Source organism: Girardinichthys multiradiatus, chromosome 5 (assembly GCF_021462225.1).
Source record: "Girardinichthys multiradiatus isolate DD_20200921_A chromosome 5, DD_fGirMul_XY1, whole genome shotgun sequence".
Classification (NCBI taxonomy): domain Eukaryota; kingdom Metazoa; phylum Chordata; class Actinopteri; order Cyprinodontiformes; family Goodeidae; genus Girardinichthys; species Girardinichthys multiradiatus.
Genome location: NC_061798.1, coordinates 15,689,890 through 15,752,101, shown reverse-complemented (window position 1 = coordinate 15,752,101; position 62,212 = coordinate 15,689,890). Strand labels below are relative to the sequence as shown.

The following is a 62,212-nucleotide window of genomic DNA, read 5'->3' as shown; positions in this document are numbered from 1 at the left end:
ATATGCTAACTGTATATTGTTAACTAATACAAATAGCAGATTGTCTGCAGTATAGAGTGTGGAACACAACAGTCAAAACAATGTAATAAATTGCTCTTAGCTATATACAGTCTGGGCAGATATCATACAACTAAAATATCTTGTAAATACTGGTCCTTCTCAAAATATTAGCATATTGTGATAAAGTTCATTATTTTCCATAATGTCATGATGAAAATTTAACATTCATATATTTTAGATTCATTGCACACTAACTGACATATTTCAGGTCTTTTATTGTCTTAATACAGATGATTTTGGCATACAGCTCATGAAAACCCAAAATTCCTATCTCACAAAATTAGCATATCATTAAAAGGGTCTCTAAACGAGCTATGAACCTAATCATCTGAATCAACGAGTTAACTCTAAACACCTGCAAAAGATTCCTGGGGCCTTTAAAACTCCCAGCCTGGTTCATCACTCAAAACCCCAATCATGGGTAAGACTGCCGACCTGACTGCTGTCCAGAAGGCCACTATTGACACCCTCAAGCAGGAGGGTAAGACACAGAAAGAAATTTCTGTACAAATAGGCTGTTCCCAGAGTGCTGTATCAAGGCACCTCAGTGGGAAGTCTGTGGGAAGGAAAAGGTGTGGCAGAAAACGCTGCACAACGAGAAGAGGTGACCGGACCCTGAGGAAGATTGTGGAGAAGGGCCATTTCCAGACCTTGGGGGACCTGTGGAAGCAGTGGACTGAGTCTGGAGTAGAAACATCCAGAGCCACCGTGCACAGGCGTGTGCAGGAAATGGGCTACAGGTGCCGCATTCCCAAGACCTGGGCTACAGAGAAGCAGCACTGGACTGTTGCTCAGTGGTCCAAAGTACTTTTTTCGGATGAAAGTAAATTCTGCATGTCATTTGGAAATCAAGGTGCCAGAGTCTGGAGGAAGACTGGGGAGAAGGAAATGCCAAAATGCCAGAAGTCCAGTGTCGAGTACCTACAGTCAGTGATGGTCCGGGGTGCCGTGTCAGCTGCTGGTGTTGGTCCACTGTGTTTTATCAAGGGCAGGGTCAATGCAGCTAGCTATCAGGAGATTTTGGAGCACTTCATGCTTCCATCTGCTGAAAAGCTTTATGGAGATGAAGATTTCATTTTTCAGCACGACCTGGCACCTGCTCACAGTGCCAAAACCACTGGTAAATGGTTTACTGACCATGGTATCACTGTGCTCAATTGGCCTGCCAACTCTCCTGACCTGAACCCCATAGAGAATCTGTGGGATATTGTGAAGAGAACGTTGAGAGACTCAAGACCCAACACTCTGGATGAGCTAAAGGCCGCTATCGAAGCATCCTGGGCCTCCATAAGACCTCAGCAGTGCCACAGGCTGATTGCCTCCATGCCACGCCGCATTGAAGCAGTCATTTCTGCAAAAGGATTCCCGACCAAGTATTGAGTGCATAACTGTACATGATTATTTGAAGGTTGACGTTTTTTGTATTAAAAACACTTTTCTTTTATTGGTCGGATGAAATATGCTAATTTTGTGAGATAGGAATTTTGGGTTTTCATGAGCTGTATGCCAAAATCATCCGTATTAAGACAATAAAAGACCTGAAATATTTCAGTTAGTGTGCAATGAATCTAAAATATATGAATGCTAAATTTTCATCATGACACTATGGAAAATAATGAACTTTATCACAATATGCTAATATTTTGAGAAGGACCTGTATTTCAGATACAAAACATCAATTGTTTGTTTTACAGCAACATCTAATAAATATCAACATGTCTGGGTGGTATTCGAGCGGTAACAAGTCAGACAAGTTGGCCCTGTAGAGGATAGTGAGGGAAGCTGAGAGGGTCATCAGTGTCTCCACCCTCTGTCAAGGAACTGCATCAGAGGTGCTGCATGAACAGGGCTAAGAACATTGTGAGACACACTGTAAACGTTTTAACTTGCTGTGTAAGACAAACATACAGCAGCACTAACAAACAAAACCAACAGACTGCAGCACAACTTTCTGCCTCAAACTGTAAAAATGCTGACCTGCTGTTAAGATCATGTCGTTTACATTTTCATCACATTACATCACATTTTGCAGTTGTTTCAAATGTTCTTTCTGTTTGTGTTTTTGCCTATTTATGTTTTCTGCAGTAAAATGGAATTAATCCAGGAGAAACACTGTCTTGAGATTCAAATTTAACATTACCCGGGTATTGGGTAAAATTTCTTTCGATACATTCAATACTTCCCCTCCCTGAGTGGCAGACCTCCAAGGTTTTGACAATGCACGATGTATAGTGAGGGCACTGGAAGTAAGTGATAGATAGAGAGGGTCAGCTTTGCAGTATTATTATTACAATGTTAGATATTGAGACGGTAAAAGGGAGAAAGGGTAGAAACGTCCCTTAGTTACCATGTAAAGAGCAATTTTAACAGATTGCTTTTAATTTCCATCTAGTTTCTCGTGCCCTGTCATTCCCTCCCATCCAGCAGGTGGCGGTAAAGCCCCTGAAAGCTTCATAGAGAAGGAAACTCGCCTCCTACGGTTGAATTTGAAAACAGGCGGCAGTTTTGTGATTGGAAAGTTCATAACAAGGTGAATTTAACATTAAAGGTAACGTCGTTAACATTGATAGATTTAATACGAACCATTTTCATGTAACTTTATAAATTATATCGTATTTTATGCAGCTCGGGTTGTCGTGAAGGGTTTGTTTTGCTGCTCTTGGTTATGTGGGAGTGTGTTGCTTAACTAATGAGACACAGACGGCTGCCGTTTGAATGTGTTTTGAGTGTATTTGTTTTTTTTTTGTGCCAGATGACCGCGGACAATGAGATAGAGCTAAAGGAGGCGTTTCAGCGGGCTCAAAAAGGACACAACAACAAGGCGAAGCTGGTGGCGAGCCTGAAGAGCCGCTACAACAAGGTAAAGCTCCTGCTGTGGAGCAGTGGGACCTACTGAACAGACCTTTCTCTGCTCAAACCTGCTTTTGATAAAGCCATAAAGACAAAAAACCCAGACAGGTCAGGGATAACGTTGTGGGGATGTTTGAAGTGTGCTGAACTTCATCTCATGGCGTAATGTTTAATCCATCATCTCATAAAGGACAGAGTACGGCACAACAAACCTATCAAGCCGTGGCCGTCCATCTAAACTGATGGGCCAGGTGAGCCTTCTTCATTAAAGCAACCAGAAGGCCCGTTGTAACTCTGGAGGAGCTACAGAGATTACAGCTGACTTTGGAGAAAATTCTTTGGCTTTAAGGAAAAGTGACAAGAACAAAAAGCAAACCCTAAGAGGTCCTGCTTGCAGTTTGCTGTGTCTCCTACAATTGACTTGTAGCAAACCTGTGAAAGAATGTGCTCTGGTCAAATTAGGCCCAAACATTCACCATCATGAAGCAAGTGCTTTTTTTTTTAGGAGGAATCCTGGAAGAGAACCTCTTAGAGGCTGCAGAGGACTTGAGACTGGGGCAGAGGTTTACTTTCCAGCAGGAGCTAAAACATACAGCCAGAGCTACAGTGAAATGGCGTAGTTTAAAGCATATTCCTATGGCTCAGTCAAAAATCGAAATCACAATTTGTTGCCAGACTTAAAAATGTTCAAAGATGCTCTCCATCCAATATAAGGTTGAGCTACTTTGCAAAGATGAAAGGACAACAACAACAAAAAATCAGTCTTGATGTAGAAAGCTGGTGGAGCTGAAAGACTTACAGATATAATTGAAACACAGCTCTACAAAGTATCGATTCAGGGGAGCTGAATATAAAAGCATGCGACATTTCTCAGATATTTATTTAAAAAATATTGAAAACCATTGACATGAATTTCTTCACAATTATACACTACTTTGTGTTAGTCTGACACATCAAATCCAAATAAAATAAAATGAAGTTTGTGGTTGATACTTTTGCAAGGCACTAATCTTCCATTTCAATTCAAAAGTCCTGTTTTGAATTTGTTAAATGTTTACTTTCTGCCTGGTTTGTCATCTCCTGCAGCTTGAGGACAAGACGCTTTTTCACGAGGAGTTTGTCCACTACCTGAAGTATGCAATGATCGTGTACAAACGGGAGCCTGCTGTTGAAAACGTGATCGACTTTGTGGCCAAGTTTGCCGCAAGTTTCCAGCCTGCACCCAATACAGAAGATGAGCAGCATCAAGAAGAAGAAGAAGACGAGGAAGAAGATGAGGATGATCATCCATTTCTGAGTTTCATCTTCAACTTTCTGTTAGAGGTATGAACATATATGCTTGCATGTCCTCTCCTGTGATATTACACAATTTGGACCCTTTGCTCAGCGATACAAGTTTTAATCTAATAAGAGACTAAATCTAATATAAACAAAATGAAAAAAAAATATATAATGTTATAGAATCAATAATGAAAGTTTAAAAATATTTGTAAGAAATTTGTAATAATTTTTTTATATTTATAAATGAGATCTTTTTTCAGAAGAAATGCACCTGGATGTCTAAATCCTTCTATAGCTGAGGTGAAGTGAAGGTTTTATTTTTTTCTCTGCTTCTCGTTTCAGTCTCACAAAGCCAACAGTCATGCGGTGCGTTTCAGAGCATGTCAGTTGATCAACAAGTTGCTCGGCAGCATGGCGGAGAACGCCCAGATCGATGACGATCTCTTCGATCGCATCCACCAAGCCATGCTGGTTCGCGTCACGGACAAGTTCCCCAACGTGAGGATTCAGGCTGCTTTAGCTATGACCCGCCTTCAGCAGCCAAAGGATCCTGACTGTCCCACCATCAATGGTTTGTTTATTTATTTTGGTACTGATTAATTTGTTAATCATGTAAATATTACAGTTCTGAAAGTTGTCAGTCACCCATTTCTGGGGCGAATTTGTTTTTAATCGTTGTCTGTTTTGTTTAATCCGATAAGTTTGTGTGATTTTCTATTCTATTGCCCCATCAGCTGTCTCATTCTCCTCCTCTCCTGTGTTTTCAGCTTATATGTTAATTCTGGAAAATGACAGTAACGCGGAGGTGCGACGTGCCGTTCTGTCCTGCGTTGCAATGTCGCCGCAGACCCTGCCTAAAGTTCTCAAACGCACTCGAGACATTAAAGACAATGTGCGCAAGCTAGCCTACCAGGTAGCCATGCAGGCAGTCAGCTAAAAGATGCATGCACACATGCTAGTTTTGGTTTAAAACTGGGAAACCTATGGTCCTCTGTAATTTTAGTGTTTGTTTTTTCTGTTTCAGGTTCTTGCTGAAAAGGTTCATATTAAAGCGCTTACCATTGCACAGAGAGTTGGTCTACTGCAGCAGGGTCTCCATGACACTTCAGGTAATGTTTTGTTAATGATATGACATGTAATAGTTTTATCCTTTTCAAATGTATTAAAAATCTATCAGGCTGATGGTAAACTCTCTTTTTCAGTCTGCCTAATGTCTGGCGCCCTTAATGAAAGGAATGAGAGGAATATGTTATTAAAATATATTTTTTAGAATCATAATGGTAGCACTTATAGTCACTAAAACAAGCTGTGTTTAATTCATTAGTAATAACATTAATATGACTACGTAACAATGCATGAACAAGCATGCATTTAAATACTAAATACAGAACCAAATTGTTAGCAGTTTGAGATGCAAGATGATGAATTAAAGCAACGCAATAAAATTTTAACCAAGTTGATCCAGGCTTGTTGCTTGTTGGACTGAACCTTGTTCTGTGTTAACTGTTCAGTCAGTCATTGTCGTCTGTCTCTCTTCTTCATCGCCGACTCAGCACCGAGAAGTCCACAAAAGGCAAGCGTAGGTTTTTGAAAAGTCCACACAGATAATCGTTTCAGATTAAATTTTTTGTCAGGAAAGCTTTGTTTTCCTTTCAGAAAGAGACAATGTTCCAAAATAAACATTAAGAACCAGCTGGACCCAGACAGAGTGCACTGAAGTCTTCTTATCATGGGAAAAGGCCAGGGTTCATTCTGTTGACTGAGTTTATCTGTTTAAACGTATTCACACGCATTTAATTCAATTCAATTCAAAAATACTTTATTAATCCCAAAGGGAAATTAAATGTTGTTGTAGCTCATATTATGAAGGTTTCTTCAAAGAACCGTTGTAGATGCTGATGGCTGTGGGCAGGAAGGATCTCCTGTAGCGCTCCGTCTTACAGCAGATCTGAAGAAGCCTCTGACTGAAGACACTCTGTTGTTGTAGGACAGTCTCATGAAGAGGATGCTCAGGGTTCTCCATAATGTTCTTCATTTTATGAAGAATCCGTCTTTCCACAATGATCTCCAGAGGGTCCAGAGGAGTCCCCAGAACAGAGCCAACCTTCTTTATCAGCTTGTTGAGCTTTTTTAAGTCCCTGGCTCTGATGCTGCTTCCCCAGCAGATGATGGTAGAAGAGATCACACTTTCCACAACAGACTTATAGAAGATATGCAGCATCTTGCTGCAAACACCAAAGGACCTAAGCTTCCTCAAGAAGTACAGTCTGCTCTGTCCCTTCTTATAGATGGCTTCACAGTTGCATCTCCACTCTAGTCAGTTGTCCAGGTATTTATACTCCTCCACCACCTCCACTTCTTCTCCCATGATAGAAATAGATTTTGATTTATTCCTGTTTCTCTTAAAATCTACAATCATCTCCTTTGTTTTAGTCACGTTCAAGATGAGATGATTGTTTCCACACCATGCCACAAAGCGGTCCACCACCTTCCTGTACTCAGCTTCTTGTCCATCTCTGATCCACCCCACGACTGCAGAATCATCCGAGTATTTCTGCAGATGACAGGAGTCTGTCTTGTACTGGAAGTCTGAGGTGTACAGAGTGAAAAGGAATGGTGAGAGTACAGTCCCCTGTGGTGCTCCTGTGCTGCTGACTACCTGGTTAGACTCACAACCCTTCAGTCTCACAAACTGTGGTCTGTTTGTCAGGTAGTCTTTGATCCAGGAGATTGTTGAGGCCTCCACCTGAGTCTTCTGGAGTTTCTGACAAAGCAAATCAGGTTGGATTGTATTAAATGCACTGGAGAAATCAAAGAACATGATCCTCACAGTGCTACTGGCTTTGTCCAGATGACAGTGGGTTTGTTGAAGCAGGTGTATGATGGCATCTTCAACTCCAACTCCACAGCGATAAGCAAACTGAAGGGGGTTCTGATGGTTTACTGTTTGCTTACTCAGGTGGACCAACAGGAGTCTCTCTAGGACCTTCATGGTGTGGGATGTCAGGGCAACAGGTCTATAGTCATTGAGGACTGATGGGTGAGTTTTCTTTGGTACCAGAACAAGACAGGAGGTCTTCCACAACACCGGAACCTTCTTCTGGGCCAAGCTAAGGTTGAGGTGCTGCAGAATCCCACAGAGCTGCTCTGCACAGCCCTTCAGGACTCTAGGGCTGACATGATCTGGACCTGCAGCCTTATTCTGATTCAGTCTCTCCAGTTGTCTCTTCACTTGACTTCTTGAGACACACAGGTGGAAGGTGGAAGCAAAGGAAGCATCAGCATCTTCTGATTTGGTTGAAGGCAAACATGTAGAAGCAGAAGGGTCTAGGGCTGAGGTGGAAGATACAAAATGTGAGGTGTTACTGGACAGCTGTGGGTCCTGTGGGTCAAAGGAGGGTGGAATGTCTCCTGTGAGCAGGAGAGGAGGATGCGAAGCTTGTTTCTGAACTGAACCTATTGAAAAATATGTTCAGTTCATTGGCTCTGTCCAAAAATAATAAAATAGTATTTTTAATATTTAATATTAAATGTCACTAAAGGCTTTGAACATTTTACCACAACAGTTTTAGTTCATTTGGACAATCGGAGAGAGAATCTGGAGAGAAATAGAAGATTTTTTATGTCAATCAAATGTCAACTGAAGGCATTTTTCAAGTCTTGGACAGAGTGCGTTTCCTAATGCTACACAGCGTTTGTTTGCCAATATAACATATAACCCAAAGATACCAAAATGTCTTCTATAAATACTGATGTTTCTGTTCAGATATATATGTTCGTGTTTTGGCCGGCTGTGTGTTTTACAGAGTCTGTGAGAGAAGTAGTTTGCAGTCGCCTGCTGCCGGCATGGCTGCTTCGGCTGGATGGAAACGTCATCGAGCTGCTCCATCGGCTGGATGTGGAGAACTGTGCAGAAACCGCTATGGAAACCCTGAAGGCCATTTTTAAAACCATGCCAACCGAAGAGCTGCTGCAGAACAGGGGACTGCTCGACAATAGGTAGACTGTCAGATGTCCCTCTTTCACACATACCCATTTAAACATGGGATATTTGACATAAAGTGTGTGTGTATTTCCCAACAGAAAGGTAATCCCTGAGGACTCTATGACCTGTGAAAATGTGCTTTACTGGAGAGCTTTGTGTGAGTTCTTGAAGAGTAAAGGGGACGATGGGGAGGAAATGCTTGAACAGGTGTTACCAGATGCTGCAACCTATGCTGACTACCTCTGTGGGTAAGTGAAGACATGGGAATTCACAAAACAAGTGTTGCGCAGTCAATATTTTGTATTTTCACATTTCTTTCCTAGATCAGTTGGATAATTAATAGTCAATGGATTTAAACAAGGTACTTTCATTCAAAACATAACTTTTTCTATTTAGCTTGACCTTGGAAAATATTAAGATAAGAAGAGATACAGGGAAGTCCGGAGTCAGCTTAACTGGTGACCGGCCAGTTGGTTACCCAAAAATCTAGTATTTTTCCAACAAGTGAACGCACCATGATTCAAAGGTTGCAGATGTCACACCATTGGCGGAGGTGCAAGCAGTAGTATACATGAAGCAACATTTCTGGGAAAGAAAGCTGTGCAAAACAGTAACAGAGGACTGGATAGTTTCTTTTTAACAGGCAAAAACCTTTTATGACTTTACAATAAATCTTATTCTTCTGTTATATTTGCTTTTTGTTCACCCATCACAATTTGTTTTTACAAAATGCGTGCCTTTAAAATTAAAATTCATTCTCCAGATATTAAACAGGACTGTTTACCCACCAGTGGCTGGAGAAAATAAATGATCTACTGAGCTTTCTTTATTTTGAATGCTGTGATCGATGCCCAGATAGTTGCATTTGATGTAGATTTGGCCTGAGTCACAGTCTCTCTCACCATCACCTTCTACCAGTTTGCCATCAAATCCAGGTTGAAAACTTTGTATGTTTCTAGTTGATATTATTATAGCTACCTGTGTTGTACCCACAGGTGTCTAAAGGAACTGTTTTCAGAGGAGCACTTTCTGTATGTACCTGTGTGGATATCTTAGGCCTAACTCTTTGTGTGTGTTTCACTCACATTATTTAAGTGTGATTTCTTTTATTTTTACTGCGTATTGGCTTGCGTACAGCTGGTGTGTGTGTGTGTGCAGGCAGTAAGGGTGGAGTGTCATGCTAGTGCTGGAGTTAACTGACTCTTTGCCTTGTCTGCTGTAGCTTTCTGAAGGCAGTGCCTGTGCTGACAGAGGAGCAGAGGGCTGACTTCAACCAGCTGGAGCTTGTCATGACCAAAGAATTCATCTCCCAGCAGCTCATCCATCTCATTGGTTGTCTCGATACTAACGAGGAGGGTGGCAGGTAAATCAGCAGCAAGACAATCTGGATCCAGCACCAAAATCTATCGGTCTATCTAGGAAGGTGCATAGCATGCATGACAGTTAGAAATGTGGGGAAGTTCCACCACCTGCACAGCAGGAGGGACCAAGAAGATGGCCTTCCTCTTTAGTGGGTTGTGGCTCATCTTAGCTGTCTCATCCATCCATTATTTCCAAAAGGAATGAGAACGCAGGAGTTTTGAAATAAAAATGTAGAGGAACTCTGAATCCATTGCTTACTTTCATAGTTTTCTTGCAAATGGTTTTGTCTTGGGAAAAATGCTTACATGCCTAAATGCATACACACTATATCTTAGCTCACTGTATCCTCATATGTTGAACTAACTGAGGTGTGTTTGTAGGAAGCGTGTGCTGGCTGTCCTGCAGGAGATGCTGGCTCTCCCTCAGACCCCCTCCTCCCTGGTGTCGGTCCTCACTGAGAAACTCCTCGCCCTCATCCCAGACGACCAAAGACGCATCCAGACTGTAAATGACATTATTAATGTAGACAATGAATATTTTCATTAAGTCAGAAGTCTAATCAACAAAAAGGAGATTCTTGCATCTTTGTTCTTAATGACATCTTCTTGAAGAACCAGTTAGACAAAAATGAAAAACAATACAAGACTAACTCCAGTGTTTCAGTCTATCTGTGTCATCATCACCTCTCGGACTCTTATTTAACGGAGCTGGCGTTCTTTAACAGGTGGCAGAGATCATTTCAGATGTGAGAGAACCCATCACGGACGCCAGTCAGCCAGTGGATGAGAACATGAGTCGTCGGCAGCAGGTCCAGGTAGGCTTGACCCGGATAAAGACCACCCGGATTGTTTAATCGCCACTAATTTGACCACAGATTTTGCACATATGGGACCACTGCCTGATGGTAACATCCTAACAGATGGATTTGGATCAGAAGATAAATATTATTTTAAGATTTCAGTTATGTAGATGATTTCTGTTTATTGTTTAATCCTTTCCTTTCCTACTACATGAGTGGAAGGAGAAGGTTATATGCACTAACCTCATATTTCCATCATCTTTTGTGGTCCAATAGTTGGTAGATCTCCTTGTCTTCTTTTTAATTTAGAGAGTCAGGTCAGATACGCACCAGATCACACTCCACCCAGAGCCTTCAGCTAGTGTTTTTCCTGTCAGTCGGGGCACCGTCAGTCTTCTCCTCCAGCGAACAAATAACTCTCTTCTTCTCTTTCTATTCTCACCTCTTCGGCCTCTCTTGTGGTCCCTTCTAGCTTGCGGAGGTGAAGGTTCGCATCATGGAGGCCAAACAGGCTCTGGAGGACAGCATCGCTGCCCAGGACTTCAGTCGAGCGGCAGAGCTGAAGGACTCCATCGCAGGTCTCGAGAACCACAGAAACCAGGTCCTGCAGGAGATCGCAAAGAGCAACCAAGCAGTCGACAAAGAGGTTCACATTGAGAAGGTACGGTATGACATGAGAAGATGCCGTCATTTAACAGCGGTTATGCAAAATGGATAAAAAAAAAAAGTTCATCTACTGTTTTGTGACAGAATGACCCGGAGACTCTTCTGAGGTGTCTGACGATGTGTGCTGAACTGCTGAAGCAGATGAACATCAAGACTCGAACTGGTCCAACCATAAGTGCCTTGATGTCCTCACTGGTAATCAGACTGCACTCTATATGCTTTCATGCACCAACTCTGCTAATCATGTATCAACTGGAACAAACTGTAGAAACAAGTCAGAATGACGGATTTTGGGCTTCGGTTGTGGTGTTTGGAAACTCCTCCACAAATGAGATTTTATTACATTTTGGAAAGAAGGAGAGTTGCTTGGTTCCTGTGGTTTGATTTTAAATGTTATACAAGTATGAAAAAAGAATGGAAAATATTTGTATTTCCATACTTCTATACTTGACCCTCCTTCCTTGTGGCCGTTGTTTGGCCCTGCCTTCCTTGTATCTGTCCTTCATTCCTCAGGTCCTTCCTCTTTTTCTTTTGTCATTCCTTCATCATATCTTTCCTAATTTACTTGTCTTTCCTTCCCTTCTCTGTGTCCTTTCTTCCTTCTAAACCATGTTCTTTCTTCGCCTGTTCTTCCTTCCTTTCATTTATTTCTTAGTTGTTCCTTCTCTCCAAACATTCTACCCTGGGTCTTTCTTTCCTTTTTACCACGTGTTATTCCTTCTGTCTTTCACTCTTTGTATATTTCTTTCCTGACATGCACAAGCATTTCTTTCTCATTTTGTTTTTGCCTTACATCCTCTCCTTATTCCTTCATTTTGTCCTTCCTTCCTCTCTTAGTTGTCTTTCATTGCTTCTTTTGTTCCTTCCTTTCTTTAGTTTTTGTTGTTTATTGTCATTTATTATTTCCTAGCTTCCTACCTCATGTCGTTCTTTCCTACAATATGCTTTTCCACTCGTGCCTGTGTCCTTCCTTTAAATCCTGCTCACTGTGAAAATATCTGGCATAAATATTGCAAAAATACTGAGAGATGTTGAAACCTAAGTCTCAAGTATCAAATTTTTACTTGAGACATGTGAAAAAGTGAGAAACCACCTTAGAAATGTAGTCTTATTTCATATATGGATTCAATAACTTAAAACTTAACACAGGGCTGTCGGAGTCCAGTCCTGCTATTCTCTCCAACACGCCTGAATCAGATGGCTGACTTCCCTCATCAGCCTGTCATTCAAGGGATGCGTCTAAAAGTTATAGGATAGTAGCTGTCGAGGACTGGACTTAGGCATCCCTGACTTAGCATCAGTCCCGAATGAGTAGTTATGGGAGTAAAACATCTCAGCAACCGCCAGACAATGATAGGGGCTGAATATTCCTTAAATGTTGTGCCAACATTGAACAAACATGCTCCTCAAACTGGTTCCTCCAAGCTATAGAGGGTCTGACTCAGATTCCTTCAAATCCGCAGAGGGGCTATAAAAAGATATCAAAGCTACCCTGAAGTCCTCCCTGCTAAACATGGCTGTTTGGGGGACTGTGGAAGTCAAAGCAGAAGGAAGAAAATGTTCAATTTCTGAACTCACTGCCTGAGTAGACGTAGAAAACCCAAGGAAGCAGAAGGAAAGCAGTTAACAGTTGTGGTGATTTAACTGTGATAGATGAAGGGAAATTCTGTATGTTAGAGCTCGAAATGCTAATTGTCTGATGACTTGTGGACAGATCTTAAAAATAGCATCTATGCAAGACAGTTTTAAAAATACCTCATCTTAAAGAAAGAGAGAACCTAAAATATCTGGACCAAGAATAGAAAGAGAAGAACACTAAATGTTTTTTTGATCTTTATTACAGGAGTAATACTGCATTAATGGCCTGTTGAAACTGCAGGCTTAGAAACAGGCAGCAGAGCTCTGGTTTATTTCTTCTCCTTGTCTTCCTTGTTAGATCCTACCATGCATAGCAAATGCTCACCCTGCTGTTCGCAACATGGCCGTGGTGTGTCTGGGGACGTGCACCCTGCACAGTAAGGAGCTGGCCAAGACCCACCTGGTCCTCCTGCTACAGGTGAACCCATGCAGCTCTACTCATTTGTTGTTTCCATTGCAGCTTCTGATACTTAAGTGGGTTTACAACAACGGGTTCTTCAGCATAGTCCAAACATGGAAAATGTTGTTCATGTTAATGTCAGTAAGGCAGATCTCTGTTGAAATAAAGAAGTATTCTTCCCTTTTGGCATTTATTGGTTTTTCTGTGATAGTCCAACACAAAGTGGCGCATAATTATTATGTGTAAGAAAATACGACTAATTTGTGTTGGTACATCACATAAAATTCCAATAAAATATACTGAAGTTTATGGGCATAAGGTGACATGATATAAGAAAGCTTAAAGGGTATGAATATGCATGCAAGGCACTGTAGGTAATGTAGTTCTTAGAGTTATAAGCCACCTTAGATCTGAATGTATTAATGAGAAAGAGCTTAGAATCTTTGGGGTCTTCTTTTTCCTCCAGATAGCCCAGCTGGATGAGGTGAAGATCCGCATCAGTGCTCTGCGGGCAATCATCGATCTGCTGCTGCTGTTTGGCTTCCAGCTTCTCTGTGAAACAGCTTCCACTCATACCGCCCAACCCACCCAGTCGCCCGACAAGCAGCAGGCTGATGCCACGACGGCTGAGGACAAGGGAGACGCTCCAGAAGACATCGCACAGAGCATCCTTGTGATGTTTTCAGAGTTCCTGGACAGCGAGGTGAGGGTGCTTTAATTCATACGCTGACAAACGATTGTCTTACTTTCTAGAGGATTTTGTTTTATTTTCTGGTGTCCAACGTTCCCAGGTGTCTGACCTGCGGACAGAGACGGCAGAGGGTCTGGCTAAACTTATGTACATGGGCCGCATCTCCAGTGCAAAGATGCTTTCACGCCTGGTGCTGTTGTGGTACAATCCTGTCACTGAGGACGATGTTTGCTTACGTCACTGCCTTGGGGTCTTCTTCCAACTCTACGCATGCGAGAGCAGGTCTCCCAGACACACTCTGCGTAGTAATAATAACAGCGGGTTTAGTCTGAGCCCTTTTTTGTTTTCTTGGCGATGTGATTAAACAGCAGTTCGTCTTTGTGTAACAGATCCCACCAGGAGGTTGTGGAGGAGAGTTTCCTTCCAACTATTCGAACTTTGCTGAATGCTCCGGCGACTTCTCCGCTGGCCGAAGTGGATATTAACAACGTAGTTGAACTACTGGTTGAGCTGACCCGTCCCAGTGTGCTTATTAAACCTTCGGCTAACACAGAGGTAAGAAGCATCCATGGAGGACCTGTGAACTCAAACAATTTTTAGCAGATCTCTGCACTTAAAAACCTGTCAGCTCATCCAAATGGCTTTTCATGGCTCATACAGTGCCTTGTGAAAGTATTTACATCCCTGGTTTTTCAGATTTTGTGACGTTTCAGCCACAAACCTCAGTGTGTTTTATTATTTTATGTCAGACCAACACACAAAGAAGTGCATACTTTTAAAGATGGATAAATAGGATGCATTCTACGTTTTTTTTTTTTTATTCAAATAAAAATCGAAAAAGTATGAAAGGCATTTTTATTAGCCACTCAAGTCGGTACTTTATAGAACCATCATTCACTACAATTTCATCAGCAAGTTTTTTGGGTTAGGGCTTGAGAAGTTTAGACCTTTTTGCCCTTACTGCTTTCCAAAATATTTTTTCTTCACTCTCTGACAAGTTTTTATCCAGCGTAGTATTCCCTCAGCTTCCAACACCATGTTTGGCCAAGAGTTGCTGTGTTCATGGTCCAGGGTTTGTCTGTCACACACAGTGATTTGCATGTAGGCCAAAAAGTTCAAGGTCTTCTCTGACCAGAGAAACTTCTTTCACTTATGTTGTGTTTATTTTTGTTCTTTGCTGTGACCCTTACACAGCTTGTGGCAAACTGCATACAAGATTTCCCTCTTTTGGTTTATTTCAGCTCTGGTTTTCTTTTTGACACTCCTTCATTAAAGCCCGGTTTGTGGAGTTGCACCACTTATAGTTTTCCCGTCGACAGATTCTCCCACCTGAGCTGCTGATCTCTGCCACTCTTCCAAAGTTGGCTGCTTCTCTGGTTATTGCTTGCTGTTTGACCCGCTATGTTCCTTGAATAAAAGCTACATTTATACTCAGATTGAATTACACACCACTGGACTCTGTTCTGTTGGCTTATCACTAGTTGACAATGTCTGGAAAAAAAAAAATTCAAAGGATATTGAATACTTTTGCATGGCACTGCACACAGTATGGCCACATTCACTGACTGTCAGCACAGTACATCTCTACCCGACTGTTGGTACCTGTATCTGTTTCTTCAGGTTTCCATCCATGACTACCTGGCAGTGCGTATGTGTGGGGAGATGCTCAAAGATCCCACAGCCCCTGAAGTCCGCCTGTATGCCAAGACTCTGAGCAACCTGGAACTCAGCCGGGAGGAGACTACGAGGGAGGACCTGACGACGCTGCTGCAGCAGCTCGTGCAGGTATAACAACAAGGCTTGCTTTGCTAATTGATTTAACTGATATACTGTTATGATGCATATTAATGATCAGATGAAAAACAAGCTGGATTCAGATCTATGGTGCACAACCTCGTTTCATGGCTCCTCTTTTGATCCTGGCAGGAAGTTAAGGATCGAGTTTGCCTTCGTGCTCTGGAGAAGATGTTACATCAGCTGGTTGACTCTAAAGAACAGGCGGAGGTCCTCAGCGCGAGTGCTCTCCAACCACTAGACGTCAACGCAGACGGTACACACCTTTAAATGCACTTTAATTTTAGGAGATTCCCCTCCGAGCGAGTGGACAAACACATGCTGGCTGCTGTGAAGGAATGGTCTTACTACCAGAGAGATGCTGAGTGTATTGTCGGTAAAAATGGAGCTGTAAATGCATGAATGTGAACTGTGTCTCTGCAGAGGCTGCAACAGAAGATCCATCAAAATCTGCCAAGAGACCTAAGAGAGGTAACTCAGATCCTGTGTCTGTACATTCAGTTATCCACAGCACTGTTATATTTTTAGAGCTGAGAGGAGGAGGTGACTTAGTACAGGGAGGTAACCTGAGTGTTTGTTTGCACAGGTCAAAGGAAAGCTTGTACAGCCAAAGGGGGCAGGAAGCCTAGCAGAAAAGCTGAGTCATCAGAGGAGAGGTGAGCTCAGATGGATTTTAACTAGACAGAAATATGGCATTTTTTTTTCTACCTTCACAGTCGGTATGCATCTGTGTTTGGCTACAGTGATGGAGAAAATGTCCCAGAGTCTGTTCCTGCGGTGCGTCCATCACGGAGAGCCAAGACTGCAGCTCTGGAGAAAACCAAACTGGACCTGAACCCTCTCATCAATCAGGAGGCCAATGTGTCGTAAAAGACCAGCCATGATGTATTACTTTGCAGGACATTAAATCAGTTATCTGTTGCTCTTTGTCTCCTACAACTGGTGTTAAATCCAACACACATATAGTGGAAATATTTTATTACTGAGTCTTAGTAAATGTCACTAAGCTCCAAACATTTATAACTAATTACTACCACTGTCTGTCTGTTCTGCTTTTACTGCATTCATTTGTGCCCTATAGTTTTGTTAGCATATCTAACTGTTTTTGAGTTTTATTGTGATAATTAAAGCCAATAATGTAAAAAAATAAAACTTGTACACTTTCTAAAATGAGTGACAAAAATATGTAACTTTTTGAGATGTGCAGTTGTTTAAAATAACAGCAGTGTGTAAAGCTAGAAATCATTAAAATAGTTATTTCTATGCATTGAGAACACTGAACATTATATTCTAAATCAAACCAAGAAAATTGTATCAACCTTTTAATCACAAAATTAACGCTGAGCTGTTCAATAAAATAATAGCAGTGTCTCAAATGATGTATAAACAAAATCTTTAAGATTTATCATTACATGTAAATCACTAAAGTAATATTTAGTTTTATAACCACTGTTTCTGAAAACTGCTTCACATCTGTGCTGCATGGAGTCGACCAACTTCTGGTTCCTGTGAGCCGGTGTCCCAGATCAGGATGATTTGACAACCTTCCACAATTCCTCTGCAGTTCTCGGTTTTGCCTCTGAAACAGCTTGTTTAATGTAACCTCACAGGTTTTCCATCAGATTAAGGTCGGGGATTGGGCTGGCCACCCCAGAACTGTGATTTTGTCAATCTGGAACCAAGATGCTGCACCCTTACTGGTGTGTTTGGAGTCATTGTCTTGTTGAAACAGGGTATTTCCTCTAGCACAAGACAACATGACCTCTTTCAAGTATTCTGATGGATGTAAACTGATCCATGATCCTATGTAGGCCATAAACAGGCCCGACACCATAGTAGGAGAAACATCCAATATAATGCTTAAACCACCAAGCTTCACTGTCTTCAGAGTGAACTGTGGCTTCAATTCAGTGTTTGGGGGTCGTCTGACAAACTGTCCATTTGGACCTTGGACCCAAAAAAAAAAACAATCTTACCTTCATCAGTTCACAAATGTTTCTTAATTTCTCGTTAGGCCAGTTGTGTTCTTTGGCAAGTTGTATCCTCTTAAGCACATTTTTATATTTTACGTTGCAGGGGCTTCTTGGCGATAGATTATCTTCACGAAGACGTCTTCTAATTGTCACAGTACCCACCGTTAACTTCAGACCTTTGATCACCCTAGAGCTGATCATTGGCTGAGTCTTTGCCATTCTGGTGATTCTTCAAATCCATTTCAATGGTTGTCTCACATTTTCTTCCACGTCTCTCTGGTTTTGCTTCCAAAGTGTTGGAGATCATTTTTATCTGCACTTTATACGGTTTCCCCTCCAATCAACGTCAGAAACGTACACTGTTCTTTGGGAACAATGCTTGGGATCCATTTGTCAGGTTTCAGTAAGAAATGCATGTCGTTAAACTCATAGCATAACTGCCACAGTAATATTAACTTAGGCAATTATGCTTTGAGGTAAATGATGTCCAATGTGTGCTCTCGTCATCCTTAAGAGCCACCTGATTTACACCCGTTTCTTCAGAGAATGAATGGCCTCAGTAATTAAACTCCACACTATTATGTAGAATTTGCCTCTTTCAATCATGTATTCAATTACACAGACCCAGGAGCATGCATGTTTGTTTTCTGCAACTCTACTAGTGAATTCTTTGCCATGTGGTAATATTTCTAATAAAAATTGATCTGGTTAGTCTAGTTGGACAGCTATTATTTTAAAGAAAACTGTCCTAAAGTAGATGTAAATCTGTGCTACAAGAGTGCTTTACACATAAAGACTGGATTTAAATTAAAAGCCAATCCTGGTCCAACCGAGTGACTTAGAAAACTGAAATAAATACACAAAAATGTTTTTTTATTGGTGTGCCAAAAATGGCTGGTTTGCGTGCATGTAAAATCTTTTATTTAAAATTGTTTAACAGTTTTTTTTTTCTCCACTGAATAAATTGTTCCAATTAAAGATTTTCTTAAAATAAAAATATTCATTGTGAGATTGTGCTACTGCAATGAAAGATGCATTTTATGTTTTTTTAAAAAAGCAATTTTGTGTGCTTCTGTAGAATCAAGACCGAAATTTAGGAAATACACAAAATATTTACAATTATAATTGTCACTGTCATATATACAAATATATTTAAAAAAAATTTTGTTACTACTGTCAGGCATATTCTAAATTAAAATTATAGTACCAGAAAAAGATATTTAATAGGCAAATTAGGCACAAAGACAGTTATGACCACTAGATGGCACCAAAGTGCTTCAAATAAGATCACTGGTATGCAGAAATGCATCAACAGGCACTAGTTGTCCATAGATGCCACCTTGGCTGTGTGGTGATTTGAGGCAAATCTGCAACAATAGTCTACAACCCATTCTGTTCAGAAATTGTTACCATAAAACTAATGAGAATGGCCAACTATGACCAGATTTTAGGCTACAGTTGGGCCTCATGCGAGGCACATAAATGTGCTGCTTACTGCGTAATACTTCTTCACTCTAAAATGAAGGATAGTTAAAAATATACACCTCCTTTGCCCATTTGTAAAGTGTATATTCACAATAAATAACACTCAGAATTTACTTGAAAAGACTCTTTATTGATTCATCCAGTTACAGACACCTCTTCGATGCATCTGTAATGCACTGTATAAAAACACTTAAAAAAAAACATACACAACAGAGCACCAGGGTTATTCAGCACAAGACTGAGCCTTACAACCTCCCTTATGATGAAATGGCAACCAGTGACAAATCTATGTAGATGGGTAGTCAGGCATAATACTCACTGCATGGTAGGTTTTGACCTAAAGCCACGATTTGGATCTGTGCTCTCTCACCGACGGCAGGAAAAACAAACTGATCCCGGATTAGGGTTGGGCGATCAATTCTCCGGCCTCATTTATGACCAATAAGCTAAACAGCAGTAGGATTAGTGGAGTCCCACTGGAGGTAGGCGTCTTAAGGAAAAAAATAATAAACACCAGAGAAGCAGTAACATCTCCCATCTGTGCATATACTGTAAATAATGCTTGACGTATAATATGATTTAATGCTATGGTGAAAAAAATAGTTATTTGTCATTTTCCTGCTTCTTGGAGGAAAGTAAAGCAGATACAATTGTATGTTTTAACCCATTACAAGTTGATGTAAGGACATCAGTAACTGAAGGAATATTTGTGTCTTAACGGGTTAAAATCTTGTTGCATGTCAATGGACCGAGGTGAATAACATCCCAGACCATCGGTTTTTGGGTACATCCATTCGTCTGTCAGCAATAAAATAATTTCTAAATAATGATAAATCATCTGGGTTTGTATTGCACTAAAGAGAGTTTCTAAGTTTACAGTAGGACATGGGCGTGGAACACGGGATGTGCAAAACATGGGAGGAGGAGGAGCCTGTGTAGTGGGATTAATAATCTCACATGAAATAGTGCAAGAAGTACATCTAGCAGCAACTAAGTAAATGCTGCAGGTGAAAAAGAGACGCAGATACAGATAACTAGATTAAGACTAACCACAAATGGCAAGATATGACAGAGTTTATGTCCGTTAACAGCTTATTGGGACATGATGCAGAGCATGTAGCCACTACAAGCACACAGATGGAAAAAAAAAAAAGAGACATAGTTTGGTTTTAGCAGGGAAGACCAATTACTAGTTCACTAAACAGGGACATGAATAGAGTGTCAATTGGGTTAAAATGGTGCAAAAACAATTCCTTCAATAAAAGCATATTTTGTGGTCTGCTAAGTTAAAATAAAATAAGGGCTTGGATAAGAAGAAAACAATTTTCAACTTTTTTTTAATCTAACCTTTAGGAAAAAAACAATAAAATTTAGGATTTTGGGAGTGCTAAAATAAGAGCTGTGCTAAATATTAAAGTATATATTGGACAGGTTTTAGAGCAGGAGTGATTTTAAATAGTAAAATTACAAATTGAAAGAGTGGTGTTAACCTTCATATGGAGGGAAATAAGACGACGCCGTGTTGATGCAGTCAAGCTCTGTCTTTCCTTGCAATGTGATATAAACAAGGCTCACTTTATAAATACTAAATTAATTAAAATGCTTTAGAGCAATGAGTTGTTCTAATATACAAGTTTAGAGAAAAGAAGCACATAAATGTCAATGGATAAAAATAGTGCAACATCAAGCTTTTTTTAAGTTAGACTGCTACATAACGGCTGAGTGTAAGACTGAACCATAGTGAGGCGGTCAAGTCCATGTGGTCAGCTCAACGTCCGAAGGCACCAGGATAAAACTGCAGCCTCGTTCCCAGGAACAGGAGCCCCCATTGCTTCATTTAGGTTTCTGCAAGAAAAAAAGATCATTTTTTTTAACCACTCTCAAATGTAACTATCAAGTTTTGAACAAATGAAAAAAGATAGTTACCAAACACAAAGTCGCACCATCTCGGCCCAGTCAGGCCCCTCATTCGCGATTGTCTCAATACTTTTGCTGGTGGCGGTTGTGGTATTTCAGGGAATGTTACCACAGATTGTTTGTGCCTACCCCTCTCCTTCCCTTTAGGCAGTGATTGGGGTGCCAAATCGGACAGTTTTCTTGAGTAAGCACTGTTGTTCAAGCTCCTTTTTCTTCCATTCCTCACAGCTTTAGTAACTCCTTCCAGGTCCGTCTCCTTTCCTTCAAAGAGGTCCGTAGAAGGTGAACCATTATCCAGTGTCACAGTGCACGAGTCCCCCTCCTCCTCAGCTGACTTGTTGTCTGGAGAGTTGATCTTTCTCAGAAACACACGGCACTCCTTAAGCTTCTCAGGACTCCATGCTTTTGAAGAGAGCTTCTGTTCCTTGTGGACATCCACATACTTCATTGTTTGATCGACAGAACAGGTGGGGGAACTTTTCCAAAGAGAGTTAGATAGCTGGTGTTTTGCTGATCTGTGTAATGCTTTGTGATTTGCCATAGCCTTGTTTGAGCTAGCTGTTATTCTCTTGTTTTTCTTTTTACCTTTCCACTTTTGCCACCTCTGCCTTTCTCTCAGAGTAAGGAACCTTCTCCTCACTCTAAACAAAGTGGCCCGAAACTGAGCAGACAAGCTAAATCTCCACCACATGACTCCTCGATTGTGCTTACCCACTGGGAGGCTGGAAACAAACTGTCGATGTATCTGATGAGCCTTTTTCTTCTTTCTCAGACGTAGCTGAGCCTGCTGATGCTGCAGAGGACTTTTTGGCACGGTCTTGGCAAACTTTTTGACGTGTTTGCGGAGTCTCTCTGCCTGAGGACTGTGGCTAACGCTTTTTTTATTGGCAGAACGAGGGAAGTGCATGAGTTCAAAAGGATTACGGGAGCTTGCTTTCTTGACAATTGCAAGAGACTGTGTCTCGGTGGTCTGCATAAACCAGGAGCAGATCTGCTGAATGCTACAGGACCTTGGTTCGTTGGGTGAACAATCAAACAGTGCTCGGACAACAGAGGACTTTTTAGACTTTCTGGTAACTGGACTGCTTCCCTTAGTGTCTAGATTTGAATCATGGACCACTTCTTTGTCTTGTTCATTAGGAGCATCCGCAACCCAGGTTTCAGAGATGACTCTTATTCGTCTGGCAAGCTCCTGGTTCATTGCATTCTCCTCAGCTGATGCTGCCCACCAGCGCACAGTCTTTCTTGGGCTGAAGATTGAATCTAATGAAATCTTAGCAACTTTGTTCAGATCTTGACTGGTGTTTTCTCTCTCTCTTCTACATGGCTGTCTTTTCAGTGGCTGAGTTTCTGCACTCACTTGTTGCTCCTCCTGTCTCCTTTCATTGCACAACAGAGCATGACTGTACTTGTTATACCTAAAGGTAGAGGTAGCAACAGCATGCAGCAGGTGTATTGAGGGTTTCCTCTCTCTTATTGAATGTCGTAATGCTGTAGTCTGATTTGTCAGTTCATATTTATTTCTATTCTTCGTTTCTATCACCTCACCTTGACTATTTTTAATTGGTAACTGACTGCTGCCTATGCAAGGCTCTTTTGCAGACTCTGGTAGGAGCGCTTCCTTAGGAGGCTGTGTTTTAGGTAATATCCGGGTCTCTTTCACTATTTGAATTTGGCGTCGCCGAGGTGATGCAGCTGTAACAGTGACTGAGATTCCAGAGATCTTAATTTTTGCAGGTCTGCCGGGTTTTCTTGAGGGTGCATTTCCATTCTGCCTCTGAGTTTTGATGCTGCTCATTGAATGAGGTGTGGGCTCGTTAGCAGGACTAACAAAATTTAATTCTTCTCGGCATAATTTCATAATACCTGAACTCCTTCTAGAGCAGGCCAATGAAAAGCCCAAGTCACTTTTAAGATTCACTGCTTGGCGAGCATTGTTGAAATTGGTTTGGAGCTGGTCAAAACCCTCAGACACCACTCGTTTGTTTCTTCTCGAACGGCCATACAGGACAGTTATTTTAAGGTTCTTCGTGACGTCTTCAATTGTAGAACATTTTCCATTTAGTGACTGAGACTCTGTTACAACATCTGCGTGCTTCTGTTTTCGTGGTCGGCCAATGGGCCTCTTGACTTTTTGCTCGAGCCGTGGTCCCAGCTTTCTTGGTCGGCCTGGACGTCGTTTTGGAGGAGTGGTTTCACAGAGGGACACCAACTCACGTGGTGATCGCTGGTTCTCACTTTCAGACAAACGTTTGGATGGAGTACCGTCGCCTGATGTTCTTGTGCTGGTTTTAGGTGATGATGTGGCAGACCTAGGCAAAGTTTGACACTTGGGCGACTTGGCTGGTGAGGACGTACGTGAAGTAACGGCTTTTGCTGGTGAAGGACTCGTCTTAGTCGGTGATACTGCATGCTCCTTGCTTTGGCTTTTGTGCTTCTGAGGTGTACCTGACCATGAAGACTCTACACATGGGTCAAACACCTCCTCTGTTTGAAGACTAGAACCAGAACCTGCTGATTTAAGACTATATTTGATTCCTTCCTGGTCCTTTACTGGGGATACAAACATGAGCTTTATTGGACTGACGTACTGAGCTTTGGGGGTAGGTGAGCTGCTAACATTTAATGCGTTTTGAAGCATCCTTAAGGCTTGTAGCCTTCTTGTAGATGAACGGAGCCTCCCATATGAAGGAACATCATTGATATCCATTTTTCTTTCAGAGTCATTCATCTGAGAACTGTCTTTGTCAATGGCCACTGTTTGCTGCAAGACCTGGCATTTACCTTTTGACTGTGTAGACATTAGTTCCGAAGGTTCCGTTGGTTTTGGTTCAAAGGTAAGGTTCCCTTTATGTTCTAGTGGGTAAAAAGGGGGTTTATTTTCTAATTTAGCCTGGGTGCCATCAGTTTCTACAGATAAGGCGTGAAAAATAGGAGCCGGCCATGTGATGTAGGAAGATAACCGCTGTGGAGGGACGATATTCCTCACAGACTTTCTCACTCCCCTGGACTGATGTGACTTACATTTCTGCTCCTCATTCACAGGACTATGAGCACCTTTATCTGGTGAGCTGTCTGTATCAAAATTTTGAACTGATGTGGCTTCTTCAGGGCTCCACCCACAGCCTTCAGTACAGAGACTGGGGCTCTTTGTAACAGAACTGGGAGACATTGATACAGGCTGTGTTTGCACATGGTCGTCCTTTAGGACTTGTTTTTCACATGTGTTCTGCATCTCAGAAGCATGTTTAATATTAGAAATGGGAAGCTCACCTGTGCCAAAACATAGACCCCCTGCTCTCTCTTCTTTTACAGTCTGTAGTTCATCTGTTACCATCATTGCCTTTATTTCTGCCTTAGCTTTGTCCCTGTCACTTTCAGCAGATATTGTGCACTGTGTTCCCTCATTAATCCCATGATTCTTTACAAGTTCTACTGTTGCTTCTGACTTTCTATTACTAGCCTCTTTAAATAGATCTGGGTCTGATGAAGTGACAGATGTAGGTACAGGCATGTTTTCTTTTTTCAGTCTTACTTTCTTTGCTTGTGTCCCCTTTCTCCGATTGTACGATGGATCAAGCATGGCAAAATTCCTTTTTATTGCTAAGGTATTCCTCCTGGCGCAAGCATCGTTAGCAGGTGTTGCAATAGCGACCTGAATTTCCTGCCGCCGCCGGGAACGGGTGTTAGGTGACTTCGGCTCTTTGTTGTGATGGCGGTTGAACAGCTCACTAAGATTGTAGTCACTAGCACTGCCTGTGTGGAGCACCGTGGTGATGATTTCAGTCAAATGGGCATCAGCATGGAATGGCTGACTAGTTGAGGGAAACTGGGATTCTTCCTCAGAAACGTAAACAGCTGTGGAGACCAGAGTGGGGTCTTTGTCAAGTGATGTGATGGTCTCCAGTTTACGAGTAAAGCGGTTCACAACATCCTGCAGCGAACTTCCCTCTGGGTTCTGTTCAGCCTGATTATGCCCTACACTCTTACACTGCGGCTCAGTGTCTGTGGCTGCATCCACACTTGCTGTAATGTGGCAAGCACTGCCCTGACTGTTTTTAACTATCAGGTCAGCTTCCTCCCCCTGTGTGTGGTAGGAAAGCGATGGTGGCTTTTCATTCATTTTCTTACTGATATCTTGGGGAATAGGAGAAAGACGAGGAGGAGAAGGACTCCGGTCTCTATTCAGGACAGTACAAGGGCTATCCCTATCTCCAAAACCTCTTTCTGCTCTGGTTCTGATGGTGGTCAGACAGATATGGGTTGGATAACAGGAACAGGAGAGGGACTGGTGTTGCTTATGACATACAGATGAGCATAATCTAGAGGAGGAAGTACACAGTAAGGACTCTGATAACAGTGGAGACAAGGCATTTGACCTCAGTATGTTTGTACAGTCTGCTGCATGGCTCTGGCAGGAATTGCAGTGTACCTTCTTAGAGCATAGAGCTGGGCAGATTTGCCCCCTGCACCTCTGCCCACAGCAATAGCCTGAGCCCTGCTGACTTTCACTGTTACAGTCTTTGTAAGGGTGGTGATGGAGGCTGCAGCTAGATTCAGAGTCCCCCAGATGGTATGGGGCACTGCAATAACTTTGATGATCACAGTCACCTGAAGGCCAATATAACTTGTGGTTATGGGCTTTACATTCTTTTAAAGGGACTGAATGGGGTTCTATATCAACTTGTGGGTTTACACAATGACAGCGGTGAGACTCAGTCTGACCAATCGGTTTGTGATTCTGGAATGAAAGCAATTTTTCCTGATGAGCTAATTTAAGGATTTGGTAGAGTAAGGACCGGTGTTCTCGGCAGAGAGAACGTAGAACGGCATTCAAAGCAGAACGCTGGTGAAACTTAGTCCCTCGCTGTCCCACAACTCGCCCTTCTTCTGTAACAGATGGCAGCCAGGAACTAAAGATAGAAATGCAAAACCTAAATTTAGAGTGATATACCAACACAATCAGGTTTGTTTAAACACAAGACAACAAACACACTTTTACACAGAATTTCAGCACATGCGTCACTTTGGCAGTCAATTTGACTTCCCTGTGTTATGATTAGTATTGAATTGGAATGTATCTGAATTTGAATCTGTCCTTATGATGTTACTGAGCTGAATATATATATATATAAATGCTATGTGTAGGGTGGTATCATGGGACCGTCCTAGGACATAATGTCCCCTTTTGAAAGGAAAATTGACCCTACAATAATAATAAACGGGGTACATGCAACTTCTTGGTATTTGGTGGAATAAAAGGATAAAAACAGATTCAGCTTCAAAACAACCTTTGCAAGAGGACAAAGCTATATAAAAACCTTACTGGATTTTCAGGTAATATTTTTTTTTAATTTTCTTAAAGTGTTCTAAATAATAGCAGTATTAGTATGTAGTTATTAAATTACACATTTCATTTATAGGGAGCTTAAGCTATACCAGGGAAAATTACTTGTAGTGTGCAGCACAAAGGGAATCAAATTCATTAGATTCTGGTGCGTTGGAGAAGGGATGCATCGAAAAGGTGCAAGATAGAAGCTCTACAAGACTGTACTTTGACTCTCTAAGCTAACTCTAACTTATGGTAGCCACGGAAACGCTGTGATCAGCATCAGTGCTTCTGCCTCAACTTCCAATTTAAAATAAGCTTGTATATTATCATAAAAATTGTAATGGGGCAATTTGAACTTTTTAACATTTATTCTCCTGTATATAATTTAGGGTATGTACACTGTGTACAAACACGTTTGGAAAACAAATGTGTAGGAGGTTGATAAAGGGAAACTATTAATATTTTTCTTTCTACGTTAAACAGTATTAGACTTCTTCATTAGACACCTTAAGAGTGTGAAACCAAAGATAAATTCTTCGCTTTTGTGCACAAACCAGGCTGAAAAAAGTTGATTATTCTGTTGATCAGGTAACAAAGTACAACAGAAAAACAGATTATAAAAAACAGTTATGACAGATCCCCCACCCCCCGCAAGTGCCATTTAATCCTGCTGTTTTATCACGCCACAGAGGCAGTTCCTTAAAAACAATAAAAACAGCTGTCTTTGTCAAAATATAAATGCTGCAAACATTTTTATAATTAAAGTCAGTAGAAGTTAGTGAATAATTTGGAGAACTGTTTTATTGATCAGCTGCTGACGTTCTGCTGAAAGCAGGAGGAACGATTGTAGAAACGCTCAAAGGCATTTTTACGTTGTATGGCAACAATATGTTTGTATTAACACTTCTGCCAATAAAGTAACAGTTCAAAACCATCGCCTATTGTTCAAAACAGCCAACAGTTACAGATGTTTTCCAGTAAAATCAAATATTTAGCAACATTAAAACTTAAATAGCATGTTAGAGAATACATTTTTTTTGTCCACACCTGATATTCAAGTACTTTCTGGGTCAAGACCTCGTCAAGGATAAATTTGGCTAAATATAAAATTACATTCTTTAGTGTTTGTGTTGAGTTATAACGATCAAGTTAATCTTCAGATGTTACTTAAATTACTTCATAGGAACATAAGCAGTGAAACAGAACAGTCAGGAAATTCAGCCATCTCTGGACTGAAATTATTATAAGCAGCTCAAAGCATACATGCACTTGTAGCATTACACGTCACATTCGATCAAAGTGCCCCGTCATAAATTAAAAACAAGCAAATAAAAAAAATTAAAAAAATTCACAGTTTTGCATCGCAATTAATAAATAACTATGCATATCACCACAAAACAGGGTTTTACAAGAAAATATAATAAATTATAGTGCAACAGACGATTAATGTATAAATATCAAATTAATGTTAAGTTGCTTTAATGATCTACAAACAGTTCAAACCAAAACACCCTTCGCCCTTCAAGCCCTGGTGTCGATACACAACCTTTCCAATAAAATGTTATTATGTCCCTATTTGTCTGTGGAAATTTGGCCCTGGTTCTAATTTGACCTTTTCACACATGCCCCGTTTCTTCAATCTAAAGGCTTCTTTAAAACCGACACTGTAGGTGACCCACGTGGTACCTTTCAACAACCTTCACCTGACTGCCGGAGATCTGGTAAAATACATATGAGTTTCACCACAGAGCAGCAGCGAGAAGCATTAGCTTCACCAATGAGTAGAAACACAATAGTGGGTTATTTGGGTTCTGGTTGGCTAATTAAAGGAATCTTTACATATCACTTGAATAAATAAATAAATGTAACTTTCCATTTTTCCTCTTCAATCTGGAATAATTAACTACATCTCCCATGTTCCTGTGTGTGTGCGGCAAATGAATAAGAAAACTTTAAATAAAGGCTTTCTGAAAATATAGAAATCAACCAGTTGGTTTAACACAGTGTAGCGTGCTTTTAACTAGATATTCGCTGTCAGTCAAAACTACAAGCTATGGAAAAAAGTTAACTTAGGAATAACTTAGACAGTGGTGTGAGGTTGCAGCTCTGTATCTGAACAACCGTGACCTCAGGTTAAGTCTAAAACTTTGAATGAAAATGCTTTACTGAGGTTAAAAATGCGTTGCTGCTTTAAAAGCACCGGAAATGCTTCATTAACCATCATTTGTAACCTTGCAATAAGTAACATTTTTAGCAGCTTTCATGTTTTACACAAGGATTTTACACAGACATGAACTAATGTGGTGACATGACGTGAAAAAAACTCACTCCAAGAAGACCTCAACACTACAAAATCACTGCGTGTTTTCGCCTACCTGGATGACAAATAGCAACATTACTACCAGAGAAAGGGGAAAAGAACCCCTCCCACTCTACCTGCACAGAGGAAACTATAAGATTTACTCAGAGATAAGCTGTCTAACCATCTGACATGGACTTCCACCTCCATAAGTCTGGTAAAGAAGGCTCTTCTTCATTTTACCTGGCTTAAAGCTAAGGAAAATGTTTCTGATTAATCGCTAGATATATGGATATTCTGTTGGAATAAGCCCATTGTATTTTCACTCAAGGTTACCATACTGTGAATATCTAATACCAGCGCATGCCTGGTGTACTATTATGTAGCCCGTGACACAGGAACAATGTACCTGCAAGAACAGAGATATGCTGGGCGTTTTTCATTACTACCACAGTATTGGTGGTAGTAATAAGCAAATAAAGCTGTAAAAACAATGACAAAACTTTACTTTCATAGAGCAAAAGAAAATGAGAGTGGGGGATTATTTAAGGGACATGGCAAATATCCTATTTTTCCATTAAATGGCTTTCTATATTTTCAGGAATTAAAGTTTTGGAAATGACTGTACACTCAGGTGTTGCTGAGAAACAAACAGCTCATAACCATTTCTAAACAAATATGAGCTCTGTCACAAACAGATCAGGTCTTCTCAGAACAAAAACTGGATGCATAAAATTCAGAGGTATATGTGATGAGGTTTAAATGGTGTAAGAGCACAAGGAACAGATGGGCTGGCATAGCAGCAAAATAAATCGCAGCAGCGTCCTGTGGCTAACCCTGAAATGCTGCTTTGGTAATAGCACTATTAATGAAAATTGGCCCATCTGAGAGGCAGAAATGAGAGTAGACGCAGCATCTAAAATTGTCAGAAACAAAACGAAGCAGCAGCTTGTAAGCCTTGCATTAAATAGTTATGGTCACAAAGACAACTTTCCACAAAAAAAAAAAACTCCTTTAACTACTGTAGTCTCCAATAACCAACAAATATCTATCAACAACGAGCCCTGTACATGCAACAAACACAGATCTGTCTTTTAGGTTCATCATGCACTTCTCTGCATCTTTGAATCTGAAGTTTATACGAGTGTTTAACAAAGCTACGCGTCTGTGTGTGAGGAGAACAGTCGAGTAAAGTTAAGCAGCCGTCATGTATGAGGTTAGCAGTAATACAGCTACTTTAGGAGAGTTAGGTAAATATTCAACAAGAAAATAACATCTTTACAAGCAGTACATGTACAAAGAACAAACATGTCCCCAAGCTTCTCAGTGCACACTGTACAACATGCAGCACAGTTGCATTTCAACACTCCATAAAATGTTCAGACCAGCCTGCACAAAACAAAAGACGAACTATGCACGCAAGGTGGCTTTAAGCTAATCTCTTCAACATGAAACAAACTCTTTAAGCAGGTCATACTGTACAATCTCCCTGGTAAAAAAGGGTGTTTGACGATGTTAACAATAGTTGTAATGGCTCCAAGTCACTTGAGAAGCTCAGGTAAAACCTAGAGAGATAAAAAGCTTAAAATGACAATCATCGATACTCCACTATTATGGAGTTTCAAGAACTGATATAAACCTGAATAGCCTAATGATCTAACAGGCAGGAAAACAATGAGAGTCACACTTTATTTCAGAGATCCAAGAGGATCAAAGCTGTGTTTTTCATAACCGATCCTCAACAGAGTTTACGGCAACAATTAGGGCCTGGTTTTCCCCAAAGAAGGGATTTATTTTAGAAAACAAAATAAATAAAAACACGAAATCTCAAAAATGTGCAGCAACTCATACACCATTAAACAATTTCAAATAATTTTCAGCTATGCAGATAAATATTCATAAGAATACCTAACCTTCTAGTATAACTTAATGGATATTATTCTCTGAAGACGGTCCATTATTTATTTTCGGTTATTCTGGTTCTGATCCCCAATAGCACCGGTCAACTGATGACATTTGACAGATTCTGACCCCTGATTCAACCGAAGTAAAGGTAACTTGGGATCAAGCTAGCAACCAAGCAGTAATATTTTGAGTCACATAAGATATATTCCTTACAGTAGACTGAGCAGATTAAAGTGAATTGTTTTAAGCCATTAGTTCTTTAACTGGGTACAAAATCTCGCTGCAGAAAGGTCCATTTCATGCAAGTTTGAAATGGCGCTGTAGGTGAAAATGATCAGCAGCCAATTTAAAAGACTTAAACTGAAAATGTGAAGCATGTTATCAAGTTGGCATAGCAGCTTTCAATGAACTGAAATTTGTGAAAAGAAAAATGAATTCACATTCTCTAAGATCATATACTGTAACTTCAGTGGCTTCGAGGACTTTATGTTTAGTAGCCCATGTACACTGAAGATACGCAAAGCACCAAAGCTATCTGAAAAATACTGACGTTTTTAAATGCCTGGTTAAAAACAGCCAAGGACCATGTCTGAAAAATACAGCCTCGAGTATGACTATCACATCACAGACACACAAAAGACCTGAATATTAATGTCCGTGTAGTTCATCAAGGCAAGAGTTGAATTTCTGCAAGTCTCCAGAGAACATCTATCTTGTAAGAGTTTTGTTCAAGTGTTGAGGACTTTGAGGCGTTCTGTGATCTAAAAACTCTTCGCATCGGCAGCTGAGGCAAGACTTCCTGAGTTACTGGAACTGGTCTTGGTATCAGATCCAGACAAGTTAGAACTAGATGAACAAAAGGTAGTAGATTTCTTTTTGGGAGGGTTCTTCAGAGTTCCAGTGCGTTCTTTAACTTTGTATTCCAGTGTGCTGTGCGGCACTCCATAAACTCCTTGAGCCTTGGAGACACTCATGCGGCCAGCCATCACCATGGTGATGGCTTCCTCCATCAGCTCATGGTCGTACTGGCGATATCTTCCACGTTTCTTCCTGGGTTGTTTGTCTTTATCCCGGCAACCGTCATCCGTTTCATCCAGTGAGGATCTGCGGGTTCCCAGACGATGAGGTAAATGGCTGGCACTGTCGGAACAGCCTTGTGCCAACAAAGAGGATCTGAGCTTGAGGAAAGATAAAGGTCTGGCAGATGCCGAAGACAAACTGGCAGTACTCTCTTTTAGTGAGGTACGTTGATGGAGATTTTCAGCCCTGCTGCAGTTCTCCGCTGATACCGACCTATTGTGATCAGACACAGAACGAACCTGAGGAATCCGTAGGGTTGTGGGTGATCCCAAACTGGGAGATGGACTAGTTGATCGCTGGAGAGGATTCCTGAGCTGGGAAAAATAGTGAGGGAGGGTCTTTTGTTGGCCACTTGGCTGAAAGAAAGCGAGAGTAGACGAAGGGAAAGTAAAATCTGCATTCTCCTCTGCCCCTCCCCCAATTTCTGCTTGTTCTGCCCAAGCTGCCACCTTCTGCAGGACGAGGCGGGCTTCACCGCCCAAAGTCGAGGACATTGCATTGTGTGGGGTTGTCTCATCATTACAGTTCCTGCCACCTTGTTTTAACTGATGCAGCACACCCAGCTTCCCGTCAGTCCTGCTGTCCAAACCTTGTCGCAAGGTTTGTAGAGGTATCCCATAGAGCAAGGCAGCCCGTTGCTCCTGCAGCCTCCCTGAGCAGATATCCTTCAAAGCCTTGGACAGCAACCCTTCAGACAGCTCCCAGGTCCTCTCAATGTACTCGTTCAGCTTGTGCTGCCTCCTAGGGATGGGAGGACCAAACAGCAGGGTCAGGATGGAGATGATGAAGGGGTTTGTCTTAGGGGACAGGGTGGGGTGAAGACTCAGGGGTCCACTCCTTTATGCCTTGTGTTGGTAACATCACTGCGACTGTTTCATGTCTGTATGTTCTCAGTCTGTTTCACACACTGCTGCATGTCAGTCTCACACACACACACACACACACACACACACACATACTCTGTGTGTGTAGCAAAGCCTCTTCACGTCCAGGTGGGACAGTCTGTGAATGGCATACGACCCCTGTAGCTTTGAGATATCCAGGGACTTTTACATGTTGGTTGTAAATGGTTCAGTAAAAAACAGAAAGTAAATTCGTAGTGAAGTACTGCAATGATGTCCTTATTGTCTCATTGTACAATCCTGGGCAGTTGGGTAATGGTGAAGCCTTTACTGTGACGTTACCGCTCAAGAGATAAAAGAGTCAACCCCAGGGAACAAAAGCATCAAATACAATCAAGCTTTTACATTGATATGAAGTATATTGCACAAGTAGTTATACCCTTTAAACGTTTGCACATTTTTGTGTGATTACAACCCCAAAAGTTCACCGTATTTTATTGCAATTTATTGTGACACACCATCAAGTACATAATTTAAGAACAAAAGGTTTTTCGATTTCTTTGCTAAAACAAAATATGAAACTGTGACAGGTTTTTCTATATGGCAGTCGATACTTTGTACAACCACCTTTCACTGAAATTACAGCTACAATTTTTTTGGAGTATGTCCTACCAACTTTCTACATCTGAAGACCTAAATAGCTCAAGCTCATTCAGATGTGATGGTGAGTGTCTGTTGACATAAATTGTCATGTCTTGGCAAAAAATCTCAATTGGATTTAGTTCTGGACTTTGAATTGACCACTTTACTACGTAAACGAGCTTTGTTCTAAACCATTTCATTGTAGCACGGGCTGCATGTTTAGAGAACTCTGGCCCAGTCTCAATTCTTTTGCGGTCTGCAATGGTTTTCTTCAGGACTGATTAGAGGAGAGCAACTCCTTCCACATGTTTGATGTGTCCCCTATATGACTCATGGCAAACTACAAACAGGACATCTTGCAGCTTTTTTTTTCAACAAATACTTTTTCTGGCACTGATCCATGCAAGCCAGATTTGTGGAGTTCATGATTTAATCTTGTCAGCAGATTTCCCCACCTGAGCAGCAAATCTCTGCGGCTCTACCAAAGTTGCCTTTTTCCTGCTTCTCTGATGGATGGTGTGTGCCAGTTTATGTCGACGGCCATGTTTTGACAGGTATGTCTCTGTTTTCAAATGATAGGCTGAACAAAATTGGATGTGAGATGTTTTCGAAGCTTGGAAAAATGTGTCATAACCTAGCTTAAAGCTTCGGCTTTATCCCGGACCTGTTTCGAGTGTTTCTTAGTCTTTATGATGCCGTTTGTTCACTAATGTTCACTAACCTCTTAGGACTTCACAGATCAGCTGTATTTATAATGAGATTAGATTAAACACAGGTGTACTATTTATTAATTAGGCACCATCTGAAGGTAACTTCAGAAACCCATTTAGGGGTGTGATATTTGAGGAGGCTAAACACAAATGCACGCCACACCATTTTTATTACCATGTTACCAGTTCTAGTCGTTAGCTCAAATTTTTGACAACCATGTATCCTTTATTCTTCCTCTTTAGATTATGCACTACTCCATGTTGATCTATCACATAAATTCACACTAAAATACATTAAATCTTGTGGTTGTAACGTAACACAAATATGAAAAGGTTTAAGGGATGCGAATACGTGATTTTTAGACAATTTATGATTACAAACCCCACTACAACAATAGAAGTGCATCATTCGGACTGAAGAGATGTCCATTGGATGATCTACAAGAAGAAGCTGATGCAAAACTGAAAGTAAGCCAATAGTATTTAGGTTAAATCACCTATCTTTGTCCTGCTCTTGACTTGAGAATAAAAAGATCAGCTGGACCTATTTGGTTTTATACTCACATGTAATATTTTATTCCCAGGCATTATATAATAAAATACTTACATGAAGTTCATTTTTCTTCCTCATAACTTTATCTAATTTGGAAATCACAAAATTTTAAACCAAATAAATCCAAGTAAAACAAAACTCTTACCCTGAGGCGTTGTGAATGGATGATGTTGCAGAGCTTGCAGAGTTCCGGTTTGAGAGATCTAACACGCCATCTTTTAAAAGACAAAGGTATTTTTAGAACTTTAGATTCGAATGTAATCAAGTTCCTTTTTATTCCGAGTACTTTTGAGATTCAACAGTTTTTCACACCTGTCTCAGACTCACTCTGTCTCTCCTCAAATGTTCGGTTCACTGTGAGATCCAGAGGAGCATCTGATGTTTCTGACAACGGAGATGAGGGTCTTGTGACACCATTTGTCGTGGTAAGGAGCAGGCACTTGGACGCATACTCCACAGCAAACTGATGTATCATCTTCTTCATCAGCTCCTGAGCAACCAAAGGTATTTTGGGATCACAATCCAGGGTCGCATCTGAAACGCAGAGAGGTGAGATGGAAACACAGTTAAAATGAACTAACTTCAAGATCAGAATTTGATTATTTTTATGACGGGATAAAGAAGTGCCACAAAGGTCGCTTTAAGGTCATTAAAACACAGGAATTTGTCTATCAGCATATCTCAGTACATTATTATTCATTAACCATTAACAACTGTTGGAAAAATCAACAAAGAAAGAACACTACTTTTGAAGAGGTAATGTAAATGCAATGAGAGTTAAAAAGATTCTCTCATTTTATACGCCATCTACATGTGCCTTTTTCATAAAAAAGGCACATGTAGTACCTCCAATCACTTATTTGTTAAAGTACTGCTCTTCAAGTTGTCTACTGGACACATACTGTACACTCCAGAAATAAACACACAGCCTCTCCCTTGGTAGATCCAATGTACATGACCATTAACTTCATTCGCAATCTATGAGTTACCTTTGGCATCAGCATAAAACTAACTCAAAATTGACCTTTTCCCGAGTTTCTGATGAAGACTAGGTGTAGCATTAATAGGCGCTGTGGTTTTAAAGAGGCAAAGATTTACTACTTTCACAGCAACTTGCAGAAGCTGTGGGACACAAAGTAACATCATTTTTCACTTTTGGTGGGGCCAGAGATCTGTAGATAAAATAGCTATGCTGACTTCACTCCAAATGTCAAACATTAAACAATTAAGACTGCTGGAACAGCAGCACCTGTCAACTGCATTTTAAACCTATAAAACAAATCATGCAAGTGTGATTTCACATAACATCGTAGATGAGAAAAAAAAAAAAAAAAAAACATGATTCACACACAGACACCCATTTATATAAACTCCCTCCTGTACACAGCACCACTCGCATGTTGGGGGTCCTTGGCACAACAAAAGAGCCTGAGCCAAACAGTTACAAACACCCAGCATCTCATCCCTGGACAGAGATTAAAAAAAAAAATGTCAAGGTGGATCTTGGGAGGAGAGGGGCTGGGTTGCTGTAGCTTTTCAGCCAGCGCCAAAAGGTGGGATTCAGAGCTGTGTTTGATTTGTCTTGGAAGTGAGAACTCAGATCTGGGAGCGACATCACTGCTGAGTCGAGCCCGATCCAATTGCAAGTCAACAAACCAGGGGGCTTTGCTGACTGTTTTGGTGCTAACTACTTTTATAAATAACAGCCAATAATGTATTTATTTCCATTTTATGCAATCAAAAACAAAAGAACAATGACACAAATAGAGGATTTACATTACCATGCGTGTTGCTGATTTAACGAGACACAAAACCTCAGAAATGAGGACTAATTGTGTGTGTGGCAGCAATGTTTGATATTAAACTCAGGGCTGCCTGGAAACCCTCGACTTTCCAAGTCAGAATTTCAACTTCAGGAGACATTCCTGTGGCATTTCTGACCAGGAACTCGGAAAATTTAAGTTAAACATAAAAGGTATTTAGGGACAGTTTCTGAACTGTTGCTTGTATTGATTAAATGCTGTCTCGCACCAATTTATTAGGCAGAACGTGAATACAAATTTTGATTTGTGAGACAAAAATAAAGGTGTCACTTTGTACTTACTGAACTCATCTATATGTGTATGTATGGGTTTTCAACATGTATTTTTATTAACTGGCCTTTATCTAGGCCACATGTTTAAATAATTTCTTGCATGTTTTGTGTGACATTTGGAAATCGAATGGCTTTTCAGATCATTTCTGATGTTTGCAATTCCATTTTGATAGATGTTATTCTGAACAGTTTACAATTATAAAACAATTGTTTTACAAGAATGAGACATGTAGGTATCAATTTCAAATTATACATCTAAAGAATCAGCCAAAAGACAAAAGACGACTGGAAGAAACAAGTTAATGCTTTTCTGGGAACAAATGCAACTCGCCACCATTCTCAATTATTTATGCCCAATTCAGAGTCCCCAACCTTACTGTCCCCTCACAATTTACTGGTAAGATTTAGCATACACCCAAAAAAAGATCCGTAGACGTTCTTTGTTCATACTACAGCTAGATGTTTAAGCAAAAATACAAGAAGCACAATCAATAGTAGACTGACCTTTCTGGTGAAACACCGCGTGAAGGAACTTGTGTGCTGATTGGCTGCTCTCAGAGATGGTTGAGGTTTGACAAGGAGAGTAATCAGAAGGGGAGGACAGAGGTGACACGGCTGCAGGTACTTGGTCCTATATGGAGAAAATATAATCAGGTATCTTATTGTTTCTTCATTCAGATCTTATGCTGTATCGTGTCTAGAGCAGAGAACGTGGATTTAACAATCGTAAGGATCAACAATCCTTACATTGAGTTTGTCTAGTGGCAGGTTACAGAACGAACACTGTGAGAGGCTTCCTTCTGCTGACCAGTCATCCACCTCATCAGGTTCACAGTCTGTAAAACATTCGTCAGAATTTCCTCAAATACAGCTTTACCCACTTTGAATGACACAGGACAGGTCTATTTTTTTGCATCACGTTTGCAGCCCTTACTGCCCCCTAGTAAAGCTTCCCTTAAACCGCTTTCAAAATTCACTGCTGTCCTAATTCAAAAATACAGGCTGTTTAGTTGCTAATGTGGTGAAATAATGCTATAATTATTGTTATTGAAAAAGATGAAATAAAACCAACTCAGTGACAAAAGAACAGGTTGGTGTGGGATGACAGAAACAAACAAGATAAGGTATTTTACTCTCGGTTCGGATGTAGATCCCCAGTTAGATACCTCAAAACCCTGATCCCTGCAACCACTTAGATAAATTACTTCCATTTCCAGTTTCCATCTCATGGAAATGATTTCTTGTCCAACAGTAACTCTGACGAAGGTGGATGTTGCTTATTTCACAGATTAAGAAGTCACTGTTTTTCCTGAATTAATTGGTAAATGGAACTAATTTAACTTCAATCTATAGCATCAATGTGTTTTTGTAGCAGAAACATGTTGGCTTAAACTCAAAAATGTCAATGTTCCACAAAGTACCAGATTTCAAAACATAATTTTTTTCTACACTTGTTTATTCCAGCTCACTGCATTTAAGAAAGGTGTAAAAAAAAAAAAAATCTAAATACCCAATACATGTTATATCAATTAAGAATAATATTAAATCTCATTTAACCCCTCATTCTTAGTCCCCAGCCTTATAGAAGCGGTAGTTTGTCTTTTATTTTTGTGGGTGGAAACGAAGGGGTAGGAGCTGCACTTGAAAGTTTTTATCGGCACGATAACCACCGACGTCAAATTTGAAATGCTGATATACTTAATAAGATATCGCTGTTACTCATCATTAATAAAATATAAATATAACACAGATAAGACGTTCCTTTATTTAAAACATGGTCCTGTCAACACAAAGATTAAAATTTGTAGATGGTGCACACCAATGTTTTTGTTTTGTTTTTCACAATAAGCATAAAAGGGAGAAAAAAAAGTTGTGTCGCACTGCTATTGAAAATATATTATCCCAAAATAAACAAAAACGTGGTGTCATGTATGTGTTTTGATGCATTATCCTAGTTTAAAATATATCCATTTGTACATGATACATTTTGACATATTATTAATATAATTACAGTCATCATGAGTATACTTCAAGTAAGCTTGAGGATCAACAAATTTATTAAATTCTGCTATTTCAGAACAACTGTATACATGTTAGTATATGGATAATACATTGTCAGTTTTAATTAGAGTTAAATACATTAAAGTATACATTTTATTCAATAGTGAACATTTGGCATTATATTTTTATGTTCCTTAATAAATATCTAAAAATAATCTCTGCTGACATCTGCCGGGGGTCAAGATACATACAGGTTTCCTGTTACATGTATTTTTTTTGGCGAACAACAGCAAAAACTGAATATGTAACAGTTTTAAGATGGAGGGTTCTGTTTCTCTGTAGAATATTTTAACCACTACCTGAAATAAAGTGCTCAGGGATAGGGAAGGGGAAGTGTTAGGGCTACGGAAAACTATAGGAAATTGAATTCAGCCTAAATGTTGACTGAAAGTCTTTATACAAAATAATACCCCAGTGACAACGACCTACATGACGTAACATGTGATAAAAGTTACATTTAGCCAAATTATGCCAATGTGATAAGTGCAGTGATGTTGACATTCAAACTTGGCGTGAGGTCCTGCTCTTTTCATGCTGTTTAATTGTCAGGATTGCATCTGTGCTTTGAATACACGAACATGTGAACAGATCAGGCGGTAGACATGTCAACTAGTTAATCACTGAGTCAGAGAATGTTTAAAACCTGAGTGAACCCCCCACCCACAAAAAAAACAACAACAACTGGCACCCAAAAATAGTTATGCATAGTAATATATTTTTAAGTCAAGTTTCAAATGACAAAAGGAATCTGTGTAATCCAAGGTATATAGAGACAGACACACTCATCAGTTTGGCATGATTAAAATGCAACGGTCAAAACGTTTGAAATGTACAGGATCAATAACCCACCCACAAATAAATTAAGGTCTCTCAGCAGTATTGGGCCATAGATTCCCTCCAGAATACTTTCAAGCCCTGCAAGACAAAATCAACAATCTGTCACATATATAAACATATAATGACAAAGTTTGAAGCGTTCCTAATCTCTGTTATTCGTTGACGTAAATCCATAGCAGGCCGACGGGAAAAGCTATAACTGTGCTGACACGGCATGTTCTGAACTTCAGGGTAACACTAGGTAGTTTCAAAGGTTATTAAGACCCTTATATTAACAATGCACAGACTCGTGAACAAACGTACCAGTGATAGACATTAGGTTAGATCTATTTTTTCCTGTCAGAGAATAAACCTGATCCAACGCTGATGCAGACTAAGCTAGCATAATCTTGATACAACCGGGTTTCTGGGGCAATATTACAAAAAGTGTTCAACGTGGCGCTACATTTATAAAAGTCGTTAACTTGAGGCAGCTAAAAGGTTTTATCACTCCTGTGTACCATTAGCTGTCTCTGCGCATCAACAAAACCCCTCCCCCCGAATGTTAGCTAAAACCTAAACCTAGCATCGCATTAGCATAGCCGATTTATATGAATGTGCCAGTAAACAAATGCAGTAAACGTCATAACTACATTATACAAATGATATCATACGACGCCTGAAAGTATGTGTGAAGCCTTTTAGGTTACACAGAAACGCCTAAAAAAGCAAACACCGGCTAACAGCTAGCTGGCAAAGCTTGGACAAAGGAAGGCAACACGTACGAAGCTAGTCGCTACAGTTAACCTCCTACAATACTGACGGCGACCAGCTAGCTTACTAGTTAGCAAGGCAGCTTAGGTCGGAGAAGCATTCTCTGTTATCGGCTAAACTTTGTCAAGTCAATTGAGTTGTTTTTAAAAAACCGAAGCATTGTACGATTTCATACCAACATAGTGTATCAATCTATGTCGCCAAGAATCAAGTTCCCGCCGAAACCCTTTCCTTTCTGCCATGCATTTGGTGCACTGCACGGCCGCCATTCTCGATCCCTACCCCCCTCTCTGCTGAGCCACGGGACGAGGCTGGCGCACAATGTGTGTGTGCCAACAACTCAGCACTAGGGGGAGCTGTTCTCCACTGACTTAGGCTCAGCTGACAGCCTTTAGGAAGGTCTTGACTGCACAACTCCTTCAAACGTGTTACACATCTTTTCATGTTGCAACTAAAAGCTTTACTGTATAATCATGACATGGGATTATGTGTGATAGATCAACACAATGTAGCACATAGATATGCAGTGAAAGGAAATGGTTGCATGATTATAATTGTTTTTTTTTTTACAAATAAAAATCTCAGTTTAGTTACAAATGTTCCGTAGAAAAGGAAAATTAACACTACACATCATCCTGGACTCATAATCGCCACATTGAAACACAGTGGTGGCATGCTATGGGTCTGCTTCTCTTCAGTAAGGACAGGGATGCTGCTCAGAATTGATGGGAAGATGGATGGAGTTAAATACTACACCGCTGGGAGAAAAAAAACAACGTTAGATGTTTATTATAAAAAATATTTATATGTTAAAATGACCAAGTCAAAGTCCAGACCCAAATTCAAATTGAGAATGTGACAAATGTGACAAATCCTGAAAATTAATGTTTACATACTCTCATCATCCAGCTTACTGAACGTGAACAATTTTGCAAAGAGAAATATGCAAAACTTACAGATGTGCAAAGCTGCAAGAGACATTTCACAAAAGACTGGCAGCCGGTGGCTGTAGTGAAAGATGTAGTCTTAAAACCTAGTTTTAAGAGTATATCAAAGTACTCCTAAAACTGGGTAAAAGTAAAAAAAACCACATTTTTTTTACTAGAAAAAGAGACTGATTATCTCAAAACATTTAAGTAACTGAACCTTAAAAGTAAAAGTCAAATAAATACATTAAACGCACCAGCAACTATGCTTCTGCAAAATACATGACTTTATGGGAAGTGAACTCAAATGCACGTCAAGATTTTTATTCATACAAAAATTAAAAAACATGTATCTTTTTCCTTACACCTGGGGGTTTTTATTTCTATGAAAATCCACATTCCTCCAGTCTTAACTGAAAGCTTCCATTTACCTTTCCTTTATATTTATTTTTCTTAGACATGATAATATGTTAGAGTTCATTCACTTTTTTTGTTGTTGAATTTCAAAGTTCACATAATTTACATTTAAATAATGGTATTCAGTCTTGAAATTAATGGCAAAACCAGAAGACTCCTTTCTCTTCAGCATGTTCTCATGCCTCATATTTACTGAGCTTTAAACCATCCTCACTGCATTTGCATACCAATTTATGCTTAGATATGTAGGGATAATACAAATGTCTGCTGTGAAGAGGTATCGTCAGAGCTGATGTCAATTGTAACACATAATTCTAAAACTTATAGAGCAGAAAAAAATGGAAAATGTTCATAAAACAAGATCTTAAATAGCATTTTCAGTCAAAAATACCTTACATCTTATACATTTAACTGTTTCAGGGTCAGACAGGCTTCCTTCTCTCGCCTTCAGCTTGTCTAAAATGCAGCTGCATTTCTTCTAACTCGATCACACAGGCTAGAACACATCACTCCTGTGCTGGCTGCTCTTTACTAGCTCCCTGTGGCTCCCATAATTGATTTTAAAATTCTTTTATTAGTTTTAAATCTGTTAATGGCCTTGCTCTACCCTATCTCTCTGACTTGCTTTATTGATCTTAATAGTCTTGGTAATCTTTTTTATGGTACCTTTTAGAGTAATGGCTTCTTCTTGTCTGAGTGGCTTTTCACCCCATGTCGGTACAGTGCTCATTTTCCTGTAGATAATGACACACTCTAACTTGTTTCAGCCAGCATCTGTCAAGGTCTGTTGCTTTTTTGGGGGTGCAAACCACGTACCTCTGTGGGACATGGAACCCATCCCCTTCCTCTATGATTTGTTGGCTGGATCCCCGCTGTTTATACTTGCAACATGGGAACTGCATGTTTGAACAGATAAACATGGCACCTTCAGACATCTGGAAGGTGTATTCGAGAGTATACCAGACTTGTCAAGGTCCACAACCCTTTTCCTGGTATCTCTGATAATATGTATATGCTTTTTTTTTTATAAAAAAAAAAACCTAAAACATTCTATTAGAAAACACTATGTGGGAAATGTTTGACTGTACACAGTCTGTTAAATAAACTGTCACCCATTTGTAGGTGGAACCACATGAGGGCAGCAGCGTACTTTCTGAGTATGATGCTGATTAAATGTGGGGCCTTATGTGAATTCAAATGTGGGGGGATTACCATTGGGCGACGCATATTCTCTCAATAATACATACCCCAACATTATTAATTCTGTTTTCCAACTCTTAACTAATGTAATATTTGTTTTAATACAGTCATGATTAGCTTGTCAACAGGAAAGCCAAACACCAACGCCCCAATGGGCCTAAAAGCCGTGGCTTGAGTGGTACGTCTCTTTGCCTAAATAATATGTAATTTCTTGGGAATCTCATAGGATTACACAGCCCCTAAAACACTTCACACACCTAAATCATGGGGTTAAATGTATGCTTAATGGTCCAAAAAGCAAAGAAGAAAAGATGTAAAATTATTTTTGCTGATAGGTTTCTGTTCATTGCATCATTAAATAATAGACTTGGAGTAATCTTTTGTTGCTTGGAAAACACTTATCCATTATTAACTTCAGGCTCCTTTTGCAGGTTAGCCAAGCTCTGCATTCATTTAAACAAAAACCATGAAAAGTCTGTGAATTTCATGGTGGGTGTGGAAGTGATTAACTGAGGGATAGAGGCTGAGTGGGTGATTAGAGAACATACAAGCTCCAGATATAAGGAGCTGTGGAGGGCAGGTAGACAAATGTGACTGAATGTAGAGCACGGAGAGGGCAGCAAGTGTCACAGGGCCAGGTGGAATTCATTGTCACGGTGACTTGAGGTGCTGTCTCTGTGAAGATGATAAAAGACGGCAGTCTGATAGGCGGAGCGTGACCAACAGCATTCAGCCCAGGAAGGAAAGATGATTATGTCCAGGCAGGGTCACAATGGTAATGTGAGTTTTGAGCACTTAAAGCACACATATGTTTAGGAACAATGCATGCAAGCACGTGAATGGCAAAACAATGTCATCTACCTCCAGTTCTGACAGGATATGTACTGAGCAATCAGGAAACCAGGAGCAGCAGCTTAGCACTAAGGTGGTGGTCCCTCTGCTGCCACTGCAACAGCCCAGAGGAACTTTTAACACTTCAGTTCCACTCAGTCCTAACAGCCTTTATAAGGGCCCTTCAGAGGTGTCTGTGTGAGTCTAACTGTGCCAGAACACATTTGGATCCTGTTATGTATTTCAGAAGAGCAACACAGTAGCTACACTTTTAAATTTCCATTCTTTTACAGCTTCAACAAGTCCAAACACGCCATCTAGAAAAGGCTGTGCTGTGTTGAATAAAGGATAGAAAATAAAGAGAACTGACATTTGCTTTTCTTAAAATTACTGAGATGAGAATTAGATCAACCATGTTCTTATTTCTCACCTCTATTCCTGCTTCAGTACCTTGCAATGGCACCCATAACCCTTGAACATTTTCCCATTTTACTACCACAGACTTCAATACATTTTATTCGGATTTTACTAGTCAGACCAACACAAAGTAAAGCATAACTGTAAAGCGGAAGTGAAATAATACTTGCTTTAAAAAAGTTTTTGAAAATGAAATTATGAAAGGTGGCTTGCATTTGTATTCTAACAATTTACTCTGATAATTACAAATAAAATGCAATCCAACCACCTTCCTTCAGAAGTCACCTAATTAGTAAATAGAGTCTTCCTGTGTGTAATTTAATCTAGGTGTTATGTGAAACCTCAGAGGTTTATTAGAGAACATTAGTGAACAAACAGCATCAGAAAGAACACAGGACACAGCAGACAGAACAGGGCTAAAGTTGTGGAGAAGTTTAAGCCAAATTTAGGTTTAAAATATTATCTCAAGCTTTGAACATCACACACAGTCCTGTTAAATCCACAATATGAAAATGGAAAGAGTATGAAACAATTGCAAAGCCATCAAGACATGGCCATCCATGTCTAAACTGACAGGCTGGGCAAGGAAACCTTAAACCAGAGCCGCAGCCAAGGGGCCCGCTGTAAACCTAAGGGAGCCCTAGAGATTCACAGGTCAGGTGGGAGAATCTGTCAGTAGGACAGTTTTGTGCCCTCCACAAATCTAACTTTCATGGAAGAGGGGCCAAAAGAGCCATTGTTGAAAGAAAGTTATAAGAAGTCCCATTTCCAGTTTGCCACTGGTCTTGTGGAGGACACAGCGAACATAAAATGCTATGTGTGGCAGAAACCTGGACACAACATTACCATAGTGAACCATGGTGCCGGCAGCATCATGCTGTGGGGATACTTTCTTCAACAATGCTAGAGAGACTAGCCTGAATTGATGGGAACATGGACAGAGCTAAAAACAAATACAATAATTATGGAAGATTACCTGTTAGAGGCCACAAAAGAGTTGAGATGGAAGTTCAGCTTCCAGCAGGACAATGACCCTTAAAATACAGCCAGAGCTACAACAGAATGGTTTGAGTCAAAGCATATTCATGTGTTTGAATGGCCTAGTCAAAGTCCTAAACTAATTCCAATACTGAATCTATGGCAAGACTTTTAAATTGATGTCCACAGACGTTTATTACCAGTCTGACATAGCTTGAGCAAAGAAAAATGAAACATACAAAGCTGTTAGACATACCTGCAAGTTATTTATTTGCAAAAAAGTCTGAAACCCTGTAACATTTGCCTTCCACTTTATAGTTATGCACTACTTTTTGTCGGCCTATAATATAACATCCTAAAACAAATACATTGAAATTTGTGGTTTAAACATGTGAAAACATAAAACAAATCAGTGGGCATGAATACTTTGCAAGGCGCTGTAGATTCATTGCTTCTACTTTCCCAAGTCTGATTCAGATGGCAACATGGATGATGCTTCATGGAAGATCACACCCATTTCTCCTTATGCAATAAAAGAAACACCTTCCATATTTAATATAAACTGGATTAGCTGGTATCAGTGAAGTTTTATTGTTCACACTGGTAATTAAATTGGCTCGGTGCTCTTACTTGGCATGCCAACCCCCTGTTCACTTAAAATGACTGTGACACATGTTCCTTATTGCATTTTCCTATGTTTTTCTCATTTTAAACACAAGGCATCATGCTGTCTAAGTTAAGAGTTACAATATAGGGTGGTGGGGGGTATGCTTTCACATTTCCCCTTAGATTTAGGTATAGTTGTAATTTAACTCCTCTGTACTATGTACAAATCAGTGGGGGTCATGTTTATTAGGATAGAATAAGACCAATTAGAAAAGCTGCAGGAATTTATGTCTCAGAACCTTGAGCCAGTTAACTGATGGAGAACGCTGAGTATGCCAGTAGACCTGATACATGAAATGATTTATGCATTTAATGGTTCTAACATTACTACAACTCCAATTCCAATGAAGGTGGGACGTTGTGTAAAACATAAATAAAAACAGAATGCTGTTCTGGAACATGTTGCAGTCCACAAATTTAAAATAAGTGAATCTTTATAAAAAAACAAAACGAAAAAAACAATAAAGTTTAGGATTTTGAACATTAAATATTTGTCTTTGTAGTTTAATTAATTGCATGTTGGTTGAACAGGATTTGCAAATCATATCATATATTTGATATATTTGATATATTTGATATATTTGATGCAAATCTATTGATGCAAATCTATATACAGGTCCTTCTCAAAATATTAGCATATTGTGATAAAGTTCATTATTTTCCATAATGTCATGATGAAAATTTAACATTCATATATTTTAGATTCATTGCACACTAACTGAAATATTTCAGGTCTTTTATTGTCTTAATACGGATGATTTTGGCATACAGCTCATGAAAACCCAAAATTCCTATCTCACAAAATTAGTATATTTCATCCGACCAATAAAAGAAAAGTGTTTTTAATACAAAAAACGTCAACCTTCAAATAATCATGTACAGTTATGCACTCAATACTTTGTCGGGAATCCTTTTGCAGAAATGACTGCTTCAATGCGGCGTGGCATGGAGGCAATCAGCCTGTGGCACTGCTGAGGTCTTATGGAGGCCCAGGATGCTTCGATAGCGGCCTTTAGATCATCCAGAGTGTTGGGTTTTGAGTCTCTCAACGTTCTCTTCACAATATCCCACAGATTCTCTATGGGGTTCAGGTCAGGAGAGTTGGCAGGCCAATTGAACACAGTGATACCATGGTCAGTAAACCATTTACCAGTGGTTTTGGCACTGTGAGCAGGTGCCAGGTCGTGCTGAAAAATGAAATCTTCATCTCCATAAAGCTTTTCAGCAGATGGAAGCATGAAGTGCTCCAAAATCTCCTGATAGCTAGCTGCATTGACCCTGCCCTTGATAAAACACAGTGGACCAACACCAGCAGCTGACACGGCACCCCAGACCATCACTGACTGTGGGTACTTGACACTGGACTTCTGGCATTTTGGCATTTCCTTCTCCCCAGTCTTCCTCCAGACTCTGGCACCTTGATTTCCGAATGACATGCAGAATTTGCTTTCATCCGAAAAAAGTACTTTAGGACCACTGAGCAACAGTCCAGTGCTGCTTCTCTGTAGCCCAGGTCAGGCGCTTCTGCCGCTGTTTCTTGTTCAAAAGTGGCTTGACCTGGGGAATGCGGCACCTGTAGCCCATTTCCTGCACACGCCTGTGCACGGTGGCTCTGGATGTTTCTACTCCAGACTCAGTCCACTGCTTCCGCAGGTCCCCCAGGGTCTGGAATCGGCCCTTCTCCACAATCTTCCTCAGGGTCTGGTCACCTCTTCTCGTTGTGCAGCGTTTTCTGCCACACTTTTTCCTTCCCACAGACTTCCCACTGAGGTGCCTTGATACAGCACTCTGGGAACAGCATATTTGTTCAGAAATGTCTTTCTGAGTCTTACCCTCTTGCTTGAGGGTGTCAATAGTGGCCTTCTGGACAGCAGTCAGGTCGGCAGTCTTACCCATGATTGGGGTTTTGAGTGATGAACCAGGCTGGGAGTTTTAAAGGCCTCAGGAATCTTTTGCGGGTGTTTAGAGTTAACTTGTTGATTCAGATGATTAGGTTCATAGCTCGTTTAGAGACCCTTTTAATGATATGCTAATTTTGTGAGATAGGAATTTTGGGTTTTCATGAGCTGTATGCCAAAATCATCCGTATTAAGACAATAAAAGACCTGAAATATTTCAGTTAGTGTGCAATGAATCTAAAATATATGAATGTTAAATTTTCATCATGACATTATGGAAAATAATGAACTTTATCACAATATGCTAATATTTTGAGAAGGACCTGTATGTACAGTAGATCTTATATGTTAAATCATTTGGACATTTAATGAGTAAAAACATGCCATTTACGTATGGAGAACACACACAGTTCACTTCACAACATAACATAACATCTTTCCACATGTTTCAATTTCTGACATGGCACAGATTCTGGTCGCACTTAGAGGGGGCCCTTTCAAGCAAGATTTCAGAAAACCATTTATATAACCCACTCCAATGGTTTTGGCATTGTTTTACATGAAAACAGTAAAAGTGGAGATGAATGTGATTGCAAAGGAAACATAAAGCCATGAATATTATTGCATGAATCTTTTCTTGCGTGATTGTTTCTGTGTGTGTAAATGTCACAGTTGGAACATACACACTGTTGAGCATCTAAACGCATGAAGACATCATTTTAGAGTAATTAGTTTAAAATAGCAAAAAGGGAGTCGTAGATTATTTATGACATTTATTTGTGATTTACCTTTTAATTGCACTAAAACAATCTCGTTGGATGATTTAAGGAGGTTATTAGAAACAATAAACCTTTGTATCTTGAAGTATTGATATAGAAAAGTTGGAAGAAAGGTGTTTAAATTGAGCTGGATGTATGTAAAGACGCATGCAGAGAGTGAGAAAGCTGCACCGCTGTGCTGGGACACACCAAGCTGCTGCCGATTTGAAGAAGTCTTTCATAACTTCTGCTCTGTCCAACAGGTTTTAACAGCCCCCCATCATTCTCCCTCTGTGTCTAAGCTGCCTGTCTTCCAGTCATTTCCACTGGCCCTTTAAGTAAGACGAGGCTCTGGGGGGATGTGTGTTACTCTGGAGGTAAAAGGTAAAAAGCAGCTGGAGGGGCTTATGAAGCACAAGAGCACTAGGAAGGATTATCATTAATTTCACACACAATAAGAGATTTGACTTTGAAGACCAATGCTCATGCACACACATACACAGGAGAGTGAAGGTGCACTGTGAAGGGGTCTGGAGGCTCCTTTTAAGTGGAGTTGCAAAGGGCCAGACCTCGCCCCAGGGATAAAGGTTGGAGGAAGGGGTGAGAGGAAATGGTCCAACTAAAAACATATGCAAGATTCACTATCCTTTATTTAACAAATAATTGAAGGACTAAGGCAAAAAACACAACACTGTCAAGCTTATTAGTCTGGATTTTTCTATCTGCAGTTTAAACAGCTTGAAATGCACACGTCATAAGACTATTTATCTGTCCTACATGATCTGTCAAACCGAAATCCTGTAAAGTAATTTGAAATGTGGAGTAATACCTAAATTTAGCATTTTTTATGTACGCAGGAATGAAAATTAAGCCTGAATATTTTCTGATTGTACATAGGAAACAAGTTGAGGTTTTAATTTCTGGCCTGCCTCTATGTTTGTGTACCTGACTTATAAAATTATCATACAATCTAAGTAAAACGAAGGTTTCCCCTCTATTTCAAAAGGCTTCAAAGCTTTAAACCTGACCCCCTCTAAAATCTGGTGTAGAAAACTAGACACCACAGATTCCTCCATGTCCTTATTTGTGTTTTAGAAAGCATCCGTTGGTCATGTTATTCAAAAGCATGCAGTAAATATTCAGAGGTCAAGACCAAATACACAATTATCCTCTGCCACTGGCTCTGTACCAATTTTAATGTGTTATTGCTGAAAGATGTAAAGACAAAAACAACCCCTCCCCTCTGTAATGACAATATTTTTTGACAGCTGTAATATTTGCATCCACAGGAAAAGGAAATTTTCATCTGATGTTGCCAGACTTCTCATAAATCCAGACAGCTGTCTTTTGGTTTAACAGCTTGTGTCTGATGTTTACAATGCATTTACAGGTCTTCAGTGGGGCTTACAGAAAACAAGCAAATAGCAGTGAAACATTGTCTCTCTTTAACCACAAGCTTGAAAACATACCATCCAGTGTTTTAGTTGTTAGGGGCAGGTTGCCACCTTTGGAAGCATCACAAATCATCCCTCTTGTTAATTTAATATAAAGGAGACTTGACCTTTGAGGTCTGTGCTTGGAAAAAAAACAACATTAGATGGAATTATTGTTAAAAACATCACTTCATGGGTTAACTTTGCATATTGTCATTGATTACTTGTTACAACCGCAGGTTCTGGAGCTCTTCCACTCTTTGCTAAATGCTAGCTTCATGAATGTAGCTACTTTGTGGACAAAAATGCTGACTGAAAGACAGAATTAAAATACTAAATATCTTTGAAATATTTAATGACTAGCCTTTATTATAGTAATCCTTATCACTTACCAACAGGGGATGAGCCCTGGATAATGTAAATAGCTTCAGTGGCTGAGTAGATTTTGGTTTTTCCTGAAGTAGTCGCCATTTAAAAAAAAAGCCTTAAAAATTGTCCTACTCTTGACATCAGCCATTACAGGTCCTTCTCAAAATATTAGCATATTGTGATAAAGTTAATTATTTTCCATAATGTAATGATGAAAATGTAACATTCATATATTTTAGATTCATTGCACACTAACTGAAATATTTCAGGTCTTTTATTGTCTTATGCGGCACCTGTAGCCCATTTCCTGCACACGCCTGTGCGCGGTGGCTCTGGAATCGGCTCTTCTCCACAATCTTCCTCAGGGTCCGGTCACCTCTTCTCGTTGTGCAGCGTTTTCTGCCACACTTTTTCCTTCCCACGGACTTCCCACTGAGGTGCCTTGATACAGCACTCTGGGAACAGCCTATTCGTTCAGAAATTTCTTTCTGTGTCTTACCCTCTTGCTTGAGGGTGTCAATAGTGGCCTTCTGGACAGCAGTCAGGTCGGCAGTCTTACCCATGATTGGGGTTTTGAGTGATGAACCAGGCTGAGTTTTAAAGGCCTCAGGAATCTTTTGCAGGTGTTTAGAGTTAACTCGTTGATTCAGATGATTAGGTTCATAGCTCGTTTAGAGACCCTTTTAATGATATGCTAATTTTGTGAAATAGGAATTTTGGGTTTTCATGAGCTGAATGCCAAAATCATCCGTATTAAGACAATAAAAGACCTGAAATATTTCAGTTAGTGTGCAATGAATCTAAAATGTTAAATTTTCATCATGACATTATGGAAAATAATGAACTTTATCACAATATGCTAATATTTTGAGAAGGACCTGTATACCACAGGCAATTTTACAAGAGGTAGGTAGAATCATGAGGAGATGATTTAGGCAAAAAAATTATTTTTGACAAAAAATAACATAGGCCATTATTTCCAAATGAAACACACGTTTTTGCCAGCTCATTGAGGGGTTTTCATGCAATATCTATGTAGAATTTCCACAACAGAAAGACAGTATTTAGGAAACACCAATCTGTTCACTTGCTTTAAGGTCTTGACATTTTCATTTCTTCATTATTTTGTGGCTAATTTAACCATTAAACAAACAAATATTGCATTTATTGAAACATCTATTCAGGTTCATGGTTTTACTTACTCTCTTACAAATTTTATTTAGTAGAATAACACCAAAGGTACATTGGGGAGAACAAGTATTTAATACACTGCCAATTTTGCAGGTTTTCCCACTTGCAAAGCATGTAGAAGTCTTAATTTTTATTATAGTTATTAATTATTTCATATTTATTAGTATATTATTTTAATTTTATTATCTTAGGTACTCTTCAACTGTGAGTGACAGAATCTAAAACAAAAATCCAGAAAATCACATTGTGTTATTTTTAAGTAACTAATTTACATTTTATTGCTTGAAATAAGTATTTGATCATCTAACAGCCAGTAAGAATCCCAGCTCTCACAGGCCTGTTAGTTCTTCTTTAAGAAGCCCTCCTGTTCTCCACTCATTACCTGTATTTACTGCACCTGTTTGAACTCGTTATCTGTAGAAAAGACACCTGTCCACACACTCAATCAAACAAACTCCAGCCTCTCCACAATGGCCAAGACCAGAGAACTGTGTGAGGACATCAGGGATAAAATGGTAGACCTGCACCAGGCTGGGATGGGCTACAGGAAAATAGCCAAGCAGCCTGGTGAGAAGGCAACAACTGTTGGTGCAATTATAAGAAAATGGAAGAAGTTCAAGATGACGGTCAACCTCCCTCGGTCTGGGGCTCCATGCAAGATCTCACATCGTTGGGCATTAATGATCCTCAGGAAGGTGAGGGATCAGCCCAGAACTACACGGCAGGGCCTAGTCAATGACCTGAAGAGAGCTAGGAACACAGTCTGAAAGAAGACCATTAGTAACACACTACGCTGCCATGGATTAAAATCCTGCAGCGCACGTAACGTCCCCCTGCTCAAGCCAGCGCATGTCCAGGCCCGTCTGAAGTTTGCCAATGACCCTCTGGATGATCCAGAGGAGGAATGGGAAGGTTTTGTGGTCTGATGAGACAAACATAGAGCTTTTTGGTCAAAGCTCCACTTGCCGTGTTTGGAGGAAGAAGAAGGATGAATACTACCCCAAGAACACCATCCCTACCATGAATCATGGAGGTGGAAACATCATTCTTTGGGGATGGTTTTCTGCAAAGGGGACAGGACGACTGCACCTTATTGAGGGGAGGATGGATGGGACCATGTATCGGGAGATGTTAGTCAACAACCTCCCTCAGTAAGGGCATTGAAGATGGGTTGTGGCTGGATCTTCCAGCATGACAGCGACCCAAAGCACAAAGCTAGGGAAACTAAGCAATGGCTCCGTAAGAAGCATCTCAAGGTCCTGGATCTCCAGATCTGAACCCAATCGAAAATCTTTGGAGGGAAGATTTGAAAGTCCATATTGCCCAGCGACAGCCTTGAAACCTGAAGGATCTGAAGAACATCTGTATGAAGGAGTGATCCAAAATCCCAGCTGCAGTGTGTGCAAACCTCGTCAAGAACTACAGGAAACGTCTGATATTTGTAATTTCAAACAAAGGTTTCTGTACCAAAGATTAAGTTTTGTTTTTCTGATGTATCAAAAAATTGTCATGCAATAAAATGCAAATTAATTACTTACAAATAACATACTGTGATTTTCTGGATTTTTGTTTTAGATTCTGTCACTCACAATTAGAGTACCTATGATAAAATTTAAGACTTTTACATGCTTTGCAAGTGGGAAAACCTGCAAAATCGCGCAGTGTATCAAATACATGTTCTCCCCACTGTATGTCTTTGGATAGTCAAGAGTGCTTGCCCATGCCTTAAATATACAGCCAGAGATACAATGGATTACCAAAAAGACCTTCACGTGTTGGAAAGGCGTCAAAGTGCAAACCTAAAATGTAATTGAGAAACTGTGGCAGGGCTTCCAATCCAGCTTGTCAGATGTTGACCTATTTTGCAGAGAAGAATGAACAGAGATGTTAGGCTCTAAATCTGCAAAGCTGGTAGGATCATGCCTAAACTTGCAGGTATGACTGTAGAGAAATATGGTTTGACAAACTCAGGGGGGGTGAATACAAATGCACAGTGCTCTTTTTACAATTCATTTTGTTTCTACTTCACAATTAATCATCAATTTCTGTTGATTCATTACGTAATGTCCTGATAAAATACATTAGTTTGTGTATGTAATATGACTTAAAAGTTCAAAGGTTCATTGGGTGTAAATACCTTTGGTAGGCACAATATAAATGTGAAAGACATTAAAGGCACATTAAAATATCTGTCGTTCCAAGTCTTCCACTTCACCTGTATTACAAAGTGCACATTTAGATGTCCAGTATTTTTTAAACACATTTTTTGTTTTAAAAAAATTGTCTTTACTTTTACACACCATTTTATGTTGCACTGTCATTCAATCTCTTTACCCAATCTTTCTACTTTCTATCACATACATTAGTAAGGACCTTGAGCCCACTTACTTTCTCTTTCTCTCTGTCTCTAGAAGAGAACAGTTTATAAGGTTAGGCAGGCCTAATCTAACCCACATGTCAATAGTGCAGGGCCATTCTTTCCTCTGCAGTAATGACTCTTAAACTCGTAGATGTCTGTGTGTGTGTGTACGTGTGTGTGTGTTTCTTTGGGAACACCAGACCTGGCAGAAGAAACTCCATCTCTGTCTGGGCCAACAATGAGACACAGCAGGGAGGAAACAGAGGAAAGTAGAGTTTCTTACTTTAAATCAGTGATGATTTACACACACTCACTCTTATACAGACGCACAAACCGAAGCCCATCTACGCACAGATGTTTCAGCTAATTGATTGCAATCGGTTGCTGCACAGGCTCTTTGCTCGAGATTGGCTCTAAGTGTGTGGTGTGTTTTCTGGCTGCCTTTAAGAGACCACACAGCGGTGCCTTATCCTCTTCCCCCACAATGCAATAACATTTCATCAAGAATTCAGTGAAATGCAGCGGCAGTGAGCTGTTTCAAGAAGTCACACATTTGTTTTTTAGTGCAATGCTTTCTGTAGTGTGCCAAACAATGCGGAGAATGCGCATGTGGCTCAGAGAAAAAACATGACACAGTTTGAAGTGGTAAATGTCTGTCAGTGAGTGTCTGTGAGTGGCGGTTTCGACTGATGGACTGCATGCGTGTGAGAGGCTAATACTGGCCATGTCATCTCACACATTCACTTTTCTCTGTTTACCAGCAAATGGTCAAGGAATGGGGACAAAAGGCTAAGATGTAACTTTTCATACATGTGTAATTTATAATTTTTCTATTAATTTAATTATTAGTTTGACTGAAGGAAGCGACAAAAGGAAGGGGATGTCTGTGGAAATTAGTCTTGCACTGTATGTGTGTGACAAGTGCTTCATGTGTTCATACAGCTGTTGGGGAGACATCCTGTGTAGGGCATGGCAGTTGAATAAGGGTCTGCATACCCTTTTGACTCTGAGACATATTTGCAGTGAATATAAATATATTTAAAAGCGTGTGCATGAGTTTCTGTTGACAAGATTTAATATTCGTCAGTCTATCCTGTCACTACCTCGTAACTCTCGGGCGGGCTAACAGGAAAAGAGAACAGCTGAAGCTCGATGTTTACAAACAATGTATAAAAAGACTCTTTTTATGCACCTTCTTAACTCAGAGTTACGACTAAACTTTTCCAGTTTTAGGTTAGTTAGGATTACCAAAATTATTTGTATTTGCTAAATGCCAGAATAATAAGAGGTTTTTTTTAAACGGATTTGTTCAGTTATTTTCTTAAAAATCAGCAGTTTACATACACTATGATTAATCTGCCTGCTTCCTTGTGTGAAATAATGGAGAAATCAAAAGAAATTGGCCAAATATCAGAAATAAAACTGTCTCCACAAGGTTTAACCTTGGGTACAGTTTCCAGATACTGTACCTTAAAGGGATATTTTAAAAATAACTGAAACTAACTGACTTATTTTAAACAATCATTATCTTTTCATCCTATCTGGCAATTTGTAACATTAATATCACCCCCAATAGATGTATTGTAGTTATTTTTATTATTATTATTATTATTATTATTATTATCAGATGATCAATTTACATTTTAGGGGAATAATTGTTTTCGGCCAATAAATGCTATCATTCTCATGAGATATTGCTAGAAACACTTTCCAGAGAATTGTCAGGCTCCTGTTGGCAGATGCAGGTCTGGTCAGGATGTTTGTATGGATGCGAAATACACAGAAGGAAGTAGAGATTGCATGCATTTAAATATAAATGTTAAATCCATGCATGCTGCATGAAAACGGTTGAGATGTCTGCTAATCAGAATTTTTTCACTTTGCACCACCTACAGTGTAACCTACAAATGTCAGTTGCATAAAGCAGAGAGACATTTGGCTGTGTGTTTGTTTGTCAGTGTGTGTGTGCATACATTTGTGTGCATGCAGACCTTACTGATTGCAGTGACTTTCTCATCTCCTTTACTGTCTTTTCATGAAGTGATAAAGTGTATGCCATATCAGACTTTGAATAAGTCAGAGGACAGTCAGGAATGTGTGGGGGTCTGCCAGTCAGATAGTCAGACTAAAAGGCCCACAGTGAATCAGACGCGACCAAGGCTGTGATTGCTCGATTCCTCTTGCTGGGTGATATAAGATTCTCGTGTCAATTTGGCTCAAACTGTAGTTGATCCCCTTAATTTCACCAATCGTCCATTCGTCCGTCCGTCCGTCCATCCATCCATCCATCCATGGTCAATATCCGTGCAGGGCTGCAAGGAGGGGTTGGTGCCTGTCTTCAGCAGTCATTGGATGAGTGGCTGGTATAGGCTGGACTGATACGCAGTCTATCATGTGGTATTTGAAATTGTGAAATGGATTTAAAAGATACAGTTTTTTTTTCAAAGGTTTTACAAATGAAAATCTGAAAACAATTGGTGTGTATTTGTATTCAGCCCTCCTCAGTCAATAGAGAAATACCTTTGGTTGTGATTATAGCTGAAAGTCTTTTGGGGTCTGTCATTTCCAGCTTTGTATATCTGGACTTTGATTAGGCCATTCTAACACATGAATATCCTTTCATCTAAAACATGTCTTTGTAACCCTGGCTGCATGTTTAGGGTCATTGTTCTGCTGGAAGGTAATTCTTGCCTTGCCTGGCCTGTCAGGCTAGGTAGACAAGCCTGGTCTTGGTAGGTTTGCCAGTTTTGCCATATATTCAGAGGCAGTTTTTGATATGGTCAACATAGGCAGTTGCATAAGTGCCAATGGGAATAAAAGAAGAGTGCCTTTTAACTTCTCAGTTGCAACATGTATGAGTTTTGTTTTGAATTTGTTGTATGTGCAGTCAGTGAGGAATTGGCACACCCCTGTTTTGAATAGGTGCACTTTGCTTGCAGCTCTCAGATGTGGGGGGTGGAGGGCAGGTTATTTGACTAGGCTGCAAAGCATTTCCCCCCACCCCACATCTAAGGGGATATTCAACATTTGATTAGTTTTCCAGGAGGCACGGCTATTTGGTGGTGTCAATCACAACCAAACAGGGGCAGGGGTTGTATTTTTGGGTGGAGCGCCGAAGGAGGTGCCACCCCCTGGCAGCATTCATGCAAGAACCGCCACTGTGGTGGAATCTAATTAAGGCAAGACAAGACAAAGTTTATTTGTATACCATATTTCAGCAATAAGACAATTCAAGGTGAAAAAAACACATAAAAATGTACATTGCAGTGACATAATAAAGGAAAGTAAGGACAAGTTGGACTACAGACTGCTTTAGGTAATAGTTTAAATAGAACTGTCAGGATGTTTGGTTTTTGGAGCTGGACCCAAATGCAGACAGACAGAAGCAGCACTGTGAGTTAAAAAAGGGTTCTGGAAAAATGGAAAGCAAAAACTTACAGCTTAGCATAAGAAGTGGCAGAACAATGTGGCAAGAGGCATGGGGCATGGGCAAACATACAGGTGTGGACATGAGCATAGGCATTAACAGATTAAGACAAACCAGTGGGGAACGAAATGTTGAAACAGCAGGAGGAGCTTATTTGATGTAGAATTTCTTCTAAGCTTTTGTAGTTGATTTGGTAGAATAGTGCCAATTTGTCCAAATTTGTTTTGGTTGGACACATCATTGAGTGCTGGACTTGATATTGATGTACAGACTACTCTTCTGATTTTTCTCAGTAAAAAAGTTAGCAAATTCATTGCAGACCCTGGTAGAATGGAGTTCCGATGCTACAGACACAGGAGGGTTGTTAATCTGTCGACAAACGAGACACAATCCTTATTAATGTATTTGTTGATGATTTCAGAAAAGAAAGATTCCCTTGCATTCTTTAGTTGCAAGTTATCTGTGAAGACTCTTTATAGATGCCACAATGAACCTGGTGTCCAGTCTTTTCCCACCTTAATTCAACACTCCCTTTTTTCACTACTCACCGGTGGAGCATTTCTCCACGGAGATTTCTTCTTACCAGAGACAACCTTCACCTTAATGGTAGCAATGAAATCCATGATGTCTGAAATGTTAGAATGGAAGTTATCTACCAGCTCATTTACTGAGTTACAGGACAAAGTGGAAAGTTAACTCGAGGGTTCAGTTGCACTGTCCTTAAAAAAAGTGTTTTCTTGAATGTCTTTGGCTAATTGAATCAATGGAAATGACACTTTCAAAGATAACCAAGAAATGGTCAGATAGGGCAAAATTAGTTACAAAGACTTTGGAAATGTTCACTCTTGACGATAATCAAGTCCAAAGTTTGTCATTTTTAAAAAACATTAAGTAAAGTAAGTAACAGTAAGTAAACATTTTTAAGTGTACCACATAGTTCTTTTGCCCCTGTGTCTTGGGGTTAACAGTCATAATCAACATACAGTACAGACTAAATGTTTGGACACACCTTCTCATTCAAAGAGTTGTCTTTATTTTCATGACTATGAATATTGTAGCTTCACACTGAAGGCATCAAAACTATGAATTAACACATGTGGAATTATATACTGAACAAAAAAGTGTGAAACAACTGAAAATATGTCTTATATTCTAGGTTCTTCAAAGTAGCCACCTTTTGCTGTTGATGAGCTTCAAGAGGTAGTCACCTGAAATGGTTTTCACTTCACAGGTGTGCCCTGTCATGTTTAATAAGTGGGATTTCAAGCCTTATAAATGGGGTTGGGACCATCAGTTGTGTTGTGCAGGAGGCGGATACAGTACACAGCTGATAGTCCTACTGAATAGACTGTTAGAATTTGTATTATGGCGAGAAAAAAGCAGCTAAGTAAAGAAAAATGAGTGGCCGTCATTACTTTAAGAAATGAAGGTCAGTCAGTCCGAACAATTGGGAAAACCTTGAGTGTCCCCAAGTGCAGTCGTAAAAACTATCAAGCACTACAAAGAAACTGGCTCACATGAGGATCGCCCCAGGAAAGGAAGACCAAGAGTCACCTCTGCTGCGGACGATAAGTTCATCCGAGTCACCAGCCTCAGAAATCGCAGGTTAACAGCAGCTCAGATTAGAGAACAGGTCAATGCCACACAGAGTTCTAGCTGCAGACACATCTCTAGAACAACTGTTAAGAGGAGACTGTGTGAATCAGGCCTTCATGGTAAAATAGCTGCTAGGAAACCACTGCTGATGACAGGCAACAAGCAGAAGAGATTTGTTTGGGCTAAAGAACACAAGGAATGGACATTAGACCAGTGGAAATCTGTGCTTTGGTCTGATGAGTCCAAGTTTGAGATCTTTGGTTCCAACCACCGTGTCTCTGTGCGGCACAGAAGAGGTGAACGGATGGACTCTACATGCCTGGTTCCCACTGTGAAGCATGGAGGTGGAGGTGTGATGGTGTGGGGGTACTTTGCTGGTGACACTGTTGGGGATTTATTCAAAATTAAAGGCATACGGAACCAGCATGAGAGACATTAAGGACATCCTTCAATCAAACGAGGTGTGAAAATGTTGACAGGTGGGCGGGACTTCCGGTGGCTGGGACATCCTAGGGCGGGACTTCCGGTGGCTGGGGCTTCCTGTGACGTAACCGGATATCATCATTAATCGGATGTTGTCATTAGCCGGATATCATCATTAATCGGATGTTGTCATTAGCCGGATATCATCATTAATCGGATGTTGTCATTAACCGGAAGTTGTCATTACAAGGAAGCGAATCTTTCTAATTGTATGTTTTTAGATGTAAAAAACATCTAAAAACAAAACATGTAGTTTCTCCACTTTAAAAGGTCACTCAATTTAATGCAGGCACATCACACGAAATTCTGATAAGAAGAGAGAACCTGACAGATTGTAAATTCATTTTGTTTTAACACAGGGGGTTATTTAGATGCTATTTAGAAAAGAAGGATGAATTGGCTTCTGTTGTAGAGATTATCTAAAACAGAGAAACCAATGAACTGAAAAAAATTGTTATGAGTGCTCAGCATCCTGTTTCCAAATTAGAAATGGATTCTACAGCTAAAAGACTTTGTTTGGAATCATGAGAGACTCCATTTGGTAAAATGGATGATAATTTTACTTACCTTAAGCTTTTCTTTTTTTCATCTTAGAGCAATAGTTATTGATGATTTAGAGAAAACAGTTTTCTCCTCATTCCACGTGGGAGCCAGAGGTTGTAACCAGTATGTCTATGTAAAACGTAACAAGAAACTGAAAAAATAAAAAATAAAGGTTATAAAATCCTCAAACATGTCACTGTTTATTGAATTAAAGCAGGCAACTTGTGTATTGTCTCAGACAGTCTTCACACCAACTGTAGTCAAAAGTAATCAAGAGGAAAATAGCACTTTCCTGGCTATAAGTCTGGAGCATTGTCTGACAATACACATCCACTGTTTAATGAATTAACGCGTCTGCGCTGTTGCTGAGGTGTCTCGGGGGGTATGGCCAAGGGGCGTAACTAAGAGCGCTAATAGGATTTTGTCATTAGGGGGCGAATCTAGAATCAACAAATTAAAAAAACAGAGGGGCGTTCTTCATTGTTTGTTTTAAATACTAGTGGAAAACGCAACAATTTACCTGCAGCATTTGCTGGAAAAGAACGCTTGTTGAACAATGGTTAGAGTTAAGAGAGTTTTTTATCAAACCGGGGAGAAAAGCAAGATGTGCCAAGATGATGAACAACCATCTACATCATCTATTTTCTCGTCTGAGATACCTATCGGAATTCCTCTCGTAACATACTCTGCAGATGATGATTCAACTTCACCAACAACAATGGATGAAAAACAGGCCTCAGGTCAGCTAAGACGTACATCTCTTCTGTGTGAAACCCCAGTAACTGTCTACAGGCATACGCGCCGTGAAATGGATGCCCCGAAGAAATCAACATATTACCTATGCAAGGTACAAAGGCCTCCGTTCGACACTCTGCAGGAAGAGTGGTCTTTGGAACCATATGGACTGAGCGGTAGCTGGTGGTATATTTTCATGTACGAAATAGGAGAGCTCTGCCTGTATCAATTGGATCAAGACGAGGTATTTAATGGATCATTGGCTCTGTGTACTCTCACCCACAACGACTAGGCTGTGTTACGGCTGGCAATCCCACACCTTAACGATAACCCTGAATCAGTCTCAGTGTATGAAAGGGAGGATGAAGATGAAAGCTCTCCTCGACCAGCAAAAAGGATGAGAATGTGTCCTTCCGATGTTGAAATAGCTGCGAGAGAACCTCTCTTTAGTGCAGTGTGGGGGTCAAAAACCACAGCAAATGGCCGCTGGTCTTTTCAGGCAAGCAAACGCAAGAATAACCAGACGACCCCCTCAGATCTGTTTGTGTTGGAGGCATTCAATCAGAACTGCGGTGTATTCAAGACTGTGCTGGCTCTACCGTATGATGCTTGGGTTGAGAAGATGAATGAAATTGGACAGCGTCTTTCCAACCTTTTCGAAAACTCACGCTGCTGGATTGATGTTATGTCAGTGAAAAGAATCCTGACGTTCCCTGCTGTGGATCTAAAGCCCACCCTCTTTTGAGTACCCACCCTCTTTTGAGGACCCACTCCCCTTCTTGAGGACCCTCCCACCTTCCTGCGCTATATATCAGGGTCTAACTGCGAGCTCACAGACTCTTCTTCTTCATAACGGCGGGCGGCAGACCTTGAGAATGTATGGAGCGTACGGGAAAACACCATACTGGGACCTCTACAGCCAGCAAGAAGAGACCGCCTTCTCTCCTGATCATGATGATAAAAGCTTCAACACCGGGCCGTATCATCCACCTTCTCCAGACCTCTACTCACCAGCCGCCTCATCGTCGCAGCTCTTTGAGTCCCTATTCAGTTCAGGGACACCGACAGGATACAACATCAGATCATATCATCCGCCTTCACCCGGCCTCTATTCACCACTATGCGTGGCTGAGTCTGTACACACAGATATCCAACCTGAAGACAAGAGGGTGATCGTGGAGGACGAGGCAACCATCAGCTACTCACCCTCCCCACAAACTCCAGACCCGATACCTGCCCCTCAGCCTTCACCAGAGGAGGAGGAGAGTAATCAGGGTGATGAAATTGACGGCTGGATCTCAAGCGATCTCATCAATACGGTGAAAACAGCAATACTTCATTTATTCAACATAACCTGTTTGAACTATGTCAAAGAAACTCGTTATGGGTGCATTACGAACCACCCGAGCCAACGACAGCATCAGTGCCTGGAGATATTGGAGGAGGAGTATTACCAAGTCAACTTTCAACGCATCGTGCGACGACTCGTAAACCCCAATTTCCTTCCTGCTATTCGGAAACTTCTGACACTTCGACGCATACAAGCAGATGACTTCAGAGTGAAAACGATTGCTGAGACGGTTTTATATGAACTGAAATCGGTACAAGGCTTCCACAGTGCAATCACTGATATGTACGATAAGATGAGCGGTAATGATTGTCTCAAGAAGCTTAATTCTGTCTCAGAGTGCTACGATCCGATCTCAGATGATTGATGACTTGTTTTGTCTTTTCTGTATTCTCTCTCAGCTTTCTACTGGTATACATATATAACAGTTTTTTTTTTTTTTTAAAGATTGCAATGTTTGAATTGATCTTTATTATCTGAATGTGTTTTTTTTCTGTTTCTCTATTAAATACGGGTATAAAATAAAAAAAGAAGTATAAATATACCCTCAGGTGTTTGTTTTATTCATTATTTAACAAGTAGTCGTCAGAGTGAGCATAAAACTGGGATGTCTGAAAGAAGGATCAT

General features: G+C 40.2%; 2 protein-coding genes across 6 annotated transcripts; one reads left to right on the top strand and one right to left on the bottom strand.

Moving 5' to 3' along the window:
• The first annotated feature begins 2,471 nt into the window (after nt 1-2,471).
• ncapg (non-SMC condensin I complex, subunit G) lies at nt 2,472-16,696 on the top strand. 2 transcript variants are annotated; one of them, XM_047364247.1, is made up of 22 exons: nt 2,472-2,590; nt 2,813-2,920; nt 3,997-4,233; nt 4,534-4,762; nt 4,959-5,104; nt 5,216-5,300; nt 7,998-8,190; nt 8,275-8,424; nt 9,399-9,539; nt 9,919-10,042; nt 10,263-10,352; nt 10,810-10,998; nt 11,088-11,198; nt 12,940-13,059; nt 13,508-13,744; nt 13,833-14,014; nt 14,122-14,287; nt 15,353-15,517; nt 15,659-15,782; nt 15,950-15,997; nt 16,113-16,182; nt 16,270-16,696. In XM_047364247.1, the coding sequence occupies exons 2-22, from the start codon at nt 2,813-2,815 to the stop codon at nt 16,394-16,396; spliced, it is 3,042 nt and encodes a 1,013-aa protein (XP_047220203.1). In that variant the 5' UTR covers nt 2,472-2,590; the 3' UTR covers nt 16,397-16,696. The 2 variants fall into 2 exon arrangements, with proteins under 2 accessions (XP_047220203.1, XP_047220202.1); XM_047364246.1 differs by having other exon boundaries at nt 2,482-2,608.
• Nucleotides 16,697-19,093: 2,397 nt separating this feature from the next.
• lcorl (ligand dependent nuclear receptor corepressor-like) lies at nt 19,094-40,319 on the bottom strand. Of its 4 annotated transcripts, none has more exons than XM_047364242.1 (8): nt 40,186-40,319; nt 39,270-39,335; nt 37,107-37,195; nt 36,864-36,990; nt 34,577-34,798; nt 34,410-34,479; nt 20,911-25,814; nt 19,094-20,829 (listed from the first exon to the last, which is right to left on the bottom strand). In XM_047364242.1, the coding sequence occupies exons 1-8, from the start codon at nt 40,277-40,279 to the stop codon at nt 20,822-20,824; spliced, it is 5,580 nt and encodes a 1,859-aa protein (XP_047220198.1). In that variant the 5' UTR covers nt 40,280-40,319; the 3' UTR covers nt 19,094-20,821. The 4 variants fall into 4 exon arrangements, with proteins under 4 accessions (XP_047220198.1, XP_047220199.1, XP_047220200.1 ...); XM_047364243.1 differs by having other exon boundaries at nt 34,592-34,798; XM_047364244.1 differs by lacking the exons at nt 19,094-20,829; nt 20,911-25,814 and adding an exon at nt 27,017-32,258.
• Nucleotides 40,320-62,212: the final 21,893 nt, after the last annotated feature.

Bases quoted from the DNA above. Each gene is read 5' to 3' on its own strand.
- ncapg (XM_047364247.1), top strand. From the start codon at position 2,813: ATGACCGCGGACAATGAGATAGAGCTAAAGGAGGCGTTTCAGCGGGCT. The intron at 9,540-9,918 runs GTAAATCAGCAG...GTGTGTTTGTAG, and splicing joins ACTAACGAGGAGGGTGGCAG to GAAGCGTGTGCTGGCTGTCC. The intron at 15,998-16,112 runs GTAACTCAGATC...TTGTTTGCACAG, and splicing joins TGCCAAGAGACCTAAGAGAG to GTCAAAGGAAAGCTTGTACA.
- lcorl (XM_047364242.1), bottom strand. From the start codon at position 40,279: ATGGCGGCCGTGCAGTGCACCAAATGCATGGCAGAAAGGAAAGGGTTT. The intron at 36,991-37,106 runs GTAAGGATTGTT...TTCTCCATATAG, and splicing joins TGCCACTAGACAAACTCAAT to GACCAAGTACCTGCAGCCGT. The intron at 34,799-36,863 runs GTCAGTCTACTA...TCTGCGTTTCAG, and splicing joins CGCGGTGTTTCACCAGAAAG to ATGCGACCCTGGATTGTGAT.